At 42.5% G+C, this 72089-nt stretch overlaps 1 protein-coding gene and 1 pseudogene across 1 annotated transcript; both read left to right on the top strand.

Annotated features, from left to right (window-relative positions):
• Positions 1-26015: 26015 nt before the first annotated feature.
• LOC122431285 (pregnancy-associated glycoprotein 2-like) lies at positions 26016-35740 on the top strand. The gene is made up of 9 exons (XM_043452525.1): positions 26016-26110; positions 27251-27401; positions 28350-28467; positions 28545-28663; positions 29925-30118; positions 31016-31132; positions 33200-33341; positions 33428-33526; positions 35456-35740. Exons 1-9 carry the CDS (start codon positions 26058-26060, stop codon positions 35591-35593), a joined length of 1131 nt encoding a protein of 376 aa, XP_043308460.1. The 5' UTR covers positions 26016-26057; the 3' UTR covers positions 35594-35740.
• Positions 35741-50157: 14417 nt separating this feature from the next.
• On the top strand, positions 50158-55187 carry LOC122430850 (annotated as a pseudogene).
• Positions 55188-72089: the final 16902 nt, after the last annotated feature.

The following is a 72089-nucleotide window of genomic DNA, read 5'->3' as shown; positions in this document are numbered from 1 at the left end:
TCCAGAAGTTGGGCAGCATAGGTTCCCAGTGGTCTGCCTTTCCTTCTTTCCTTTCTTGTTTTCCCCATATATTTACAGTCTAGCATATGTCCTCTCTTTTGATCTTATCCGAATCTGTATCTACAGGCCAAAAGAGATGGAGGAACAGCATGGGAAGAAGCAAAGAACAAATCACAGGGACACGAATGAAGGGTGGTTGCCCTTGTTACTCATCATGAATATTCTGTAGTAGGATCACTTCCCCTACCCTTTTGTGTACCCACTACCCCCAGGTTTGCCATGACTATGGAAGTTACTTTGGCCAGTGGAATTTGGTAGAGGTGATATGTCACTTCCAAGTGAAGTGTTTGGAATCAGATCTTAATTTGCCTCACACTCCCTTTCTTTGTATCCAGAAGGAGCCTCCATCCACTTTGCTTCCTGAAAGGGTGTGATGAGGAATGCCCTCTGTCCACCAAAGTCAGATGTGAGTGAGAAATAAAGCTTAGTTATGCTGAGACTTTCAGATTTGGGGGTTTTATGTCTTCATAGTGTAAGTCACCTTCTCTTCACTGAATCAGGAGGGTATAACAGGCATTCCTATTTGTCTCATTCATTTGGTAACTAAAACCCCAGTTTAGGGCCACTCAGCTAAAAAGTTCATTTCCTAGCCTTTCTTTCACCTAAAAATGCCTCTGTGACTTCATTGCAACCAGTGAGAAATGAGTGAAAATAATTTTATAAATTTTGATTATGCTCTTTAAGGAAAGGGACATATCCTGCTTCCCCTTCTCTGGAACGCAGATATAATGACAGGAGCTGGAGCAGTCATGTTAGACCAGAGGTGAATATCACATGTTGAAGATGACTATCCACAAGAAAAACCGGGGTTCCTATCACTGGGGGCTGACTGGAACTATTATTGCATGAAAATGTATTGCATTTAAGACAAGATTATTTAGACTTTGATTACAGCCAGTTGAGATTGTAACCTAACTCTCACAACCCAATAACAAGTCTGTGTGTCAGCCTTGTTTTGACATTAGAGTCTGGTGGATAGAGACAAGACCTACTCATGCGGACTTGCAAGAGAGTCAAGTTAGAGCTCTGCCCTCTGGAAGCTGTGGTCTAGTGTGGGTTTTAGAAACTCAAGCAAGAACAAAGCCATATGGCAGGGACAGATGCTGTAGGAATATTTTTGAGGGGAACCTATATCAGTCCTGGTGTCAAGGAATTGCCTGATTAGGGAACCATCATAGGTCAGCCTCCCCAGAAGTAGCCTGTGACTCAAGGTATCATATACAAGTGATTTATTTCAAAGTTCCTCCCAGAAGGACTTCCCTGATGGTCCAGTGGTTACCGATCTGCCTTCTGCTTCAGGAGACATGTTGGACCTCTGGTTTGGGAAGATTTCATATTTTGAGAGCTACTAAGCCTATGGGCCACAAGAACTGAGACCTCAGGCCATAGATCCCATGATCTGCAACGAGAGAAGCCATTGCAATGAGAAGCCCACTTACCATATCTAGAGAGTAGTCCCCACCCTCTGAAACTAGAGAATTCCTGTGCAGCAAGGAAGAGTCAGAACAGTTAGTTTTGTTTTTTTTTTAAAAGGCCTTCCAGAGAAACCAGTGAGGGCACAGCAGAATCAGGACAGGAAAAGGGATGAAACTAGCTTGAGTGTGATTTCATGCAAGTCTTGGGGAGGGAAGCTGAACCCTGTTCCCACAGGAAACTCTGGAACATAAGTTTGCCTCAAAAGTATCCCAGCCCAAGGCTAGAGAGTTGGGCTTTCACACTCCCATCAGCACCTACATCTCAGCCTTTAACTAATGACCACCTGGTGTCTATGAGCCCCTGCATTAGGTCCTCCAAAAATAAGTCAAACGGGCCCATTAGAAGCCAAAGCACACCAAAGCCAGGGAAACACAATCTCAGATAATGTAGAGGCGTCCTGCACCTGCTCTGCCCTCTCCAGCATCACATCAGGAATCCCAGGAGGGGAAAGAGCCCTTTTTGGTAGCTGGATGTAATCTTTCCTTTTTTTAAGTTTTTAATTTGTATTGGAGTATAGTTGATTTCTGCTTGCCAGTGCAGGAGACATAAAAGATGTGGGTTTGATCCCTCGGTTCAGAAGATCCCCTGCAGGAGGAACAGGCAACCCACTCCTGGAAAATTTCATGGATGTAGAAGTCTGGCAGCCTACAGTCAATGGGATCACAAAGAGTTAGAAAGGACTTAGTGACTGAGCATGCATACATAGTTTATTTACAATATTGTATTAGTTTCAGCTGTATAAGGATGTGATTCCATTATACATATATAGGTATCCATTCTTTCTTAGATTCTTTTCCCATACAGGTTATTAAAGAACATTGAGTAGAGTTCCCTGTGCTGTATAGTAGGTCCTCTTGATTATTTATTTTGTATTTAGTAGTGTGTATATGCAGAGAAGGCAATGGCAACCCACTCCAGTACTCTTGCCTGGAAAGTCCCATGGATGGAGGAGCCTGGTAGGCTGCAGTCCACGGGGTCGCTAGGAGTTGGACACAACTGAGCGACTTCACTTTCACTTTTCACTTTCATGCATTGGAGAGGGAAATGGCAGCTCACTCCAGTGTTCTTGCCTGGAGAATCCCAGGGACGGGGGAGCCTGGTGGGCTGCCGTCTATGGGGTCGCACAGAGTCAGACACGACTGAAGTGACTAAGCAGCAGCAGGGTGTATATGTTAATCCCAAACTCTCGGTTTATCACTCTCCTCCTACCTTTCCATTGGTAACCATATGGAATACTGGGAATATCCTTTTTTTTTTTAACTTCTTTTTTTATTGAAGGATAATTGCTTTACAGAATTTTGTTGTTTTCTGTCAGACCTCAACATGAATTAGCCATAGGTATACATATATCCCTTCCCTTTTGAAACTCCCTCCCATCTCCCACCCCATCTCACCCCTCTAGATTGATACAGAGCCCCTGTTTGAGTTTCCTGAGAAGGTAAATTCCTGTTGTCTGTCTATTTTATATATGGTAATGTAAGCTTCCATGTTACTCTTTTCATACATCTCACCCTCTCCTCCCCTTTTCCCAGGTCCATAAGTCTATTCTCTATGTCTGTTTCTCCATTACTGCCCTGTAAATAAATTCTTCATTATCACTTTTCTAGGTTACATATATATGTGTTAGAATACAATATTTGTCTTTCTCTTTCTGACTCACTTCACTCTATAACAGATTCTAGGTTCATCCACCTCATCAGAACTGACTCAGATGCGTTCCTTTTTATGGCTGAGAAATATTCCATTGTGTATATGTGTCACAGCTTCTTTATCTATTCATCTGTTGATGGACATCTAGGTTGCTTCCATGTTTTAGCTATTGTAAATAGTGCTGTAATGAACATGTATACTCATGTAAAGGATACATGAGTCCTTTTCAATTTTGGTTTCCTCAGGGTATATGCCTAGGAGTGGGATTTCTGGGTCATATGGTGATTTTATTCTTAGTTTTTTAAGGCATCTCCATACCATCTTCCATAGTAGCTGTATTAATTTACATTCCCACCAATAGTGCAAGAGCATTCCCTTTTCTCCACACCCTCTCCAGCATTTACTGTTTGTAGACTTTTTGATGATGGCCATTCTGACTGGTGTGAGGTGATATCTCTCTGTAGTTTTGATTTGCATTTCTCTAATAATGACTGATGTTGAGCATCTTTTCATATGTTTGTTAGCTATCTGTATGTCTTCTTTGGAGAAACGTCTGTTTAGGTCTTTTTCTCACTTTTGATTGGGTTGTTTGTTTTTCTGGCATTGAGTTGTATGAGCTGCTTGTGTATTTTGTAAATTAATCCTTTGTCAGTTGTTTCCTTTGCTATTATTTTATCCTATTCTGAGGGTTGTCTTTTCACCTTGCTTAGAGTTTCTTTTGCTGTGCAAAGGCTTTAAGTTTAATCAGGTCCCACTTGTTTATTTATTTATTTATTTTTTCCATTACTCTAGGAGGTGGGTCATAGAGGCTCTTGCTTTAATTTATGTCATAGAGTGTTCTGACTATGCTTTCCTCTAAGAGTTTTATGTTTCTGGTCTTACATTTAGGTCTTTAATCCACTTTGAGTTTATCTTTGTGTATGGTGTTAGGAAGTGTTCTAATTGCATTCTTTACATGTAGCTGTCCAGTTTTCCCAGAACCATTTATTGAAGAGGCAGTTTTTGCCCCATTGTATATTCTTTCCTCCTTTGTCAACATTAAGGTACCCACAGGTGCACGGGTTTATTTCTGGGCTTTCTGTCTTGTTCCACTGGTCTATATTTCTGTTTTGTGCCAGTACCATACTGTCTTGATGACTGTAGCTTTGTAGTATAACCTAGTCAGGAAGGTTGATTCCTCCAGTTCCATTCTTCATTCTCAAGACAGCTTTGGCTATTCAGGGTCTTTTGAATTTCCATATGGATGTGCATTTTTTTTTGTTCTAGTTCTGTGAAAAATGCCATTGGTAATTTGATAGGGATTGCATTGAATCTGTAGATTGCATTTGGTAGTATAGTTATTTTCACAATATTGATTCTTCCTACTCAGGAACATGGAATATCTCTCCATCTGTTTATGTCATTTGATTTCTTTCATCAGTGTCTTATAATTTTCTGTGTGCTGTTCTTTTGCCTCAGTTCAGTTCAGTTCAGTTTAGTCGCTCAGTCGTGTCCGACTCTTTGTGACCCCATGAATCGCAGCACACCAGGCCTCCCTGTCCACCACAAATTCCTGGAGCTTACTCAAACTCATATCCATCAAGTCGGTGATGTCATCCAGCCATCTCATCCTCTGTCGTCCCCTTCTCCTCCTGCCCCCAATCCCTCCCAGCATCAGGATCTTTTCCAATGAGTCAACTCTTTGCATGAGGTAGCCAAAGTATTGGAGTTTCAGCTTCAGCATCAGCCCTTCCAATGAACCCCCTGGACTGATCTCTTTTAGGATGGACTGGTTGGATCTCCTTGCAGTCCAAGGGACTCTCAAGAGTCTTCTCCAACACCACAGTTCAAAAGCATCAATTCTTTGGTGCTCAGCTTTCTTCACAGTCCAACTGTCATATCCATACATGACCACTGGAAAAGCCATAGCCTTGACTAGACGGACCTTTGTTGACAAAGTAATGTCTCTGCTTTTTAATATGCTACCTAGGTTGGTCATAACTTTCCTTCCAAGGAGTAAGCGTCTTTTAATTTCATGACTGCAATCACCATCTGCAGTGATTTTGGAGCCCCCCAAAATAAAGTTTGACAGTGTTTCCACTGTTTCCCTATCTATTTCCCATGAAGTGACAGGACCAGATGCCATGATCTTAGTTTTCTGAATGTTGAGCTTTAAGCCAACTTTTTCACTCTCCTCTTTCACTTTCATCAGAGGCTTTTTAGTTCATCTTCACTTTCTGCCTTAAGGGTGGTGTCATTTGCATATCTGAGGTTATTGGTGTTTCTCCCACCAATCTTGATTCCAGCTTGTGCTTCTTCCATACCAGAGTTTCTCATGATGTACTCTGTATATAAGTTAAATAAGCAGGGTGAAAATATACAGCCTTGATGTCCTCCTTTTCCTATTTGGAACCAGTCTGTTGTTCCATGTCCACCTGTTGCTTCCTGACCTGTATACAGGTTTCTCAAGAGTCAGGTCAGGTGGTCTGGTATTCCCATCTCTTTCAGAATTTTCCACAGTTTATTGTGATCCACACAGTCAAAGGCTTTGGCATAGTCAGTAAAGCAGAAATAGATGTTTTTTTGGAACTATCTTGCTTTTTTGATGATCCAGCGGATGTTGGCAATTTGATCTCTGGTTCTTCTGCCTTTTCTAAAACCAGCTTGAATCTCTTTGTCTCCTTAGGTAAGTTTGCTCCTGGATACTTAATTCATTTTGTTGCAATGGTGAATGGGATTGACTCCTTAATTTCTCTTTTTGATTTTTCATTGTTAGTATATAGAAATGCAAGTGATTTCTGTGTATTGATTTTGTATCCTGTAACTTTGCTAAATTCACTGGTTAGCTCTAGTAATTTTCTGATACTATCTTTAGGGTTTTCTACGTACAGTATCATGCCATCTGCAAACAGTGAGAGCTTTACTTCTTTTCTGATCTGGATTCCTTTAAGTTCTTTTCCTTCTCTGATCGCTTTATCTAGAACTTGCAAAACAGTGTTTAATAGTAGTGGTGAAAGTAGACAGGTTTGTCTTGTTCCTGATCTTAGGGGGAATGCTTTCAGTTTTTCACCATTGAGAATAATGTTTGCTGTAGGCTTATCATATATGGCCTTTACTATGTTGAGGTAGATTCCTTCTATGCCCATGTTTTGAAGAATTTTAATCATAAATGGGTGCTGAATTTTGTCAAGGCTTTTTCTGCATCTATTGAGATTATCATATGATTTTTATCTTTCAATTTGTTAATATGGTGTATCACATTGATTGATTTGAGTATAATGAAGAATCCTTGCATCCCTGGAATAAACCCAAATTGATTATGGTGTGTGAGCTTTTGAAGTGTTGCTGAACCCTGTTTGCTAAAATTTTGTTGAGGATTTTTGCATCTATGTTCATCAGTGATATTGACCTGTAGTTTTCTTTTTTTTTGTGTTGTCTTTGGTTTTGGTATCAGGGTGATGGTGGCCTTGTAGAATGAGTTTGGAAGTGTTCCTTCCTCTGCAGTTTTTTGAAGAGCTTTAGAAGGATAAGCATTAGCTCTTCTCTAAATGTTTGATAGAATTTTCCTGTGAAGCCATCTGATCCTGGGCTTTTGTTTCTTGGGAAATTTTTGATCACAGCTTCAATTTCAGTGCTTGTAATTGGGTTTTTCATGATTCCTATTTCTTTCTGGTTCAGTCTTGGAAGATTGAACTTTTCTAAGAATCTATCCATTTCTCCAGGCTATCCACTTTATTGCCATGTAGTTGTTCATAATAGTCTCTTATAGTCCTTTGTATTTCTGCATTGTCTGTTTTAACCTCTCCTTCTTCATTTCTAATTTTGTTAACTTGATTCTTCTCTCTTTTTTTCTTGATGAGTCTGGCTAAAGGCTTGTCAATTTTGTTTATCTTCTCAAAGAAACAGCTTTTAGTTTTATTAATCTTTACCATTGTTTCTTTCATTTCTTTTTCATTTATTTCTGCTCAGATCTTTATCATTTCTTTCCTTCTACTAATCTTGGGTTTCTATTTTTGTTGTTCTTTTTCCAGTTGCTTTAGGTGTAAAATTAGGTTGTCTATTCGATGGTTTTCTTGTTTCCTGAGGTAGGATTGTATTGCTATAAACTTCCCTCTTAGAACTGCGTTTGCTGCATCCCATAGGTTTTGAGTTGTTGTGTTTTCATTGTCATTTGTTTCTAGAAATTTTTTGATTTCCTTTTTGATTTGTTCAGTAACCTATTGGTTATTTAGAAATGTGTTGTGTACTCTCCATGTGTTTTTGTTTCTTACAGCTTTTTTTCTTGTAATTGATATCTAGTCTCATAAAATTGTGGTCAGAGAAGATGCTACTGTGATTTCAATTTTCTTAAATTTACTGAGGTTTGATTTGTGACCTAAGATGTGGTCTATCCTGAAGAATTTTCCATGTGCACTCAATAAAAAGGTAATGTCTTGAAGATATCAATGAGCTCCATCTCATCTAATGTATCATTTATAACTTGTGTTTCCTTATTAATTTTCTGTTTTGATGATCTGTCCTTTGGTGTGATTGGGGTGTTAAAGTTTCCCACTATTATTGTGTTACTGTCAATTTCTCCTTTTATGCCTGTTAGTGTTTGTCTTATGTATTGAGGTGCTCCTATGTTGGGTGCATAGATATTTACAATTGTTATGTCTTCCTCTTGGATTGATCCCTTGATCATTATGTAGTGTCCTTCCTTATCTCTTATAATCTTGTTTATTTTAAGGTCTATTCTGTCTGATATAAGGATTGTTACTCCAGCTTTCTTTTGCTTCCCGTTTGCATGGAATATATTTTTTCATCCTCTCACTTTCAGTCTAAAAGTGTCTTGAGGTCTGAAGTGGGTTTCTTGTAGACAGCATATATATAGGTATTGTTTTTGTATCTATTCAGCCAGTCTGTGTCTTTTTGTTGGTGCATTTAATCCATTTACATTTAAAATAATTATTGATATATATGCTCCTATTGTCATTTTTTTAATTGTTTGGGGTTGATTTTGTAGATCTTTTTTCCTCTCTTGTATTTCTTGACTATATAAGTCCCTTTAATACTTTTTGTAAAGCTGGTTTGGTGGTACTGAATTCTCTTAACTTTTGCTTGTCTGAAAAGCTTTTTATTTCTCCATCAATTTTGAATGAGATCCTTGCCAGGTACAGTAATCTTGGTTGTAGATTTTTCTCTTTCAGTGCTTTAAATATATCCTGCCATTCCCTTCTGGACTGCAGAGTTTCTGGTGAAAGATCAGCTGTTAAGCCTATGGGGTTTCCCTTGAATGTTACATGTTGCTTCTCCCTTGCTGCTTTTAATATTCTTTCTTTGTGTTTAGTCTTTGTTAGTTTGATTAGTATGTGTCTTCATGTGTTTCTCCTTGGGTTTATCTTGTATGGGACTCTCTGTGCCTCTTGGTCTTGACTGACTATTTCCTTTTCCATGTTGGGGAAATTTTCAACTATAATCTCTTGAAAAAATTTCTCATACCCTTTCTTTTTCTCTTCTTCTTCTGGGACCCCTATAATTCAAGTGTTGGTGTGTTAGATATTGTCCCAGAGGTTTCTGAGGCTATCCTTAGTTCTTTTCATTCTTTTTACTTTATTCTGCTCTTCAGAAGTTATTTCCACCATTTTATCTTCCAGCTCACTGATTCATTCTTCTGCTTCAGATATTCTGCTATTGATCCCTTCTAGAGTATTTTTAATTTCAGTAATTGTGTTGTTTGTATATTTGTTCTTTAATTCTTCTAGGTCTTTGTTAATTGATTTTTGCATTTTCTCCATTTTGTTTTCAAGGATTTTGATCATCTTTACTATCATTATTCTGAATTCTTTTTCAGGTAGTTTGCCTATTTCCTCTTCATTTATTTGGACTTCTGTATTTTTAGTTTGCTCCTTCATTTGTGTAGTCTTTCTCTGTTTTTTCATTATTTATTTTTAACTCATTGTGTTTAAGGTCTCCTTTTCCCAGGCTTCAAGGTTGAATTCTTTCTTCCTTTTTGTTTCTGCCTTCCTAAGGTTGGCCCAGTGGTTTGTGTAAGCTTCATATAGGGTGAGACTTGTGCTGAGTCTTTTGTTTGTTCGTTTTTCCTCTGATGGGCAAGGCTGAGTGAGGCGGTAATCCTGTCCGCTGACGGTTGGGTTTGTATTTTTGTTTTGTTTGTTGCTTAGATGAGGCATCCTGCACAGGGTGCTACTGGTGGTTGGGGGATGCCGGGTCTTGTATTCAAGTGGTTTCTTTCATGTGAGTTCTCACTACTTGATACTCCCTAGGGTTATTTCTGTGGCAGTCTCTGGTCTTGGAGTCAGGGCTCCCACTCCAAAGGCTCAGGGCTTGATCTCTGAAGGAGCATTTGCTCTGTTTCTTTTCTTGCTTGACTCCCCTCCGTTCTCAGTGAGGCCTTCTGTGACCAGAGGGCCACTGGCACTACCAAATTGCAGGGGCTTGTTGTTGCTGACAGGGTCAAAGGGCAGCTGGTTCAATCCACCACACTTCTTTGTGTTCTCCAAGGACTGATCTCAAATCAGGTCCCATTCCAGCTCCCAGCTACCAAAGTACAACTCCTCACAGGGCTGTGGAAAATCTGGAGCTTCCGTGCAGGCAGTGCCCTTGCAGCACCCTATGCCAGGAGATGGTCTTCTGAACTCCCTGCCTAGCACTGTCAGCTTAGGCCTGGCACCCAGGCCCAGGTTGGACTCTCACCCACCCTGTTTGTTTTTCAGAAATCATTTTTGATGAAGTGGAATGAGCCATGAGCCAGAGGAAGGAGTACTCTCACCCCAGTGGAGAACATTTTAAGATTGCATTTAAGTCCTCATTCCCCTAAAACACACACACACACACACACACACACACACACACACACACACTTTTTAAGAGCAAGAGCAGGGAGTGGTGTAATTGATAAGTGAAAGTCGCTCCGTTGTGTCTGACTCTTTGTGTCACATGCAGTCCTTGGAATTCTCCAGGCCAGAACACAGGAGTGGATAGCCTTTCCTTTCTCCGGGGGATTTTCCCAACCCAGGGGTTGAACCTAGGTCTTGTGCATTGCAGGCAGATTCTTTACCAGTTGAGTCACAAGGGAAGCCAGTAATTGATAAAGGGTTCAGTCCCTAGATTGGACCACTTTGGTGTTACACTGCAGCCCCCACACCTTAATCTCCATTGACCTTGGCATCTGCTGTGATAAGGCTCCAGGTGGTCAAACACACCTCCCCAAGCCCTAAGGTGAGCTAGATTTCAGAGGGAGAAGTCCAGACAGCAGTCTTGAGGCAGCCCCCAGAGAAGTTGGAGGTCAGACAGTCTCCACTCATCCCGCTTAGGCCTGGTGTCCCACAAAGCAGCACCTTCATTCCAAAGCTGGACAGCCCCATACAGCAATCCCACAGCTTTCAAGAGGCTGACTCGGGGATCAGACTTGCCTGAATTCCAGTTTCTGTTTTGTCACTAACATCCCTTTGTCTACAGCAACCTCAGCCTCGTCCCTAGTCCCTTCTGGCCTTGATTACAGAGATGGAACCAGATGGTCCCTCAAATCATGACATAAACCTGAGGCAGCTCCCAAGTGCTGAACTAGCTCCTCACATACACCAGGTGGAACAGGAATGAACTTGAACCCAAAATATCTGTCATCTTTGCCAACTACCCACTGTCCCTCACCACCTGACACTACCAGGATGGAGTCACTGCCCACTGATGTCACTGACTTTCAACATCTGATGCAAGGAGGTCAATGAAGAGGTCAGGAATTAGTCATGCTGTGCTCTGGAAAAACTGACAGAACATTCCTTCAAAGAAATATTTTCAAAAGAAAACTTTATGAGCCTGATATCTTGTACCCTTGCATATCTAGACAAGCACTGACATCATGAACAGAGATATTCACTCCTCATGACTAGCAGCAAGCCTCTGCTAAATGTATGCTTGACTCACATACCCCCTTCCCCCAAATCACATGCTTACTGACCTCTCCCCACACACCTCTGAGGCAATGTTCCTCAGATCTATGTGAGAGGCTGTCTCCTATATACCACATTTTGTCCCAAACAAAACTTAACTCAGAACACTCACTTTGTGTTTTTCTTTTTATTTGACAACTTTATATATAAAACTCATATAGCATTTACAATGAATCAAAACACCCTACACATATTAACTCATTGGGTTCTGTTATTATCCCCTATTTAAAGGTGGGGAATGTGAGGCACAGACAGAGAGAGTAACTTGTCTAAGGTCACACAGCTAGTGGATGGCCAAGCTGGGGTTTGAACCTAGGCTATCTGGCTCTAGCACTGTGTTCTTACATGCTGTGCTCTCTGCCCACTCACATTTTGTAAGTCGTGCCATATACATTTATCTTTAACTCAAGTTCAGTCTCTCCCCTCCAGGCCAGACAGTACATATACCTCGCTCTTTTTCCTCCTCTGTAGAATCCCTTGAGATTTCCAGACTATTGTGGTGTCAAAGGAAAATGAAGGGAGGCAATGTTTGTGCAGACACTGTGGTGTCACCATCATATTCCAGCTTCCCCAGTCACATGGTGACCTGCCATTGCTCTCTGTCTCTGGGCAAGTCACAGAGGTTCCCTTCCCAAGGTTCAGGTGGAATGAGGGACAGTTCTAGGGGGCCACCCCAGCTCCTACAAAGGCCACATGCTCAGCAGTCAGATTAGAGCACCCACCAGTCTTTGGTCAGAAGTTCTGCCCCTTCCTGCAGACATGAGAGGAGGAGAACCAGCCTCACTGTGGACCACCCATCTTAACTCAGAGCTTTCTCCTCCTTTCCATCCAGGCTTTTACTCCTTTGCCCACCTCCACTTTTAACTTCATTTAACTTTGCCTTCAAAACATAATCAGGGAGATGGGAGCTTTCTTCAGTGTAGTTCTAGAATGCCACAAAGCTTTTGACTATGACCCCCTCCTACCCTTGAGTATTACCTTTTCGTTCTTTCTTCCCTAGGCTCTGAGAACTGGAAAGAAATTAACATTCCCAAATGTCACAACCTACCTCAGTCTGTGCAAGGTGCTGGCAAACAGCAAAGAACAAGGGTAAGTTAATAACAGAAGCTGTTATCAAATTAAGTGCACTCTGCCTGCATCCCATTTAACCTTTTCATTATTCTACTCTGAAGTTTCACATAGAGTATAAATGAAGCTTATTTTGTATGTGTGAAAAACTCTTAGAGACTTAAAGTTGGTCATTATGCTCCCACCAAAGTCTTGTTTCTGCAATGTAAACAAAATATCCACACTCCCCCTTCCCAATGAAATGGAAGCTAGTGGCCATGACCTCCTCTAAGTGTCCAAAGTCTTCCCCACCCTGTTTCTAACAGCTTCTGGGTTGTCTTAATGTACTTCCTTCTTTTTATCATTTTTAATCTCCTTCTTATGTCTTACCCTGTTTCCATTTTTCTCCTCCATTCTCCATAATCTTAACATCTTACACACCTACTCAAAGATTTCCACTGCCCACAGGGTAAATCCCATGATCTTGAAAGTTGGCTTGAACAGCAAGTCTTCCACCCACAACCCTGGGACCTGGTCTTGGTTCCCCTTTTCTACACTGTCCTGTGTATCGTTGGTGCTGCTGTCCAAGTTTTCAAGTCTTCATCCTAAACTCACTCTGGATTATACTTCCATACTCCCTCATATTTCACTGTGGTCCTACAGCTTGTTTACACCAACATAATGCAGGGAGCATTGACATGGCTCACTCCCTGCAAATGCTTTGATAGTGTTGACTGAAAAAAAAAAAAGCACAACCTAAGATGACAATTCTGTTTTGTCTGGCAAACTTTCTGAGAACTTCAAGCCCAGGGGAAGCCTCTCATAGCTCTAAGGGACTGCCTTGAAGAGGTAAAGGAGGAGGCAGGATACATAGGAGTTTTTGCAACAAAAACCAGATATCAGAGCATCAAAAGATAACTTCATTAAAGACAGATTAAATATCTAACGTAAATTTTAGATATTTTTTCAATGTTTGGGAAGATGCAAGTGTCTGGGCTTATTGAAATCATTATTTTGATATGAACCATAGCTATCTAGGGCAAGTATCCACTTTCTTCTCATCCTGAGTCCCTTCTAGGTACACAATTTTGAGGAATAAGTGACTTCAGTAGCTGAGGGCTTGATGGAAGGCATCCTTTGCCATTCTGAATTCCTCCTTGGTGGACCATTGGGGGTAGATATAATGTGATAGCTGGATGGCTGTAACATCCTTTGTTTACTGATATGTCAGGCAACATTTTTCATTCACAATAGTCAGTACATGAATTAGTACATGCCCTTCCCCCTTCCACAACAACTAGTGGCATGGCAGACGGTGAAGCCTCCATCAGTCTGCCTCCCCAAGAGATGATTTCTTTAATCAGAGCCTCTGAGAACTTGTGATGGACAGAGATACTTTTTTTTGTTCCCACCATATGGCATGCGGGATCTTAGTGCCCCCTCTGGGGTTTGAAGCTCTGCCCCCTGCAGTGGAAGTACAAAATCTTAACCACTGGACCACCAGGGAAATCTGAAGGCTTATGTTTTGATATTCATTATGGCTTGTATTGCCCATACTGCCCAGACTGACTGATATATCCTTACAGCTAAGCTTGTCAAGTGACTGACAGTCCCTGGAGTCCAGTCAATGTTGGTACTGCCCTCTTGGAGGGCATTTAATGAGGTCCATTTGCTGAAGATAAATGGATATATTTCTGATACAATTTCCCAGTAGTGTCATTGTCTTGAAACATTTTGTCTGCCAAACAAAACTACAAAGGAATTATTTTGAAGTATCTTGTCAATCAAAGAAGACAAAGAAACCACTCAAAGCTCCAGCCCAGCCTGAGATGAACAGGGCTACCTGTTAAACTCTTACTTCAGTCAAAGTAAAGATGATAGTATTTTATGGCTCCTTCCACGACTCCCAGGGCCCATTCCTGCTTTAGATTGATCTAGGCCTGTCCCTTGGGTACAACAAGAGGAGCCTGGCCTGGTCACCAGGTGTGTATAAGATGGTGCACCATGCCTTAAGCCTCATTTTTGCACATTGTTTAGATTCAGTTTTGGTGGTTCAATCCCAACAGTGGGAATATGACAGCATCTAATAAATGACACATACATATGCCCTTTAACTCAGCAATTCTGCTTCCAGGGATCTACCCAACTGATACTCTGGTGAGAATATAAGACGCCATCTGTACAAGCTATTTACTGCACATTGTTTTTAAAGTAAAACATCAGAAACTTCCCTGAAGTGACCATCCATGGGAGAGTGCAGAATAAAGCACAGGGCATCCTGACACCTGGGCATTATTTGGATGAGGGAGAAGTAGAATGGGTAACATCTTCAGGGTGCACTGTGTATTTAGTTTTTTTAGAAAGGAGGGTCCAAAACAGTTATTATATTTTGTTGTTTCTATGTATGGATATATGCCTATTTTCATTAAGAAAGAGTAGAAGAATAAGCCAAAAACTATTAAAATGTAATTTATGGGTGAGGGGCAGGGAAGTGAGATTTTTCTTGTTTTATACTTCGATTTGCAACCATGCAAATATGTTATAGAACCAAAAAATAGATAAATCACGTCTGTCAAAATTGAAAACAAAATTCTAATTGCATCAGGTTGGTGACTAGCTACACATAACAAAACATTACTTAATTGGCTTTAAAATTCAGAATTATGACTCAACATTCAGAGTAGAATATCTTCTAAGGACAAAGACAAACAAAAATACTGCCCATCCAAAACAAAAGCAAAAGAAACCCGAAAGCAGAAAAGGAAAGAAATCTGAAACTATATTCAACAACTTATTGTCGCTGATATTGCTGTTATTGTGACAGTGTTGTATGTATTTTACAGGTTAAAGCAAGTCAGTAATTAAAGCTAATGTTCTGAAGTAAGACTTTCAGTGGTTAGAGAAAAGAGGTTCACACATAACATAAAGGAGCTTAAGTAAAACCCTGTTATCTTAAAACTTCTGTTGAAAGCATAAGTTTGTACCAACCAATCATATTCCTTTTTATTTATTTAAGGAAAATCTGGTTCTCACCACTGAAAAGCCTAGAAGCAATGACAACTTGATAACTGTAGCTATCCTGAGGTTTAACTTGTGAATACTAAATGTATTTCGCACCAGAGGATCTATGAATTCTTAAAGGGATGACTGATTTCAGACTTGGGTATAGAAATGCACCAAATAATCTTGGGAATCTGGAAGGACCAGAATGTTGAGGGACATCAAAGATCAGAGGGGACTGGACAAAAATTTAGAAATTCATATTAAGAATCCAAAAGTGAGAAAAATTTGCCATAATATCCAATATTTTGGAACAAATTAAATGGATTAAAAAGTCAGATATTTTAAAAGCTAAGAGACAACATCCAACCTGTTACTGTGACAGATTGCTAGGGCATCAACTCACCATTCTGAGCACTGATAAAGGAAAATAATCATCAATATTTATGCTGCTTTTGTTTCTATGAGGCATATTTCATGTAACTGCAATGAAAGGAATCTTTTTTAAAAAAATAATTTATTTTTTATTGAAGGATAATTGCTTTACACAATTTTGCTGTTTTCTGTCAAACCTCAACATGAATCAGCCATAGGTATACATATATCCCCTCCCTTTTGAAGCTCCCTCCCATATCCCTTCCCATCCCACTCGTCTAGGTTAATACAGAGCCCCTTTTTGGGTTTCTTGAGTCATACATCAAATTCCCATTGGCTATCTATTTTACATATGATAATGTAAGTTCCCATGTTACTCTTTCCATACATCTTACCCTCTCCTCCCCTCTCCCCATGTCCAGGCAAGAATACTGGAGTGTATTGGCCAATATCTCCAAGGAATCTTCTTTTTAATTGAAGAATTTCAGTAATTAAATTCAGAAAGAGTGGTAGAAACAGGAAACCACTGTTTTGCAACATCTTCATGAAAAAATTGATCTAGGCAAAGGGTTTCAATGGATGCTAAAACAATGAATGAAAGGTAGAGAGGGAGTACATAATGTATGCATGAGGTTGGCAACATCTGGACCCAGTGCATATGAGCATCTATCAGAGTGAAGAAACTAAAAATTATGAGCCTCTTGAAGTGGTGCCATTAGAAATACGTATCTGCATATGAAATTCCAATAAAAAATTTTGAACTCAAGTGTAGATCTAACTACCAGTTTTCAGGGAAATAACACATAGAAAGGAACAGAGAAGCAATCCTCTAAACCAGTGGTCTCTAGCCTTTTTAGCACCAGGGGCTGCTTTCCTTGAAGACAATTTTCCATAGACCAGGGTCAGGGGATGGTTTTGGGAGGATTCAAGGGCATTACATTTATTGTGCACTTTATTTCTATTATTATTACATTGTGATATACAATGAAATAATTATACAACTATCCATAATGCAGAATCAGTGGAAGCCCTGAGCTTGTTTTCCTGGAACTAGACTGTTCCATCTAGGGGTGATGACAGAGCAGTAGGGAGCAGCCGTAAATACAGATGGAGCCTCACCCACTGGCCGGCTGCTCACCTCCTGCTGTGCTGCCTGGTTCCTGATAGACCAAGGACTGGTACTGGTCCTGGTACCAGTGTTGTGGACCTCTGTTCTAAGTCCAATACTTGGGATATTCTATAAGACAAACCAGCCCACCTATTCCCACTTTTTGAGCAAATAAATGGCCTAAAAATTGGGAGAGAGACAGTTAATTTAGTTTTAAAAGAGAACAACCAAGTGCAACATATGAACACATTCTCTAAACAAACTGTGAAAAGACATCTGTTTTTTGAGAATCAGGGAAATTTGAATATGGTCTGGATATTAGATGTTAATATTTTGGAAACAAAATACATTGTGGTTATGTATATTTTGTGAAATGGTAATCTCTTCCTTAAAATATTTCAGGAAAGATTAATAAATAGTAAAAAAAAGAAATAAATGAGGTTGTCTTAATTTGAAAACAGGTCTGCATGGCCGCTATGGATTGAATTGTGTCCACCCCCCAGTTTAGATGTTGAATCCTTAAATTCTGATATGATGGTTAGGGGGTAGGGCCATTGGGAGGTAATTAAGTTGATATGGTCTTGATGGTGGTCCCTCATGATGGGATTAGCCTCTCCCTCTTTCTATCTCTTATTCTCCCTCTTCCTCCCACCCCCTCCCTATGACATATGAGAACATAGCAAGAAGAGAATTGATGTAAGTCAAGAAGTGTCCTCACCAGGAATCCAGTTGTCCACCACATTGATCTTGCACTTCTAGTTTCTGGTCTATGACAACTTGTGGGACTAAGAGAGTAGGTTTGTACTTACTGATGAGAGGGAATTTCAGAAAAACATCCACTTGCTTTCTTTATGATCTACTGGATGTTGGCAGCACTTTAACAGCATCATCTTTTAGGATTTTTAATAACTCACCTCCACCAGCTTTGTTCCTAGTAATGCTTCCTAAGGGCCATTTGACTTTATACTCTAGGATGTCTGGCTGTATGTGAGTGTCCCCAGTATCAAGCTTATCCAGGTCATTAAGACCTTTTTTGTCTAGTTCTATGTATTCTTGCCATCTCCTCTTAATCTCTTCTGCTTCTGTTAGGTCCTTGACTTTTCTGTCCTTTATTGTGCCCAACTTTGAATGAAATATTACTTTGGTGCCTTCAGTTTTCTTGAAGATATCTCTAGTCTTTCTCATGCTATTTTTCCCTCTATTTCTTGCATTGTTCACTAAAGGAGGCTTTCTTATTTCTCCTTGCTATTCTCTGGAACTCTGCATTCAGTTGAGTATATCTTGCTCTTTCTCATTTGCCTTTCACTTCTCTTTTTTTCCAGCTATTGGTAAACCTCCTCAGGCAACCATTTTGCCTTCTTGCATTTTTTTCCCTCTGGGATGGTTTTGGACACTGTCCCTGTACAATGTTACCAACCTCCATCCACAGTTCCTCAGGCACTCTGTATTGGATCTTCAGCTTCAGCATCAAATGAATATTGTTCTACTACTTCCCAAAACAAAACACATGTTTTAAATCACATGACAAATAGTCAGCTTCGGGAAATATTAATACCACTGGGATCCTGTCCTCAATACTGTCTCCACTCCAGGTGGAGAGAACTTATATCCAGCATCCCCAACAGCAAAGTAGCATGCCAGTCTGAGAGTAGAGTCAAAATTCTGAATTTTAAAGCCACTTAAGTAATGTTTTGTTATGTGTAGAGCCCCTGGAGGAGGAAGTGGCATCCAACTCCAGTATTCTTGCCTGGGAAATTCCATGAACAGAGGAGCCTGGAGGGCTATAGTCCATGGGGGTCACAAAAGATTCAGACACGACTGAGCGACTAAACAACAACAACAAATGGCAGGCAACAGTTTTCATTCACACCAGTCAGTCCATGAATTAGCACATGCTCTTCCCCCTGCCATGGCATTTGGTGACACTGCAGATGGTGAAGCATTCATCAGTTTGCGTCCCAGGAAGACAATGTCCCAGGTCAGAGCCCCAGACAACAGTGAGATCCTTTCTCAGTGTCTCCCTCCATGCCCCACCCTCTTGTCTTCTCTGCATTACTTCCAGGTCCCCTAAGCCCAGGACTATGGAGCACCTGGATTAACCATCAGACAGATCTGAATTCAAATCTTGGCTCTATGACTTGGCTCTATATCCTCCAGGAAGATGCTTAACGCCTCTCAACCTCAGTTTCCTCATCTGTAAATTAATGACAATTTCAAGCTTTCAAGGTACCCATGAAAAGCACACAGGTAAATGCAGTCAGTGTCTATGGGTTTTTCAAAGGGATCAGGCTCTGTGCCTGTGAGACTGGAGTGTGCAGAGAAGGCCTGCCTGAGGAAGACACATTTGAGATGATGCTGAATGTGGAGAAGGAACCAGCCATGCAAAAACCTGGGAGAAGAACATTCTACATGTGGGAAATAACCATTGCAAAGGCCCAAGGTAACCAAGCTTAATAAATCTCTACTTTTCCACCTCCAATCTTCCTTCCACTCTTGGAACTTGGCTACAGGTCACCCACCAAGACTTCCTCAAATACTTCACTCGTGAGATACCAGCAGGGATCCATCTCAACCTTCCAGGAGGGAAACCCTGGGGCTGTCACAGGGCTGAGTCAGCTCTGAGCCTGGGGTCCAGTACACAAGGTGGTTATCACCAGGGACACCACAAATGATTCTTAGCTTCTCTATGTGCTTGTCCTTCCCCCCTAAATCCCCAGGGAACTGATTGAGCTAAGAGATAAGTAATAGCTCTTGACTCATTGTCGTCTGTGTGATCCCATGGCCCTCTGATCATACTGTTCTCTGGACAAAATCTGCTTCCTCCATTCCTTCTCCAAAGGTGGCTTGTGAATAACACCAGCACCTGACCCTGAAGACTGGTGTCTGGAACTTGACTCACAGTCAGCTGGGACTCAGGGATGCCTAGCCTTGTCCTGTGCATCTGTCCTTTTTCTCCAACCAGATGCATAAACCAAGTCCTCAAAGAACATGACTGGTTCACCCCCTCTCAAGGCCTTCACAGTTCCAAGATCTATTTTTAGCGTCAAAAAGGGAACATATCCCTTGAATTTAGGCTAATCTCAGCCTCCAACCTCACTCATCCAGGGGTTCCCTGAGGAAACAGTAAGATACTGCATTGAATTTGCCAGAGGGTTGAGCAGAAAACATCCCTCGCTGTGAACACAGGCCCATGTGACCCAGTTTCCCAAGGGTCTGTGTTGTGTGAATGAGGAGTGGGAGCTCTGGGCCTGCTGAGCTGGGAGTGAGTCAGGCACCACCTGCATGACTGCTTCCTGGGGCCACTCCAGCTGGGGCTGCCCCCACTGTGTCTGGAACCCAGCAGAATCAGCTCCCAGTATTACCTTTCTGCTGCTACTGGAAGGCAAGTCAGCTGATAGAATTGCAGCCAGACTTGAGGGACAAGGGGAAAGGACTTTCACCCTGGTGCTTGCAGACCTCTGAGAGCTGTCCAGCAGTGGATGCAATTGAGTTTCCTCAGATCTTTCCTTTACCAGAGGTTTCCCAGCCCAAGAACCAGAGGTCCTGGGTCCCAAGTCTTCACTAACTTACCTGCAGCATTAGAGTGAGTCATACACCCCAAGGTTCAGTTTCCTATCTCTTGAATGAGAGAGACTGGACTTGCTCCAGAACACTTGTTCCAGACTGAAGCTCAGTGCCAATCAGTGGACAAGTGGCTCAGAGGTGCATGTTGCCAAGGATGCCGAGGCTGCATTCTGGTTGGCAGGGGGCCGTGACTGCCTGGTGATGTCCATGGATCCTGGGCTCAGGACTGGGAGTGGCAGACTACTTGGCACACAGCTGTGTGAGGCCTTGCCCACTGACACTTTCCACCACTTGGGTTCTGTGCAATGAAATCAGGTAGTTATAAATCAGAAGTTACCAACGGGAAGGCTGTAGATTCCTCTGCAGAAACCTGAGTTGGGCTGATGGATTAGCTCTCCTAAAGGAACTCTGGGAACAGGACATGCCAGGACTCTTAGATAAATTAAGAAATGTTTTAAATGCGTTAGATGACCTGCCATTTTGCTGTCCAGCTTGGGATGATGCACACAGTTAGAGTGGAATCATAGGGCCCCTGGGGGAGGCTGTCCCTCTCCCCATGGGTCATTAGCAGTGATTACGGCGCTATCCCTTCATGTCCAGAGCAGGAATTTCAGCAGGAAGGAAGTGACCTCTAGTAAGGTTAACCAGAAGACAGTAGGCCTGGTCCTCTGGTGGGACCCATTCTTTTCCCAGTGCTTCTTCCTTCCTGGATCCTGAGCAATCTGCCCACCTCTTGGTAACTGGGTTATGAACTCCTCCTCCCTTTCCTTCCAAATGTCCCCACAGCTCCACTAGTGGTTCCCTCCCTACCCAGGCCCTCTCCCTCACTTGCAGATGGCACTAAAGAAGAGAAAATCAAGAAGGAGGCTGCCCAGTTCATTCTTTAAAAAAATGTCCCCAATCCTTCCACCTCAAGGCCCTGACCTGGCTCATTAGAGTCTCCAGCTGGATGAACAAGCAGTTAGCAGGGGGGTGCAGATGGGGGTGAGGGGGGGTTGTCGGGTGTGGGGGATGGGGATCAGATGACCGAAGAGCTAGATAAAGAGCAGGTGGGTCTCCAACCACTCATTCATCGGGGGGCCTGCCTGAATCTGCTTTTCTTGGGCCTTTCAGGGTATAATTAAGAAAGACACTTCAAAATGGGCATTTTGTAAACTTCTTACTACAAAATGATTTCAAACATAACAAAAATAATGAAGAATAGTGTCATGAACCCTGTATTTTGTCATTCAGAACAATAACTGCAAAACCACCCTCTTAGTCCCACAGGTTATTGTAGCCCGGAGACTAGAAGTGCAAGATCAAGGCAGTGGACAATTGGGTTCCTGGTGAAGACACTCTTCTTGACTTGCATCATTTCTCTTCTGGCTGTGTTCTCATATGTGGTAGGAGAGGGGACAGAGGAAAAGCGAGAATAAGAGAGAAAAAGAGGGAGAGGCTAATGCCATCATGAAGACCCTACCATCAAAACTCCATGTCAACTTAATTACCTCCCAAAGCCCTGCCCCTTAATACCATCACGTCAGGATTTAAGGATTCAACATCAGAATTGGGGGATGGACACTAATTCAATCCATAGCAGCTATGCAGATCAGTTTTTAAATCAAGACAGATCCTCACTTAGTTATTTTTTACTATTTATTAAATTTCCTGAAATATATTAAGGAAGAGATTACCATTTCACAAAATGTACATAACCACAATGTATTTTGTTTCAAAACAATTAACATCTAATATCCAGTCCATATTCAAATTTCCCTGATTCTCAAAAAACAGATGTCTTTTCACAGTTTGTTTAGAGAATGTGTTCATATGTTGCACTTGATCGTTCTCTTTTAAGACTAAATAACTGTCTCTCCTCCAATTTTTATGCCATTTATTTGTTCAAAAAGTGAGAGGAAGTAGAGTGGTTTGTCTTATGGAATGTCCCAAATACTGGGGTTAGAGCAGGGGTCCACAACACTGGTACCAGGACCAGTACCAGTTCTTGGTCTATTAGAAACCAGGCAGCACAGCAGGAGGTGAGCAGCCGGCCAGTGAGTGAGGCTTCATCTGTATTTACAGTTGCCAACCTCATGCAGCCATTTTATACTCACCTTTTACCTTTCACTTATGGTTTCAGCACCCATTGATGACCTTTGCCTAGATCCATAGTTTCAAAAAATATTGTAAAACAGTGATTTCCTGTTTCCACCACTCTTTCTGGATTTAAATCCTGAAAACCTTCAATTAAAAAGAAAATTCCTTTAACTGTTTGTAATTACATGAAATATGCCTCATAGAAAGAAAAAACATATATATTGATGATATTTTCCTTTCTCAGGGCTCATAATGGTGAGTTGGTGCCCTAGCAATTGTCACAGTGACAAATTAGATGTTGTCTATTACCATTTAGAATATCTGATTTCTATGCTTTAAATTTGTTCCAATTGAATGAATGTTATGCTAAAATAGCCCCTCTTTTGGCCTCTTTATGTGGATTTCTAAACTTTCTATCCAGTCCCCTCTGGTCTTTGACATCCCTCAACTTTCTGGTTCTTCAAGATTCCCAAGATTATTTTGTGCATTTCTTTACCCAGTTTTGAAATCAGTCATCTCTTTAAGAATCCATGGATCCTCTGGTAGAAAATGCATTTAGAAATCACAAATTAGACCTCAGGATAGCTACTGTTATCAAGTTATCTTTGCTTCTAGGCTTTTCAGTGGTCACAGCCAGGAATTCAGATACTCTGTGAAAAATAAAAAAATGAAAAATTTGATTGGTACAAACTTACTCTTTCAATAGAAGTTTTAAGACAGCAGGGTTTTACTTAAGCTTTTTTATTTTATGTATGAACCTCTTTTCTCTAACCACTATAAGCGTTACTTTAGAACAATGTTAGCATTTATTACTGACTTGCTTTAACCTGTAACATACATATGATACTGTCACAATAACAGAAGTTGTATCAGCAACAATAAGCTGTTGAATATAGTTTCAGATTTTTTGCTTTTGTTTTGAATGAGGGGGGTATATTTGTTTGTCTTTGTCTTTAGAAGACACCCTAGTGGAGTCATAAAGCTGAAATTTAAAGCCACTTAAGTAATGCTTTGTTATGTGCAGCTAGTCATCAACTTGATACAAATAGACATATTACTCTTCTCAATTTGACAGATGTGATTACCTATTTTTTGATTCTGTAACACATTTGCATTACATGAGTGAAGTCACTCAGTCGTGTCCGACTCTTTGTGACCCCATGGATAGTAGCCTACCAGGCTCTTCAGTCCATGGAATTTTCCAGGCAAGAGTACTGGAGTGGGTTGCCATTTCCTATATCAAAGTATAAAACAAGAAAAATCTCACTTTCCTGCCCCTCACCCATACATTATATTTTAGTTGTTTTTGGCTAATTCTACTGTTTCCAAATGAAAATAGACATATATGTGTATATAGAAGCGACAAACTATAAGAACTTTTTTGGACCTTTTTTTAAAAAATAAATACACATTACACCCTGAACATCTCACCCACTCCACTCCTTACTCCATCCACATTTTACCCAGTTGTTGGGATGCTCTGTGCCTTATTCCACACATCCCTATGGATGGTCACTTCTGGTATTTTGCTGATATTTTGCTTTTAAAAACAATGTTCAGTAGACAGCTTGTGCAGATGGTTTTTTATATTTTCGGCAGTGTGTATAGTTGGGATTGATCCCTAGAAGTAGAATTGCTGAGTTAAATGGTGTATGTGTGTGTCATTTGTTAGATATTCCCTCTGTTGGTATTGAACCACCTAAATTGAATTTAAACAATGTGTAAAAATGAGGGTTAAGACACAATGTCCCATCTAGCCACACCTGGTGAGCACGCCAGGCTCCCACTGTTGTATCCAAGGGACAGACCTGGATAGATCTCATGCGGAAATAGGCCCTAGGAGTCCTGTTGCTGCTGCTGCTAAGTCGCTTCAGTCGTGTCTGACTCTGTGCGACCCCATAGATGGCAGCCCACCAGGCTCCCCTCTCCCTGGGATTCTCCAGGCAAGAACACTGGAGTGGGTTGCCATTTCCTTCTCTAATGCATGAAAGTGGAAAGTGAAAGTGAAGTCCCTCAGTCGTGTCAAACTCTTGACGACCCCATGGACTGCAACCTACCAGGCTCTTCTGTCCATGGGATTTTCCAGGCAAGAGTATTGGAGTGGGTTGCCATTGCCTTCTCCATAGGAGTCCTGCAAGCAACCATAAAACACTATTGTCTTTACTTTCGTTGAAGTAAGAATTTAACAGTTAACCCTGTTCACCTCAGGCTTCCCTGATAGCTCAGTTGGTAAAGAATCTGCCTGCAATGCAGGAGACCCCTGTTCAATTCCTGGGTTGGGAAGATTCTCTGGAGAAGGGGAAGACTACCCACTCCAGTATTCTGACCTGGAGAATTCCATGGACTGTATAGTCCATGGGGTGGCAAAGAATCGGACACGACTGAACGACTTTCACTGTTCATCTCAGGCTGGGCAGGAGCTCTGAGTGGTTTTCTTTGTCTTCTTTGACTGATAAGACATTCCAAAATTATTTCTTTATATGTTTGGTTTGGCAGACAAAATTTTTCATAGCATGGACCCTACTGGGAAATTATATCAGAGATATATCCATTTATCTTCAGCAAATGGATAGTATTAAATTCATTGGTTTATATGTCCCTGGTGACTTTCTTTATAAATAGAAAGAAAACTAATATGTTTAATATGTATTCAGTCACTTTACATCAACCAACTTGAATTAAATCCCTCTCCGCCCTCACTGCACTCTCACCTCTAGGCCAGAAATAAAAACCTATATAGACTGAAGTCTGAATCCAGCACTCCATCGTGGAGATTCTGCTCTCACTATTTTTTTTTCTGAAAAAAGAAAAAAAAAGTTGCTAACATTAAAATCAGGAGATTGTACACAAGTATCCAGACTTCTGACTTCTCTTGAAAACTTGGCCTGCTGGCCCACTTTCCAGCATGGTTGGAGCAGAGGAGAGGCTGCCCCAGTGGTAAGGCTTGTGCTGCCCAGTGTTTAGTATGGGCACCTAGTCCTTGTATTCATTTTTCTTGCCTCCTGGGCCATGAATTTGTGAGAACTGCCCTAGACTGCTAGCTTGCTGAAGATAAGGACCACTTGTGTCTTCATTCTCTTTGATTCTTTCCAGCATCTAACCCAGACACCAGCACACAGGGTTTTCTGTATAAGCTTGTTCGATTATATAAAGTATCTTATGGATGCATGACGTTTATTCAAAAATTGAAACCATGCAATTGAAGTACTGCTGTAGCTAGCTCTTTGATACAGACTGGCATCGCAGGTGCCCCTGGTCTGTGCCATCTCTCCCACTACCTAGTGACTTGTATGCCCCTGGGCTGCCCCTAAAGTCTTTTTGACGGCGTTTCCTTCTCGCAATCTCCTCTCCAACTAAGGACATCAGTGCACATCTCATGAAGTGGCTAAGAAGACCACATGAGATCCCGAATGTCTAGCATGGCCCCTAGTGCTCACTTTTATCACGTTAATAGCAGTGTTTTGTCTCTGGGTTGGAAAATTTCTCCACACTCTCAGATAATCCATGCAGTTCAGTTTGGTTTTCTAGCCAAACCTCAAGGAAGAGATTATAGTAGACTCTTTGTATTCTGAGAATTTTCAAAGTCCACTCCCCAAGGACACTGATTGAGGTAAAGATTTTATGGAGAGGTTTCTATTTTTACCCAATCTATTTTGGCCTAAAGGCAACAATTAAGGTAGTTCAGAACATATATAACTAGAAGGGCCTGCTTATGACTGCAGACTAGAACCAGATCTTCTGCAAGCACTTGGGGCCAGGAAAGAAGCATGAAGTGGCTTGTGCTCCTCGGGCTGGTGGCCCTCTCAGAGTGCATAGTCATGTAAGTACGGGGACTTAAGCAGCATCAACTTCCTTTCTGTTTTTTTTTCTTATCTTCCTCATATTCTTCCACCTGTCAGGGTTAGAAGGGATTATAATCATTCCATGACGGTCTTAAAGTTCAACTCTCACTTATTGGCAAGTACTTTGCCATGGGAAATGTGAGTTCCAAGGGTCTTGAGGTAGACCTGCAGGGTTGTACAACTCTGGGGGTGCGGTCATGACCTATGTGAAAATAGAACACCTTGCAATTGTTCAGTGCACATCCTATGCAAACAGCATGTGTGGTGCTGTTGAGTAGCATTTTCTACATTTTATTCTAGGTGTCCTCTCTATTCTCTCTTTACTTCTGTGTGTATGTGTCTATGCTTGCATCTCTATATCTCTCTCATTTAACTCTTCATCTATTTATTTCTCCATCTCTTTGATGTCTCTGTTCATGTAGATCTCTCTGTGTTTTTTTTCCTTTTCTTTTCTCTTTTCAATTTTGACTCTTTCTTGTTTCTCTAGCCTCTTAATTTCTCTAATTTGTTCCCCTTCTCCTGGATTCTTCTCTCATCCCTCTCTTTTGCTTCAACTCTGGAGAACGATTAGGAGGGCTACATCTAGACTGTTTTTACCTAGAACAAGCAGTGTGATCACAGTCATGTCACAAACTCCCTGCATTTCAAATTTCTCCCCTGTAAAGAGAGGATGAGGATTCCCCTTCTTCCTCCCCCACCCCAAGCTTCTATGAGAAAAACACAGTGGGGTGGCAACAGCAACGGTAATGGCTGTCTTTGTTGAGACTCCCTATATATCAGGTACATTATATCCATAATGTTGCTTAATAGCCAAAGCATTCTATATGGGGGGGTGGGTGGGGTTTATCCCTTCCACCTTTTTACCGATAGGGAAACTGAGACTCCAAATGTTCATATGGCTGACCCAAGATAACACAACAGAATCTGTATTCAAATCTATGTCTTTGCCCTGTGTTTGCACAGCATTCTGATAACAGATGGCACTCAAAAAAAAAAATGCTTGGAAAATACACAGTGCTATTACAATGCCAGGTATATTACAATGCCAGGTTTTGCTATAACACAGACAGTTGACTGCTCCTCCTTCTTTGTTTCCTTTTCCTCATGCTTGGTGAAAGAATGCCTCTAACTAAAACAAAGACCATGCGAGAAATCCTGAGGGAAAAAAACTTGCTGAACAATTTCCTGGAGGAACAAGCCAATAGACTGTCCGATGATTCTGCTAGTGACCCCAAATTATCTATTCACCCTCTGAGGAACGCCCTGGACGTGAGTGCATTGGGAGGCTGGTGCTCCACAGCGCCCCCTGGTGCTCTGGCCTAGCACTGGGGCTCATCTGTGGGATGATGGAGCCGGGGCTTCTGCAGGAGGCAGAAACAGTGGGGAACAGGGGCCCCATTCTCAGAGGAGAGGACATTCTCATCCTCAACTCTTGGTCTGTGGTGACTGGGCCCAGAAATGACCAGGTGGCAGGTAAACATCTATTTCTGGGCCAAAGATTTGGCATTAGTTTGAGGGAGATTGTTCTTTCTGAACTAAGTGAGTCACTCAGTTACAGGTGAAGAGGTAAGCCATCTCTAATAAAAAATAAAGCCAACTGGAAATCAAGTGTGAATCGCCAGGTAGAGGAATTCAGCCTCCAGAGATCCAAGAATCACAACAAAAATTTACTGAAACCCTATGGCACTTGATGCCATAAGAATCTAACACTATAGTTATTATTATTTATTTGGAAAAGTTCTCATCTCTTATTCAAGAATGGCCAAGCTAGTCTGAGAGATATGCAAAGAGTAAATACATGTTTAGTGAAAGGCCCATTTGTGTGGTGTTGATCAAACATGGTCTGAGTTTAGAGGGAGTGGCTGGGGTTGATTAGGGAAGACTTCCTGGAAAAGGAGGTGCTCAGGCTGGGTTTGAAGAGGAGACTAGAGAGCTTCTCAGGTGAGGTCACCAGACATCCCTGCGGGTTCAGTGATTATGACTCTGGGCTTCGAATGTAGGAGGTACTGCTCCAATGCCGGTCATAGAGTTAAAATCCTGCCTACCACATAGCACAGGAAAAAATATCAAATGCAGGCACTCTGTGAGCAACGGTTGTGAGCTGAATGGTGGTTGGAAAGCGATTTCAAGAGACATGTGACACCCAGAGAGAGGCAGCAGTCTGGGAATTGAGGGGAGCCAGATCTGTACTCATCCACTTCTTCCTGGTCCCTCTAGATGGCCTACGTGGGTAACATCACCATTGGAACACCCCCTAAGGAGTTCCGGGTAGTCTTTGACACAGGCTCATCTGACTTGTGGGTGCCCTCCATCAAGTGCATCAGTCCTGCCTGTCGTGAGTACCGCCTCCCCCATCTTGATCCATCCCCTCCACCCTATGACCTGACTGACACTCATCTCTCGTGTCTGCAGATACACATATTACCTTCGACCATCATAAATCTTCCACCTTCCGGCCTACGCGCAGGCCCTTCCGCATCCTCTACGGATCTGGGTTGATGACTGGAGTTCTCGTCTATGACACTGTTCGGGTAACATGGAAACAGAAGTTTAATCAGATCTGCACTAACCAACCCCCTCTAGGTCCCCATAGATGGCCTACGTTGGGTCAGGACTGGCTATGGAGTGACCACTGCTTACACAACAGATGCAGGACCAGCTGGCAGGGCCCAGCCTTCCCTAACTCCCCTTGTGACTAGTTGCCTTACCTGCAGAATCCTGTCCCTGGGGAGATAAGGCCCCTGCTGACACACGAACTCCCAGAGTGCCTAACCCAGAGAGCGGCTTGGGGTGTGGACCTGCAGCTCCTCTGCCCATGAGCAGCTCAAGGTTCATTTTGCTGGGAGCAGGGACAGAGGACAAAGCACCCACTTTTATATTCTCAGACTGTGCTGGGTACTTTCATGGTAATAACTTGTTTAATCCTGCAACAACCCCACACAGAAGTTACTATAATTAGTTGCATGAGACACATGAGGGAACTATGGTATAGAGAGCAAGGGCATTGCCAAAGTCACACATCTGGGACGTGGTAGCTGGGCTGGCTTGTCAGGACTCAAGCTGATGTGGGGTTGTTTGAGAGAGAATAAAACTGATCAGGGGACCCTGGGGGCAGCCCAGGGCTTCAGATATCCAGGCAGTGAAAGCAGGGGCCCACACATATGGGAGGGACTTGATAAATGGGTTCTCACTCTAGGGGGCCACTGAAAGTCTAATAAAATCTATGGCCTCCCTCCCCAAAGTGCCTGAGGATTTTCCCTCTCTCTCTCTCTCTCTCTCTCTCTCTCTCTTTCACACACACACGCACACACACACCCTTAAATGCGTGTTTCCCAGGTAGCATATTCATAAGAACCCTGCCAGTGACATTGTAAAATGGGCTCCTGCCTTCCTTGGCAGGGGCAGGGTCCATAATACATTGCAATAAATTCAGTCCATTTCTGTCATCAGATCACAGAGATGCCGAAGAGAGGACTACCCTGCTCTCTACTCATTTTGTCCTCAAGGGGGCACCATTGGGTCCAGTCCTGACTCTTGGTTTCCCCACCTGTACAGAAGGCATGAGGCCAATTTGACTCAGACGGTGTTTGTAGAAATAGCTGGTGTTGGTTAAAATTCACGTCCCCACACCAATGGAGCCAGAATTCCTGTCCCAGCTTGTTTTAGCCGTCTGAAGTCCACCTAGGGCGCAACCAGGACTCAGTTCTTCTCTGAGGTCCTAATGACATTTGCACCTCCGTAGCACAGTCCCACTTCCAATCCTTTACGTGGGTACACTCTTCTCTCCCACAGATTGGGAACCTTGTTAGCACTGACCAGCCGTTTGGCCTAAGCCTGCAGGAATCCGGGTTTGATAATGTACCCTTTGATGGCATCCTGGGCTTGTCTTACCCCAGCCTCGCCGTCCCAGGAACCATTCCCATCTTTGACAAGCTGCAGCAACAAGGTTCCATTTCTGAGCCTGTCTTTGCCTTCTACTTGAGCACGTAAGTCTGAGCTGGACAAACCCTCTCTCCAAATTAGCTGTGAGATGCTTTCAGTTGGATGAATATTATAGAACACTTGTTACAGAAGTATCCTGAAAGACTGTGTAGCCCAGGATAACTATGGCCCCAGGGCTTCACCTGGCTTCACCACTGGTCTTTGTACATGAAGTTTTATTGGAACACAACCTAGCTTGTGGGCTCAAGAGCAGTGGCTTGGTCTCAGGGGTGAGGGGAGTGGCAGAGCAATGGAAGGTGTCAGGATAAAGGTTGGAGGAAAAAGTAACACAGTTTGCTGACAAATTTGAAATGGAAGGAAAGAGAGGGATGGTGGAAATCTTTCCTTCCTCACTAACATTTCACTGGGGCCAACTACACAATTTGCAGGAGACAGTGCAAAATGGAAGTGTGGGACACCTTATCCAACAAGTCTTAGGAATTTACAGACAGAGATAACAGAGGTGGGGGGCCCTGCTGAATGTGGGGCCCCATGGATAGCACAGGTCACAGGCAGGTGAAACCAACCCTGGGTGACCTGAAGCCGTACCCCTAGCACACTCAGGCCTTGATTTTTCTGAAAAAATTACAGCCTGGACAAAGGGGAAGCCCAAACCCTTCAGCACACTGTCCTCTGAGGGTGTCTCTGAGCACTCAGGTTGCAGGAGGTCCAGGGCCTCTTCAGAAGCCTGGGTGGGTAGAGCCTGGCCAAATGACTCAGCTTCTAACCTCCTCTGTACCACTCTAGCCAGTGACCAATTTTGGTTGGGTTCTCAATCCCTCAATTTCTGCATCTGTAAAATGGGGACCCTATTAGGGCCTTGTTGGTTGGACAAGCACAACCCTCAGACTGCCCAGCATAACAGTCCTCCAAAGAGTCCCCCTCTTTTATTCTCTTGACAGCCACAAAGAGAATGGCAGTGTGGTGATGTTTGGTGGGGTGGACCACTCCTACTACAAGGGAAAGCTCAACTGGATACCAGTGTCCCGAACCAAAAGCTGGCTAATAACCGTGGACCGGTAAGCCTCTTCCTCTGAATGCCACCCCAAGTGACACCCCCACATCTATACATAGACACATGCAGGCACGCAAACGCATGCACAGACACATGGTCACACACAGAGATCTGCTCCACCCACAAAACCACACATATAAACACACACAGACACATATAAACACACATGTAGGCACACATATAAACACACTTAGGCAGACAGATACACGCAAGCACACAGACAGACACACACACAAAGCCACATACAAACACACACAAACACATAGATACAAAAACCACCCATGGGTTCCTAATCACCCCCAGGCTTTCTGACCAGGACTCTGACCAGGGTCCTTCACAGAGTCCAGAGAGGTCTGTGCAGCTGGGGGAGGGCTGCACCCACTGCCCTGTGAGGCAGGGAGCATGGTTAGAGGAACCTACAGTGTGGTGAACAGAGGATCAGGGAGAATTTCCTCAGCCTGAACAGAGTTGTGATAAGATGACCGATTGTCCAGGTTAAGGAGAGTTATGATCAACCTAGACAGCATATTAAAAAGCAAAGACATTACTTTGCCAACAAAGGTCCATCTAGTCAAGGTTATGGTTTTTCCAGTAGTCATGTATGGATGTGAGAATTGGACTATAAAGAAAGCTGAAGGCCAAAGCATTGATGCTTTTGAACTGTGGTGTTGGAGAAGACTCTTGAGAGTCCCCTGGACTGCAAGGAGATCCAACCAGTCCATCCTAAAGGAGATCAGTCCTGGGTGTTCATTGGAAGGACTGATGTTGAAGCTGAAACTCCAATGCTTTGGCCACCTGATGTGAAGAGCTGACTCATTTGCAAAGACCCTGATGCTGGGAAAGATTGAGGGCAGGAGGAGAGGGGGATGATAGAGGATGAGATGGTTGGATGGCATCACTGAGTCAATGGACATGAGTTTGGGTAGACTCTGGGAGTTGGTGATAGACAGGGAGGCCTGGCGTGCTGCAGTTCATGGGGTTGCAAAGAGTCAGACACGACTGAGCGATTGAACTGAACTGAACCCAGGACTGAGGAAGTTCTCAGTACATATAAATGCCAGTTTAAAAACAGAGAAAGTCCTGAACAAATGGGAAAATCTGGTCTCCTTAGGGAGAAGCTACCCAGTTATGTAGAGAGATTGGCTGCGGTCTTGAGATCTGAAAGCAACTCATAAAAAGAGACACTCCACGTAACCAACAGCTACACCCCCCCACCCCCATCCTGAGCACACAGTGGAGTAGGCACTGTGATTGACAGGATCAGGAAGGTGGGATCCAGGAGTGGCCTGATAACTAGCACGGTAATTGATGGGAATATCTGTGATACCCTCAGACAAAAGTTGCCCTGTCCTTTGGAGATTCCGTGGTCTATCAGGTATCATCTGGCCAGGGCCTCAATGACTGAGCTGGGTGAATGAGCAGTGATGGGAAACACCCTCTCCCAGGGCAGCTTGTCTCCACCTATGAGAATCTGCTGCCCCAGGGAAGCTCCATCTTCACTGTGTGTTTGACCCGTTATCACTGAGACACTGGATATAGCTCTCTGGATGTTCCTCATTTATTATTTTCACATTCACTCATTCACTCATTGTGCATCCACTGTGTGCCAGGCACTTTAGTGAGGCAATGACAATAAAACTTGCCCTCACATCTAAGAAGGCAGATGTACATGAAATGACTCACACACATAGTGTATTGTCACTTTGGTACATTCTAGACATGAGGAAGGGTCTGCAGAGAGTGACCAAGACAGGAGTTTGATACACTGGGGGAAAGACTTCACTGAAACCATGACAGTTAAGCTGGAATTTGAAAGACAAGGAGAAATTAGCTAGTCAAAAGGGAGTGGGGTCTTCTAGGAAGGAAGACCAGCTTGTGTCATGGTCCTGAGGCAGGAAAGAGCCTATTCAAGTATTGCATTTAAAGATGTCAAAGGAGACATGATGAGAGCAAAGAAAAACAGAGTCAGGGCAAGAGCTGAAGGACTATTTGGGAGTCAGTTGGGGAAGGGGCAGCTGTGAGGGAGACTTCCGAGTAATCTTGATGCTCACTTTGTCCCACTGTTTCTCAGCATCTCCATGAATGGGAGAGTGATAGGTTGTGAAAACGGCTGCGAGGCTCTTGTGGACACTGGGACGTCACTGATCAATGGTCCAGCAGAACTGGTCACCAACATCCAGAGGCTCATCCACGCCACGCCCTATGGTTCTGAGGTGAAGGGTCATGACACAGGTCTCTCCCGGTCTCCCCCCACAACAAGGGTCTCTTGGGCCAACCTCTCTCCCTCTTTCCCCAACAGTACGTGGTTTCATGTCCTGTTATCAGTACCCTGCCTCCTGTCATCTTCACCATCAACGGCATCGATTACTCAGTGCCTGCTGAAGCCTACATCCATAAGGTGAGGGGACAATCCTGAGAGCTGCTTCTCAATTCTGGGACTCCCAGATAGCACTACTGGTAAAGAACCTGCCTGCCAATGCAGGAGATGTAAGAGACACGGGTTTGATCCCTGGATCAGGAGATCCCCTGGAGAAGGGCATGGCAATCGACTCCAGTAGTCATGCCTGGAGAATCCCATGGACAGAGGAGCCTGGCAGGCTGCAGTCTATACGGCTGCACAGAGTCAGACATGAATGAAGCTACTTAGCTCGCACACAGGCAAGAACCCTTCGGTTGCTGCTGGGAGGAGGGGGTCCCTCTGCAGGCCAGGTCACCTCATTGCAGACGATGCTGAGCCCCTGTGGCTGGGCCACTGCCTCCCACAAAACCAACCCCTTGAGAGTAAAGGGCAGTCTGGGACTTCCATCATCCAGAAATAAATGTGGGGATACCACCCCGTGCTGGCCTGGTGGGAGTCACAAGGAGAGGGGAACACTAAGGGCCTCAGTCCTTAGAGAGCTTCAGTTCAACCAGAGCCCTCAGGTGCATGAACACGAAAGTCAGCTCTAGCAATCCCTGAAATAGACCACGTGACAAGTGGGTTTGGCAGTGTGCTGTCCCACCGTAATGATTAGCAGTCTCCCATCCCATCTCAGAAATGTCCAGATTGAGATGATAAATTACATGATTACCTTAATACTTGGCTGCAACTTCCGCTTGCTAAGCTAAGCCTCAGTGCTCTCTCTGTGAGTTGGGGTACCAGTCCCCTCTCTGGGGAGGTTGGATGCTAAGGTGAATAAAGTGTGCACAGTGACTGCACAGCCCTGGTACAGGGTGGAGGCTTCCTATCAGCTCCCTGTGGGAGGTCAGAGCAGGCTAGTGAGCTCAAAGAAGGCTTTGAAGAAGAGAGGGAATTTCAGTAATTCTAGCCTCATAGAGGAATGAGGAGACCTGCTTGGGTTGAGGCAAATCTATACTGGATTCCATGCAAATGGTACCACAGGAGCTGTGCAAAGGGGTGCTGGGAACAGGTTAGGAGTGATGAGGGCCACAGACTATGGCAGAACCAGGGTAAGTCATTGACCCAGTCTGAAGTCTTCAGGGAGGGTGACTGTGGGTCCAGGAAGGCTGCCAAGAGGGCCTGAGAGCAGTCTTAAAGAATGTATTGTGGGCACTGCTATTGATCTATTTAAAATGGATAACTAACAAGGACCTACTGTATAGCACAGGGAACTCTGCTCAATGCTATGTGGCAGTCTGGATGGGAAGAGAGTTTCGGGGAGAATGGATATGTGCATATGTATGACTGAGTCCCTTAACTGTCCACCTAAAACTCACAATATTGTTAATCGGCTCTACTCCGATACAAAATAAACAGTTTTTTTAAAAAAACAAAAAACAGGTCATGGAAAAGTAGGAGAAAGAAAAGGCATTCTCTGCAGAGAAAGCAGTGAACAGTGTACTGAAAGAAACAGAGACTGAGGGGAACTGTGACCACTCTTGTTCATTCTTTTAAACATTTGTTTTAGTGTAGCTATCTTCAGTGTTGCATTAAGTTATCCTGTGCAGCACAGTGACTCAGTTACACAAAAACAAGTATATATATTCTTTTTCTTACTCTTTTCCCTCACAGTATATTGCTGGATATTGAATATAGTTCCCTGTGCTATATAGTAGGACTATGCTATTTATTCATCCTGTATATATTAGTTTCACTTGATAATCCCAAATTCCCAATCCTTGCCTCCCCCACACCCTTCCTCATGGCAGCCACATGTCTTGGCGCTTTAACTTTTTGCATGAACTCTCACATCCCCAGCTGCTGAGGAAACCACTTAATACTTATCAAAAGAAGGAAATGAAACCAAGAAGTATGCCAGGTCTGGATATTGAGGAGGGTTGCAGGCAAGGGCTTAGGCTAACTGGTGTGTATTTCTGTCTCCCCCAGGTTTCCAATAGCTTATGCCTTAGCAGCTTTTATGGGGTTGACACATCCAGCTGGATCCTGGGTGACGTCTTCCTGAGGCTGTATTTCTCAGTTTACGACCGAGGAAATAACAGAATTGGCCTGGCTCCTGCTGTGTAAATGCTTGGACTTATTCAGGAATCAGTCGGGCCAGTCCTAATACACACTTACTCACACTTAGGGCACTCCTGCCCAAGATGCTGGTAAACTGTGTTTGGTGCTCTGCAAATCATATTCTCACTAAGGAATAAAAGGTTTCACTCTTAATGGTTCTAAAACAAATGGATGCCTCTGTTTGTGTCTGGAAGGTGCATAATGATCAGGGAGAATCTAAGACCAAGTCTGAATCACAAGTGAGAGAAGCCCAACTCCAAATGGCTTCCAGGAAAGTGGGGACTTACTGGAAGAATTCTGGGGATCTGGGACACAGGAACCAGAGCAGATTCAAAGATCTCAGTGACTAGACCCAAGAAATCAGAAGTCATCAGTTCTCTCTTTCTCATCCTCACTCTTTCCCCTCTCTCTTCTTTGTCTTAGCCTGACAGCTTTCTTCCTTAAGGCTTCTACACCTAGTGAGGGACTCCAAAGCTACCCACCCTAGGGTTTTATATCCTGAAGGCATCTAACCAGGAAGAAGCTTAGAGATATCAAGGTTCAAGGGAGTGCTCTGAATGGCCCATCTCAGATCACAAGTCCAGCCCTGGACCAAGTATCCTGGCAGACCCATGGGGTCTTATGACTGGCTTTACAAGGTCACATGGCCCTCCCTGTCCCTGAAGCAAACATGATTGTCAGTTTCTTCAAAAAAACCACATGACTGGAGCTGGAGAGAAGGAGCCCCAAAGATAGTGCCTGGTGGATGGTTTAGTCCATGAAAGAGTTTATGATGCCACCATCAACTCCACCACCTCCTCATTCAGAGGGATTATAAGGGGTAATGAAAATAGACTCTATTTGTCCCATCTCAGATGAACTTTGTCAGTGGATTTCTGCTCCAGGGGATTCTGGGTGAGGTCCTTTATACTGGGCTGGTTCCCTTATGTCCACCCCCCACCCCTATCCAGTCATCAGCTCTCTGCCACACATGCCTGGTGGGTCCTTTCCAGTCCCACTCGGCAAGCGACCACCTCTGCGGATGCCTGACCCATCCCCATCCTCCAGGGCTCAGCACACCCCTTTATAAGGCCTCCAGTGCTGCTGGGGAGGTTGACATTCATACAATGGGGGACCCAGGATACATAGAGCCTTCAGCTTTTCTGAGCTTCCTCCAGGGGAAGAACTGCAAAACATTTGGTTGGAGCTGCCATGGTTAGGCACTATTGGAGTGAAAGCATCAGTTCTTTCCACCTGGATACCCTTGGTAGAGACCAAAGCTGGGACAGCAGGGGTCAGAGGTTGATTTCCGTTCAGATTGACTGGTTTCATCTCTTTGCTGTATAAGGGACTCTCAAGAATCTTCTCAAGCACTGCAATTTGAAAGCATCAATTCTTTGGCACTCACCCTTCTTTATGGTCCAAATCTCACGTCTGCACATGACTACTTGAAAAACCATAGTTTTGATACTACAGACCTCTGTCAGCAGAGTGATTCTCTGCTTTTTCATACACTGTCCAGGTATGTCATAGCTTTTCTTCTATCCAGGGAGCAAGTGTGTTTTAATTTCGTGGCTGTAGTCAAGGCCCATATTGACTTTGGGGCCCAAGAAAATAAAATCTGCCTCTGTTTCCACTTGCCCCCCATCTATTTGCCATGAAGTGATGGGACTGGATGTCATGATCTTAGTTTCTTAAATGTTGAGTTTTAAGCTAACTTTTTCACTCTTCTCTTTCACCCTCATCAAGAGGCTCTTTAGTTCCTTTTCCTTTCCTGCCATAAGGGTGGTATCACCTTCATATCTGTGGTTGTTGATATTTCTCCCAGCAGTCTTGATTCCAGCTTGAGATTTATCCAGCCCAGCATTTAGAATGATGTATCCAACACATAAGTTAAATAACCAGAGTGCTTGTCATGCTCCTTTCTCAATCTGAATCATTCAGTTGTCCCATTTCTGGTTCTAACCATTACTTTTTGACCTGCATACAGATTTTTCAGGAGACAGGTACAGTGATCTGGTACTCACATTTATTTAAGAATATTCCATAGTTTGTTGTGGTCAACACAGTGAAAGGCTTTAGCATAGTCAGTGAAGAAGATGTAGATGTTTTTCTGGAAATCCCTTGCTCTCTGTATGATCCAATGAATGTTGGCAATTTGATCTCTGGTTCCTCTGCCTTTTCTAAATCCAACTTGTACATCTGGAATTTCTCAGTTCATGTACTGTTGAAGCTTAGCTTGAAGGATTTTGAGCATTACCTTGCTAGCATGGGAGATAAGCGCAATTGTATGGTAGTTTGAACATTCTTTGGAATTGCCTTTCTTTTGGATTGTAATGAAAACTGATCTTTTCCAGTCCTGTGACCACTGCTGAGTTTTCCAAATTTGCTGACACATCAAAAGCAGCACTTTCACAGCATCATCTCTTAGGCTTTTTAGCAGCTCAGTTGGAATTCTATCACCTCCACTAGCTTTGTTTGGAGTGCTACTTCCTAAGGCCCACTTGACTTCATATTCCACAATCTGGCTTTACATGAGTGACCCCACCATCATGCCTATCTATCTGGGTCATTCAGACTTTTTGTATAGTTCTGTGTATTCTTATCACCTCCTCTTAATCTCTTCTACTTCTGTTAGGCCTGGCCTTTTCTGTCCTTTATTGTGCCTATCTTTGTATGAAATTTTCCTATTGTATCTCCAATTTTCTTGAAGAGATATCCAGTCTTTGCAATCCTATTGTTTTCCTCTATTTCTTGCACTGTTCACTTAAGAAGACTTTCTTATCTCTCCTTGCTGTTCTCTGGAAGTCTGCTTTCCATTGGGTATATCTTTCCCTTTCTCATTTGCCTTTAGCTTCTCTTCTTTTCTCAGCTCTTTGTAAGGCTTCCTCACACAACCACTTTGCCTTTTCACATTTCTGTTTCTTAGGGATGTTTTAGGTGTCCGCTTCCCATACAGTGTTACAAATGAGCCATCTCATCCCCCTCAGAAGGGAGACTGGGGCTGTCACAGGGCTGAGTCAGCTCTGGGCTCAGGATTGTGTACACAAACGGGTATCACCAAGGGCATCAGGTGCCAGGGGCACCACCAGTGACTCTGACAATCTCTGTGTGCTTGTCTTCAGGGGTGGAACTTCCAGGGAACTGGTAGGGCAAAGAAACAAGCAATCGCTCTTGTCTCATCTTGCCCTGTGTGATCCTGTGGTCCCCTGACCACACTGCTCTCTGGGCAAAAATTCTTTCCTCTCTATTCCTTCTCCAAAGGTGGTTTGTAGCTAGCATCAGCACATGATTCTGAAGCCTGGTGGCTGGAACTCACGTCACAACCGTCTGGGACCCAGAGATGTCCATCCATGTCCTGTTGTCTGTCCTTTTTCTCCAATTAGGTCCATAAAGCAAAGTCCTGAAAGAACATGACTATTTAACCCCCACATCTGTTTCTGCTTTATTGACTATGCCAAAGCCTTTGACTGTGTGGATCACAACAAACTGTGGAAAATTCTGAAAGAGATGGGAATACCAGACCACCTGACCTGCCTCTTGAGAAACTGTCAGGAAGCATTTAACAGGAGGCTTCCTGTGTGCTGTTTTGGATCTGTCAGGAATCCTTTGGTCCTTATTAATTTCTGAATATTCAGGAATTAAGAGGAGAGACATGCCTTTCCCAGGGCTGAGGAATCCAGGCATTTCCTTTGTTAGTTTCTCATTATGGTGATAAGTACCCTCATCTCTCTTTAGAAGGGATTGCCTTGTGTTTTGTAAGTCTGGAATTTTAATCTTTATCTTTGCTGAGAATAACTACCTTGTAAGACAGTATATATATGCCCACACCATGTTGATTAAAACACCTTTGCACCATCAGAGCTTTGTTCCCTGTGTCTTTCTTTATTTCTTTCTCTCTCTCTCTATTTCTGGCTGATTCCCTGGAGTGCAAAAGCCGGCTGTGTAACCCAGGGAATATTAGCCTCTTTCCTTCTTTCACTCTCTCATCATTGACTCTGGACCACCAGGTTCCGGTCCAATAAAGGACCAACAAGAAGCCTGTATGCAGGTCAGGAAGCAACAGTTAGAACTAGACATGGAACAACAGATTGGTTCCCAATAGGAAAAGGAGTACTTCAAGGCTGTATATTGTCACCCTGCTTATTTAACTCATATGCAGAGTACATCATGAGAAATGCTGGGCTGGAGGAAGCATAAGCTAGAATCAAGATTGCCAGGAGAAATATCAATAATCTCAGATATTCAGATGACACCACCCTTATGGCAGAAAGTGAAGAAGAACTAAAGAACCTCTTGATGAAAATGAAAAGAGGAGCATGAAAAAGCTGGCTTAAAGCTCAACATTCAGAAAAACTAAGATCATAGCATCTGGTCCCATCACTTCATGGGATATAGATGGGGAAACAGTGGAGACAATGGCTGACCTTATTCTTCTGGGCTCCAAAATCCCTGCAGATGGTCATTGTAGCCATGAAATTAAAAGACGCTTACTCTTTGGAAGGAAAGTTATGACCAACCTAGACAGCGTATTAAAAAGCAGAGACATTACTTTGCCAACAAAGGTCCGTCTAGTCAAGCCTATGGTTTTTCCAGTGTTCGTGTATGGATGTGAGAATTGGACTATAAAGAAAGCTTAGCGCTGAAGAATTGATGCTTTTGAACTGTGGTGTTGGAGAAGACTCTTGAGAGTCCCCTGGACTGCAAGGAGATCCAACCAGTCCATCCTAAAGGAGATCAGTCCTGGGTGTTCATTGGAAAGACTGATGTTGAAGCTGAAACTCCAATGCTTTGGCCACCTGATGCGAAGAGCTGACTCATTTGCAAAGACCCTGATGCTGGGAAAGATTGAGGGCAGGAGGAGAAGGGGACGACAGAGGATGAGATGGCTGGATGGCTCGATGGACATAGCTTTGGGTAGACTCTGGGAGTTGGTGATGGACAGGGAGGCCTGGCATGCTGAGTTCACAGAGTCTCAAAGAGTTAGACATGACTGAGTGACTGAACTGAACTGAACAAGGCCTTCAAAGTTCCAAGGTGTTTTTTGAGCATCAAAGAGGGAATACAGCCCTTGAATTCAGGCTAGTCTCAGCACCCCCTACCTCTCTCAGCCAGGGGTTCCCTGATGAAACAGTAAGACACAGCATCAAAGTTGTCAGAAGACTGAGCAGAAAACACTCCTTGCTGTGAATGCAGGTCCATGTGACCCAGCCTCCCAATGGTCTGTGTTGTGTGGATGAGGAGAGGGAGCTCTGGGCCTGCTGAGCTGGGAGTGAGTCAGGTGCCATTTGCACCAATGTCTCCTGGTGCCACTCCAGGTGGGGGCTGCCCTCACTGTGCCTGGAACCCAGAAGACCCAGCTCCCAGTATTGTTTTCCTGCTGCTACAAGAAGGCAGGTCTGCTGATAGAAGCAGAGCCAGTCTAAGTAGCAAGGGAAAAGTACTTCAACTCTGTCATCAGCAGACCTCTGAATGCTGCTCAGCAGAGGATGTAATTGAGCTTTCTATGATATTTCCCTTCCTGGAGCTCTCCCAGCCCAAGAAAAAGGAGCCCTGGGACTCAGCACTTCCCCTTCCCACCTGCAGCCTTAGAGTGAGTCATACACCTCAGGGTTCAGTTTCCCATCTCTTGGATGAGGGAGACTGGACTTGTTCAGAGCACTTGCTTCAGACTGAAGCTCAATGTCAATCAATGGACAAGTGGCTCAGAGTTACGTGTTGCTGAGACTGCATCTGATAGACAGAGAGCCGTGACTGCCTGGTGAAGTCCATGGATCCTGGGCTCAGAAAAGGGTGGAGAGGATAGACCAGTTGGCAAACAGCTGCTGTAAGATGGAAGACCTTAGATACCTTGCCCACTGGAATTTTTCACCACTTGGTTTCTGAAGGATGAGATCAGGTAATAATAAGTCAGAAATTACTAACTGGGAGGTTGTAGGTTTCTCAGCAGAAACCCAAGTTGGGCTGATGAATCAGCTCTACTAAAAGAACTCTGGACACAAGACATGCCAAGACTCTTTGTTAAATTTTGTAGTATTTTGAATAGGTCATCTCTTGGATGACCTGTCATATTGTTGTCTAGCTTGGGATGATGCCAACAGTTATAGTGGACTCAAAAGGCCCTTGGATGAGACTGTTTCCTCTCTCCATGGATCATTAGCAGTGAGTTCAGCTCTAGACATTCCATGTCCAGAGGAGGAAGTCCAGCTGGAAGAACATGATCTCCAGCAAGGTTAACTGGAAACCCCTGCTGTGTCTGGCCCTCTGGTAGGCATCATTCTTTCTCCAGTGCTTCTTTCCCTCCTGGGTCCTGACCAAGCTGCCCACCTCTTGGTTACTGGGATGTGAACTCCTTCACCCTTCCCTTGGAAATATCCCTGCAGCCCCACTTGTGGCTCCCTCCCTACCCAGGCCCTGCCTCTCACCTGCAGATGGCACTAAAGAAGAGAAAACCAGGGAAGGGGTGGTCCAAATCATTCTTTCTAGTAATGTCCATATCCCTTCTACCTCCAGGCCCTGACCTGGCTCATCAGACTCTCCAGCTGGATGGACAAGCAGATTAGCAAGGGAGTGGAGATGCAGATAGGTTTGGGGGTGGGGTTGTTGGGTGTCAAGGATGGTGATCAGATGACAGAAGAGGGGGATAGAGAGCAGGTGGGTTTCTAACCACTCACTCCCTGGGGGCCTTTCTGAATCTGCTTTCTCGGGCCCTGCAGGGTATCACTAAAGACAGAAACTTCAAAATGGACATTTTGTAAACCTCTTATAATGAAGTGATTTAAAACATAACAAAAATAAGAAAGAATAGTATCATGAATGCTGTATTTCACCATTCGGCATCAATAACTACAAAATTACTCACTTAGTCTCACAGGTTGTCATAGACAGGAGACTAGAAGCCAAGATCAAGGTGGTGAATAATTGGAGACGCTCTTTTTGACTTGCTTCAGTTCTCTTCTTGCTGTATTCTCACATGTGGTAGAGATGGGAAGGGAGGAAGAGGGAGAATAAAAGAGAAAAAGAGGGAGAGGCTAATCCCATCATGCGGGCCCTACTGTTGAAACCCCATATCAACTTAGTTACTGCCTGAAGGCCCTGCCACCTAATACCATTACATCGGGAGTCAAGTTTTCAACATCAGAATTAGGGGGTGGACACAAACAATTCAATCCATAGCAACTATGCAGATCTGTTTTTAAATCAAGACAGACCCTCATTTAATTTCTCTTTTTACTCTTTATTCATTTTTCTGAAGTATTTAAGGGAAGAGATGACCATTTCACAAGTTACACATAATGAATATTTGGGAGAAATGATATTATGTGCAAAAAATACTATTTTGTTCCAAGGAAAATAAACATCTTATATCCAGCCCATGTTCAAATTTCCCTGATTCTCTAAAGACAGATGTCTTTTCACAGTTTACTGAAAGAATGTACTCATATGTTGTACTTGGTTATTATCTTTTAAGATGGAATAATTTTTCTCTTGAAATTTTAATGCCATTTATTTGTTTAAAAACTGATAAGAACCAGGGTGGTTTGTCTTATAGAATGTCCCAATATTGGGTTTAGAGCAGGGGTCCACAACATCGGTACCAGGACCAGTACCCGTCCTTGGTCTACCAGGAACCAGGCAGCACAGCAGGAGGTGGGCAGCAGGCCAGTGAGTGAGGCTTCATCTGTATTTACAGCTGCTCCCCAGTGCTCTCCCATCACCCCTAGATGGAACAGTCTAATTGCAGGAAATCCAGCTCTGGGCTCCTATTGATTCTGCATTATGGACAGTTGTATAGTCATTTCTTTTTATATCACAATGTAATAGTAATAGAAATAAAGAGCACAATAAAAGAAATAACCATGAATCATCCAGAAAACATCCCCCCACTGAGGTTTGTGGAAAAATTTTTTTCTAGGAAACCAGCCCCGGGTGCCAAAAAGTTGTGGGACCACCTGTTTAGAGGATTGCTTCTCCATTCCTTTATCTGTGTTTTTTCCTGGAAACTGGTAGTTAGATCTATGCTGCTAAGTCACTTGCATCGTGTCCGACTCCGTGTGACCCCATAGACGGCAGCCCACCAGGCTCCGCCATCCCTGGGATTCTCTAGGCAAGAACACTGGAGTGGGTTGCCATTTCCTTATGCATGAAAGTGAAAAGTGAAAGTGAAGTCTCTCAGTCGTGTCCAACTCTTTGAGACCTCATGGACTGCAGCCTACCAGGCTCCTCCATCCATGGGATTTTCCAGGCAGGAGTACTGGAGTAGGTTGCCATTGCCTTCTCCGAGTTAGATCTATACTTGAGTTCAAAAGATTTTATTGGAATATTTCATATGCAGATATATATTTCTTATGGTTCCACCCAAGAGGCTCATAATTTCCTTCTGTCTCACTTTGAGAGATGCTGAAATGCCATGGATTCTAGTGTTGTCAACCTCATGTATCCATTATATACCTCCCCTTCTATCTTTCACTTTCGGTTCCAGCATTCATTGATGACATTTGCCTAAAATCATTTTATGAGGATATTTCAAAATAGAGGTTTCCTCTTTCTACCATTCCTTCTAAATTAATTCTTGAAATTCTTCAATAAAAATAAGGTTCCCTTTGCTGTTTATAGTACATGAACTATGCCTCATACAAACAAAAATAACATAAATAACACTGATTATTTTCCTTTCTCAGTGCTCAGAATAGTGAGAATTGATGCCTTAGAAATCTGTCACAGTGATAAATTAGATATTGTCTATTAACATTTGGACACCTTCAGTGGGCTTAAAACTAAATATTAAATGGGATCCACCCCCATTACTTCATGGCGAATAGAAGGGGAAAAGGTGGAAGTAGTGACAGATTTCCTCATCTTGGCCTCTAAAATCACTGTGGATGGTGACTGCAGCCATGAAATCAGAAGATGTTTGCTTCTTGACGGGAAAGCTATGACAAGCACAGAAAGAGTGTTGAAAAGCAGAGACATCACTCTGCCAACAAAGATTTGTATAGTCAAGGTTATGGTCTTCCCAGTGGTCATGTACAGTTGTGACGGCCAGACCGTAAAGAGGGTGGCGCACCAAAGAATTGATGCCTTTGAACTGTGGTGCTGGAGAAGGCTCCTTAGAGTCCATTGGTCAGCAAGGAGATCAAACTAGTCAATCTGAAAGGAAATTAACCTTGAATACTCATTGAAAGTACTGATGCTGAAGCTGAAGCTCCCGTATTTTGGTCACCTGAGGCAAACAATTGACTCATAGGAAAAGTCCCTGATGTTGGGAAAGATTGAGGGCAGAAGGAGAAGAGGGTGTCAGAGGATGAGATGACCGGATGGCATCACCAATGCAATGGACATGAACTTGAGCAAACTCTAGGAGATGGTGAGGGACAGGGAGGCCTTGCATGCTGCATTCCATGGGGATTGCAAAGAGTTAGACACGACTAGGTGACTGAACAACAACATAGTATTTGGAATTTCTGACATTTATACATTTAATTTGTATCAATGGATTGGATGCAATGCTAAAATTGTCCCAATTTTGGCCTCTTCAAATGGATTCCTAAACTTTCTGTCCAGTCCTCACTGGTTTGAAGTCCCTCAACTTTCTGGTATTTCAAGATTCCCAAGATTACTTGCTGCATTTCTTTACCAGTCCTGAAATCAGTCATGTCTTTGAGAATCCATGGATCGTCTGGTGGGAAATATATTTAGAGGCTATGTGTTAGACTTCAGGATAGTCACTGTTAAATCAAGTTGTCATTGCTTCTAGGCTTTTTGGTGCTCAGAGTCAGGAAACACACATTTTCCTTAAAAAAAAAGGGGGGGGGGGATATAGCTGGCTGTACAAACTTATGCTTTCAGTTCAAGATTTAAGACAGCAGGGTTTTACTTAAGCTTCTTTATTTTATGTGTGAACCTCTCTTCTCTAACCATTGAAAATTTTACTTCAGAACAATATTAGCTTTAATTACTGACTTGCTTTTACCTGTAAAATACATACGATACTGTCACAGTAACAGAAGCAATATCAGCAACAACAAGTTGTTGAATAAAGTTTCAGGTTTCTTTCCTTTTCTGCTTTTGGGTTTCTTTTGCTTTTGTTTTGGATGGGCAGTATTTTTGTTTGTCTTTGTCCTTAGAAGATATTCCACTCTGAATGTAGAGTCATAATTCTGAATTTTAAAGCCACTTAAGTAATGTTTTGTTATGTGCAACTGGTCACCAACTTGATACAATTTGACTTATAGTCTTTGTTCTCAATTTTGACACATGTAGTTACCCATTTTTTGATTCTGCAACACATTCGCATGGTTGTGAATCAAAGTATAAAACAAGAAAAATCTCACTTCCCTGCCCCTCATCTGTAAATTATATTTCAGTAGTTTATGGATTATTCTTATATTTTTAAAAAATGAAAATAAACATAGATGTGTATGTAGAAGCAACAAACTATAAGAACTGTTTTGGACCTTCTTCTTTTTAAAACTAAATACATAGTGCAACCTGAAGTCACCCATTCCACTCCTCCTTCCATCCACATTATACCCAGGTATTGGGATGCCCTGTGACTTATTCCACATGCCCCTGTGGATGATCACTTCTGGTATCTTGTTGATATTTTGCCTTTTTTTTTTTTTTTTGACTATTTTGCTTATTTTAATTTGAGGATAATTTCTTTATAATATTGTGATGGTTTATGCCATACATTGACATAATTCTGCCATAGGAACACATGTTCCCCCTCCCCCACCCTGAAACCCCCTCCCTCCTTCCTCTCTACCCTATCCCTCTGGGTTGTCCCAGAGCACTGCTTTGGGTGCCCCGCTTCATGCATTGGACTTGTACTGGTCATTTGTTTTACATATGGTAATACACATTTTTCAATGCTATTCTCTCAAATCATCCCACCCTCACCTTCTCTCACAGAAACCAGAAGTCTGTTCTTTACATCTGTGTCTCTTTTACTGCCCTGCATGTAGAATGGTTGTTACCGTCATTCTAAATTCCATATATATGTGTTAATAAATAGTATTTGTGTTTCTCTTTCTGACTTACTTCACTCTGTATAATAGGCTCCAGTTTCATCCACCTCATTAGAACTGACTCAAATGTGTTCCATTTTTTTTAGCTGAGTCATATTCCATTGTGTATATATACTACAACTTCCTTATCTGTTTATCTGCTAATGGAAATCTAGGTGGCTTCTGTATCCTAGCTATTGTAAATAATGCTGCAGTGAACATTGAGGTTCATGTGTCTCTTTCAATTCTGGATTCCTTGGGGTTTCTGCCCAGCAATGGGATTGCTGGGTTGTATGGCAGTTCTATTTCCACTTTTTAAAGGAATTTCCCTCTGTTCTCCATAGTGGCAGCACCACCAACAGCGTACAAGGGTTCCCTTTTCTCCACACCCTCTCCAGCATTTATTATTTGTAGACTTTTTGATGACAGCCATTCTGAATGGAGTGAGGTGATACCTCATTGTGGTTTTGATTTGCATTTCTCTGATAATGAGCTATGTTGAGCATCTTTTCATGTGTTTATTAGCCATCTGATGTGCTCTTTGGAGAAGTGTCTGTTTAGTTCTTTTGCCCACTTTTTGATTGGGTTGTTCTTTTTTCTGATATTGAGCTGCATGAGCTGCTTGTATATTTTGGAGGTTAATTCTTTGTTAGTTGTTTCAGTTGCTATTATTTTCTCCCATTCTGAAGGCTGTCTTTTCCTCTTGCTTGTAGTTTCCTTCATTGTGCAAAAGATTTTAAGTTTAATTAGGTCCCATTTGTTTATCTTTGTTTTTATTCCCATTACTCTGGGAGGTGGATTATAGAGGATCTTGCTGTGATTTATGTCAGAGAGTGTTTTGCCTATATTTTCCTCTAGGAGTTTTATAATTTCTGGTATTACATTTAGATCTTTAATCCATTTTGAGTTTATTTTTGTGGATGGTGTTAGAAAGTGTTCTAGTTTCATTCTTTTCCAAGTGTCTGACCAGTTTTCCCAGCATCACTTGTTGAAGAGATTGTCTTTTCTCCATTGTATATTCTTGCCTCCTTTGTCAAAGATAAGGTGTCTATAGGTGATTGGATTTATCTCTGGGCTTTCTATTTTGTTCCATTGATCTATATTTCTGTCTTTGTGCCAGTACCATACAGTCTTGATGACTGTAGCTTTGTAGTAGAGCCTACTTTGTAGAGTAGGTCAGGCAGGTTGATTCCTCCAGTTCCATTCTTCTTTTTCAAGATTGCTTTGGCTACTTGGGGTTTTTTTGTGTTTCCATACAAATTGTGAAATTATTTGTTCTAGTTCTGTGGGAAATACTGCTGGTAGTTTGATAGGGATTGTGTTGAATCTATAGATTGCTTTGGGTAGCATACTCATTTTCACTATACTGATTCTTCAACTCCACGAACATGATACGTTTCTCCATTTATTTGTGTCATCTTTGATTTCCTTCATCAGTGTTTCATGGTTTTGTATATATGTCTTTTGTTTCTTTAGGTAAATTTATTGCTAAATATTTGGGCGCCCACATCACCACTACTATTCAGCGTAGTTTTGGAAGTCCTAGCCACAGCAATCAGAAGAAAAAGAAAGAAAAGGACTCCATATTGGAAAAGAAGTAAAACTCTGACTGTTTGCAGATGACATGATCCTCTCCATAGAAAACCCTAAAGACACCACCAGAAAATTACTAGAGCTAATCAATGAATATAGTAAAGTTGCAGGATGGAAAATGAATACACAGAAATCCCTCGCATTCCTATACACCAACAATGAAAAATCAGAAACAAATTAAAGAAAAAACCCACTCACCATTGCAATGAAAAGAGTAAAATACTTAGGAATAAATTGGTCTACAGATATTCTGCTTTTAAAAACAACGTGCAGTAGATAGATTGTGTAGATGGCTTTTCATATTTTCACCATTGTATCATTTTGATAGATCCATAAAAGTAAAACTGCTGAGTTAAAGGGCATAAGTGTGTGTCATTTATTAGATGCTGTCATACTCCTCCTGTTGTAATTTAACATCAAAACTGAAATTAAACAATATGTGAAAATGAGGATTAAGACACAGTGCCCCATCTATACACACCTGGTGATCAGGCCAGGCTTCTGTTGTTGGACCCAAGGACAAGCCTGGATAGATCTCATGCAGGAATGGACCCTGGGAGTCCTGGAAGGAGTCATAAAACACTATCATCTTTACTTTGGCTGCAGTAACAGTTTGCAGCTAGCCCTATTCATCTCAGGCTGAGCAGGAGATTTGAGTGGTTTCGTCTTCTTTGATTGAAAAGATTCTTAAAAATTATTTTTTTGTATGTTTGGTTTGGCAGACAAAATTTTTTAAGGCATGGACCCTACTGGGGAATCACATAAGAAATATATCCATTTATCTTCAGCAAATGGACATTATTAAATTAGTTGGTTTATATGTTCCTGGTGATCTTCCTTTATAAATAGAAAGGAAACAAACATGTTTAGTATGCATTCAGTCACTTAACATCAACCAACTTGAATTAAATCCCTCTCCATCCCCACTGCACTCCCAACTCTAGGCCAGAAATAAAAACAGGCATAGACTGAAGGCTGAATCCAGCACACTGTGGTGGAGATTTGGCTCTCACTATATTTTTTTCTGGAAGAAAAGAATAGTGGCTAACATTAAAATCTGTAGATTGTACATAAATACCTAGACTTCTGACTTCTCTTGAAAACATGGCCAACTGGCCTGCTTTCCAGCATGGTTGAAGTGGAGGAAAGGCTGTTCCCAGTGGTCAGGCCTGTGCTGCCCAGGGTCCAGCATGGCCACCTAGTCCTACTATAATTTCTCTTGCCTCCTGGGGCCATGAGTCTGTGGGAACTAGACTGCTAGCTTGCCTAAGATAAAGACCACTTATGTCTTGATCAACTTTGACTTTGAAGCATCTAATCCAGATCCCAGCACACAGGTCTTCCTTGTATGTTTGTTGCCTGATATGAAATATCTTGTGGATGCATTTGACATTTCTTCCAATTCTGAAACCATGCAATTGAAATACTGCTCTACCCTAAATCTTTGATGCAGGCTGGCATCATAGGTGTGCCTAATATCTGCCATCTGACCCACTACCTAAAGCCAGTCATATGTCCCTGGGCTGCCCTTGAACCCTTCACTGCCATTTGACTGCTTTTCCTCCTAGCAATCAGCTCTCCAATGAGGACAGCAATGAACGTCTCATGAAGTGCCTGGAAGACCACACGATATCACGGAAGTCTAACATGGTCCCTAATATTCATTTTCATGATGTTCTTAGCAGTTTTTTCTCCAATTTGGCAAGTTTCCCATACACTTAGATGCCCATGCCATTCACTTTGGTTTTCCAGCTGAGCCTCAAGGAAGAGATTGCAGTAGAATTCTCTGTATTCTGAAAGTTTTCAACATCTACTCCCCAAGGACACTGATGGATGTAAACATTTTTGAGAGGTTTGTATTTTTATCAAATCAATTAGTGGCCTAGGGAAAGATTAGGTCATTCAGAGCATATATAACTAGACCCTTCTGGTCTTCATCACATGCTAAGAACCAATTTTTCCCTGAGTACTTGGATCTAGGAAAGAAGCATGAAGTGGCTTGGGCTGCTCGTGCTGGTGTCCCTCTCAGAGTGCATAGTCACGTAAGTATGAGGACTGTAAGCCACATCATCTTCCTTTCTGGGATGTTTCTTTTCATCTGATTATTCTTCCACCCATCAGTGTTAGACAGGAAAGGAATATTTCCCTGACAGTCTTAAAGTTCAACTCTTACTTATTGATAAGCCCCTTGCTATAGGGACTGTGGGTCCCAAGGGTCATGGCATAGAGTTGCACGGTTGCACAACTCTTGGGGCCCACACGTGTGACCTATTGAAAATGGAACTCCTTGCAATTGTTCAGTGCACAGCCTACGCAGATGTAGGTATGGTCCTGTGGAATAGCACTTTTCTGAAGTTTTTTCTATATCTCTTCTCTGTTCTCTATTTCGGTGTGTATTTGTCTATGTCTGCATCTCTGTATCTCTCTCATTTATCTCTCCATCTCTTTGGAAGTCTCTGTGCCTGCAGATAACTCTGTTGTTTTTCCTTACTTTTAATTTTTCAATTTTAACTCTTCTTTGCCCTAGAGCCTCTTAATGTCCCTAATATTTTCCCTATCTCTTGGATTCTGCTTTCAACCCTCTCTTCTCTTTCAACATGGAGAAAGATTGGGAGAGCTACTTATACACGGTTTTACATCTGACAAGCAGTGTGACCACAGCCAACTCACAAACTTCCTGTATTTCAAATTCCTCCCCTGGAAAAACTGTATAATAATCCCCCTTCTACCTCCATCCCTGAGCATCTTTGAGAAGGATACAGTGGGAATGCAACAGCAATGCTAATGGCTGTCATTGTTGAGACTTCCTATTTATAAGGTACCTTATATCCCTCACTTCACTTATTCCCAAAATATTCTATTTGGAGGGTGGGAATTATTACATTCCACCATTTTACCGAGGGAGAGACAGACCCCACATGGTCATATGGCTTACCCATCATTACAAAACAGAACCTTTATTCAAACCTATGTCTTTGCCATGGTACATGCATAAAATTCTGATAACAAGGTGACTCATAAAAATGACTGGAAAATACACAGTTCCATTACAATGCCAGTTATACCTTAACACTGACAGCTAATTGTAGCTTCTTCTTTGTTTTCTTTGCCAAATGATTGGTGAAAGACTACCTCTAATGAAAGTGAAGATCACGCGAAAAACCCTCAGTAAACAAACAAACAAACAAACAAACAAAAAAAACTTGCTGAACAATTTCCTGAAGGAACGTACTTATAGACTGTCCCAGATTTCTTCTCGTGGCTCGAATATAACTACTCACCCCCTGAGAAACATCGAGGATGTGAGTAGTTTGGTAGGATGGTGCTCCACAGCGCCCCCTGGTGCTCTAGCCTAGCACCGGGGCTCATCTGGAGGTGACAGGTGGGATGTTGGGGTTGGGGTTCCTGCAGTAGGCAGAAACAGTGGAAAACAGGGATCCCACCCAGAGGAGAAGGCACTCTCATCTTCAACTCTTGGTCTTGGTGACTGGGCCCAGAAATTACCAGGTGGCAGGTAAACATCCATTTCTGTGCCAAAGATGTGTCATTAGTTTGAGGGAGATTGTTCCTTCTGAAATAAGTGAGTCAGTCAGTTACAGATGAAGAGTGAACCATCTCTGATCAAAAGGTAGAACCAATGGCAAAGCAGCTGTGAACTCCCAGGCAGAGGAATTCAGTTTCCACAGAAGCAAGAACCACAGCTGTAAAAAGTTACTGAACCCGTATTCTGTGTAAGGCCATAAGATTCTAACACAGTGGTTACTATTTTTAGATTAGAAAAAGGGCTTATTTTGTCTTCAAGAATGCTCATGCTGGCCTGAGAGATAGGCAAAGAGTAAATACATGTCAAATGAAAGGGTCACCTGTGTAGTGTTGATTGGATGTGGTCTGAGTTTAGAGGGAGTGGCTGAGGTTGATCAAGAAGGACCTCCTGGAGAAGGGGGCGCTAAGGCTGGGTTTGAAGAGACTACAGAGCTTCTCAAATGAAGGCACCAGGACTTCCCTGGGTGTCCAGTGGTCCTGAGGTCCAGTGGTTATGCCTCAGCGCTTCCAATGCAGGAGGTACCACTTCAACACCTGGTCATAGAGTCAGTATCCTGCATACCATGTAGCACAGGAAAAATATATCAAATGCAGGCACCTCAAAGGCTGTGAGCTGCACAGTGGTTAGAAAGTGATCTCAAGAGATATGTGACACCCAGAGGGAGGCATCAGTGTGGGAATAGAGGGTAACCAGTTCTGCACTAACCTACTCCCTCCTTTTCCCTGTAGATAGTATATGTGGGTAACATCACCACTGAAACACCCCCTCAGGAATTCCATGTTGTCTTTGACACAGGCTCATCTAACTTGTGGGTGCCATCCATCTTTTGCACCAGCCCAACCTGTTGTGAGTACAGATAACCCATACACGGAGCATCCTTCACTTGCCCTGCCAGCCTGTTTTCCACCCTTGGCAACTGATGACACTTATCTCTTGTGTATGCAGCTACACGTGTTAGGTTCAGACATCTCGAGTCTTCCACCTTCTGGCCTACCAGAAAGACCTTCAGGATCGAATATGGTTCTGGAAGGATGAAGGAAGTTGTTGCTCATGACACCGTTTGAGTAACAGTGTAACATATGCTGAGTCAGGACTGGCTGTGGAGTGACCACTGCTTGCAAAACAAATGTAGGACCTTCTGGCAGGACACTTCCTAGCCTAACTCCCATAGATATTGGCCATCTTACCCACAGTATCCTGTCCCTGGGGAGGCAGTGCCTGTGGTGACACATGAGCACACAATTTAGCTAACCCAGAGAGTGGCTTGAGATGGGGACTTGCAGCTTCTCTGCCCATGAGCAGTTCAAGGTTCATTTTGCTGGGTGTGAGAAGAGGGGGAAAAAGCACCCAATTTTATATTCTCGGACTGTTCCAGGCACTTTCAGGTGATAACTGGTTTAGTTCTGCAACAACCCCACATAGCAGTTACTCTGATTAGCTCATGAGACATATGAGAAAACTGAGGTGCAGACAGCAAGGGCCTTGCTGAGGTCACACATGTGGTAAGCAGTGGAGCTGGGCCGATTTTTCAGGACTGAAGTTGCTGTGGGGTGTTTGGGAACAGGATAAAACTGATCTAGGGACCCTGGGGGCAGTCAAGGGCTTCAGAGGTATCCAGACTGGGAAACTGGAGGCCAGAGATGTCAGGGGACCTGATAAATGATATCTCACTCTAGAGGACCCTTGAGAGTCTAATAAGCCTATGGCCTGCCTCCCCAAAGTAGTTGAGTAGTTCACCCCTCTCTCTCTTTCTCTCTCATACACACTCACACAATTACACACATATCCCCAAAAGTGAATTTCCCAGGCAGTAATTTCATAGATCCCTGCAAGCAAAATTGTATTTTTGGCTTCTTTCTTCCTGGACAGATGCAGAATCCACAGTCCCTTACAGAGAATGCAGTCCATTCCTGTCATTAGGTCACAGTGATGCCAAACAGAAGGCTGCCTTGCTCTCGGCTCATTTTGTCCACAAGAGGGCACCGATGCATCCTGGCCTGGCTCTTGGTTGCCCCTCCTGTACAGAAGCCACGAAGCCAATTTGACTCACTCAGGTGGTGTTTTTCAGAGGGGCAGATGTTTTAAAATTCATAGCCTCTCTCAAATGGAACCCAAATTCCCCTCCCAGCTTGGTCTAACCATCTGAGGCCCAGCAAAGACACAGCCCAGCTTCAATTCTTCCCTGAGGATCTAATGGCAATGCACCCCAGTCCAGTCCTATCCCCAGTTCATGTATCTGTAAGTGGGAACATTCTTCTCTCCCACAGATTGGGAACCTTGTAAGTACTGACCAGCCATTCGGTCTAAGCGTGGCAGAATACGGGTTTGAGGGTATACCTTTTGATGGAGTCTTGGGCTTGAACTAACCCAACATATCCTTCATTGGAGGCATCCCCATCTTTGACAACCTGAAGAATCAAGGTGCCATTTCTGAGCCTGTCTTTGCCTTCTACCTGAGCAAGTAAGTCTGAGATGGACAATCCCTTTCTCCAAATTATCTGTAAGATGCTTTCAGTTGCACGAAAATTATAGAACACTTGATAAAGAAGTATCCTGAGAGATAATCTAACCCAGGATAACTGGCCCAGGGCCCTACCTGGCATCACCACTGGTTTTTATAAATAATGTTTTATTGGAACACAACCATGCTCCTGGGCTCAAGACCAGTAACTTGGTCTGGGGGCGGGGTGAGTGAGGAGGAAGACTAATGGAAGGCAACAGGAAACAAGTTAGAGGAAAATGCAATACGATTTGCTTATGAATTTGTTAAGGAAGGAAGGAGAAGGATGGTGAATATCTTTCCTTCCTCGTTAGCATTTCACTGGGAGCCCAGGACCAGCTATCAAGTTTGCAGGTGCCAGTGAAAAATGAAAGTGTGGGCCACAAAACAAAAGTGTGGGATCCCTTGATCAAGAAATATTAGGCATTTCAAGACAGGAAGAGCAGAGGTGGAGGGCCCTTCTGAGTGTGGGGCCCTTTGGACAGTAGAGGTCACAGGCCAGCAGAGCCAACTCTGGGAGACTTGAACCCACACGGTTAGCACTCCCAGGCCTTGATTTCCCTGAAAATTGACAAGCTGGACAAGGGGAAAGCAAAAACACTTCAGCACCCTATCCTGTGAGGGAATCTGAGTACTCAGATAGCAGGAGGTCCAGGGCCTCTTCAGAAGACATAGTGGCTGGAACCCAGCCAAATGATTCACCTTCTAACCTCCTCTATTCCACTCACTAGCCAGTAACCGACCTCAGTGTGGTTCTCAATTGCTCCTAGACTCGATTTCTGCATTTGTAGATGGGGACCTTATTAGGGCCTTGATGGGTAGACAAGCACAGCTCTCAGACAGTCCTGTTGTCACTGTCCTCCAAAGATATCCCCCTCTCTTCTCTTGACAGATGCAGGGTGAAGGGCAGTGTGGTGATGTTTGGTGGGGTGGACTTAGCCTACTACCAGGGAGCGCTCAACTGGGTACCATTGATCCAATCAGGTGACTGGCGTGTACACATGGACCAGTAAACCTCTCCCTCTGAGGGTCAGTCCAAGTGATGCTCCCAGTACTGTACATGGACACAGGCAGACACTCACAAATGGATTCTCAGACACATAGTCACACTAACATATACACCACCCACAATGACACAGACAGACACACAGACACATGTAAACACACAAGCAGACAAATATACACAGAGACACATATAAACAAACATAGCTAGTCAGAGACACAGAAGCACACACAGACACATACAGACACACATACACACAAACACACAAACACATAGATACACAAACAGCCCATGGGTTCATAACCCCCAGGCCTCCTGACCAGGGCTCTGACCAGGATCCTCACTGGGTCCAGAGAGGTCTGTGCAGCTGGGAAAGCAATGCACCCACTGACCTGTGAGGCGGGGAGCACCGTCAGAGGACTCTGCAGTGTGGTGAACAGGATCAGGGAGGATTTCACCAGCCTGGATAGTGTTATAAGATGACAAAATGTCCAGGTATACCTAGGACCAAGGAAGTTCTCAGTACAGATAAATGTCAGTTTAAAAACAGGGAAAGTCCTGAGCAAATGGGGAAAACTGGTCGCCTTATGGAGAAGCTACCCAGCAGTGGAGAGAGGTTGGCTGCAATCTTAAGACGTGAAAACAACTAATAAAAAAGTCACCCCACATCCCTGGGCACAGAGTGGGGCAGGGGCTATAACTGAGAGAATCAGAAAGGTGGGATCCAGGAGTGACCTGAGGACAAGAGGCAATAACTGATAGGATTCTGTGTGATACCCTCAGACAAAAGCTGACCTGTCCTTTGGAGTTTCCGTGGGCTAGTCATGTATTTCCTAGCCAGGGTTTCAGGGTCTGAGCTGGTTGTAGGAGCAGTGATGGGAGACACCCTCTCCCAGAGGAGCCCCTCTCTCCCACCACTATGAGAATCTGCTGCCCTTGTGAATCTCCATCTTCACCCTGTGGTTGACCGGTTATTTGCTCTCCACAAGATAGGGCTCTCTGGATGTTTCTTATTCATTATTTTCACAATCTTCATTCACTCGTTCAACAGACAAGCATTGTGCATCCACTGTGTGCCAGGCACTTTAGGGAGACAATGAGAATAAAACTCGCCCTCACATCTAAGAAGGCAGATGCACAGAAATGACAGACACACATAGTGAACTGTCACTTTGGTACATGCTAGACGTGAGGAAGGGTCTATAGAAAGTGACCAATACAGGAGACTGATAAACACCGGGGGAAAGACTTCCCTGAGTCCATGACAATTAAGCTGGAATCTGGAAGATGAGAAGAAATTTGCTAGTCAAAGGGGAGGGGACTCTTCCAGATGTGCCAAGAAGCAAGAAAATATTCATAATGATGGAAAAATCAATTAGTATAAACACAATTAAAAATATACATTACATAATTAGCAGGGAAGGACATTAAAATGCTTAATACAATAATCCTTACATTCATGAAGCTGAAGAATAATGAGTATGTTAAGTTGAGACATGGAAAATAGGAATGGAAAGACTTTGGGAAAAATTTAATTGTCCATCACAGAAATTTGAAACAACTTTAAGAATACTAAAATATATGTAAATGGAATCCCACAGGAAGTGAAAGACAGGAGAATAAAGCAAAGAACTTCATAATTATTGGCTAAAAATGTCCAGATATGATGAAAGCTTTAAACCCATAAACACAGAAGCTCAATTAACTCAAGGACAAGAAATATGACAACTATACAAAGGCATATCATAATTCATTGTTTAAGAACCAGTCCAGGTTGGATGCATGAGAAAAGTGCTCAGGGCTGGTGCTCTGGGATGACTCAGAGGGATGGGATGGGGAGGAAGGTGGGAGCGGGGTTCAGGATGGAGGACACTTGTAAATCCATGGCTGATTCATGTCAATGTATGGCAAAACCACTACAATACTGTAAAGTAATTAGCCTCCAACTAATAAAAATAAATGAAAGAAAAATCAACCATAAAATGTAACCAGCAGGAAAAACAGAAATAGTAGAAGAAAAAATGAGAATGACAGCAGATTAGGCATATGAAACAATGTTAGCCAGAGGACACTGGCACCATGTCTTAGAGTGACGAGAGAAATATAATTGATTCAGAATTTTATACCCAAAAAGCACATATCAAAAACAAGATAAAATACTTTCTCAGACATACAACAACTATAAGACTGCATCACCGCCAACAGACCAATGCAATAAATGTTTTATAAAAGGTCTCAAGTCAGAAGGAATTTAAAAGGAAGTGGAAATCTATATCTACAGGGGTAATGAAGAGTACCCAAAATGATAAACATGTAATATATATTAAAAGGTAAATATAGGGCCTTCCCCAGTGGGCCAGTGGTTAAAGATCAGCTTTGCAATGCATGGGATGCTGGTTTGTTCTTTTGCCAGAGAACTAATATCCCACATGCCACTGAGCAACAAAGCCTGCATATCTGAAGTAGAGCTTACATACTGCAAGTACTGAGCTTGCCTTCCTCAAATAGAGAGTCCCTACCACAAGGAAGATCCTGCATGCCACACTAAGACCCAAGACAGCCAAAGAAAAGATAAATAAATAAATAATTTAATAATTATTAATAATTATCATAAGTAATAATGATAGACTGGCAAGTTAAAGATGCATACCATGGATCTTAAAACTACTTAGAAAACATCTATAGCTATTAAAGTGACAAAGGATATAAAAGGGAATCATAAAAACTACTCAGTCACAAAGAAGTCAGGGATGAAAAGAGAATTGGGAAGAAAGAACATGGGACAAACTGAAGATAAAGAGCAAGATGATAGAATTAAACCCAACTAGAGTTAACCCATCAGATGTGAACCCAGACTGAAGATATAGCCCAGGCCCCAGACGACAGCAGATCCCCATACACTGCACTCTGCAGCCGAAACAGCCTGCCAGGCCCCAGGACCCCATGTGCCTGAGAACAGAACAGCCCCAAAGGTTTACATGGGACAGTAAATTATAAGTCTTCCATCATACAAAGTACATCTTCTGTTTATAAAGAAACTGCATTAGAAATCAATGTTCACTGGACAGAAGAAGAATTAGGCCATAGCATAGTGCAAACCTTCCCTCTTTTTTTTTTCCTTTTATTTATTTATTTACTTATTTATTTATTCTTCCTTTATTTACTTATTTATTTTTTTTTCAGTGGGTTTTGTCATGCATTGATATGAATCAGCCATAGATTTACATATATTCCCCATCCCGATCCCCCCTCCCACCTCCTTCTCTACCTGATTCCAGTGGGTCTTCCCAGTGCACCAGGCCCGAGCACTTGTCTCATGCATCCCACCTGGGCTGGTGATCTGTTCCACCATAGATTATATACATGCTGTTCTTTCGAAACATCCCACCCTCACCTTCTCCCACAGAGTTCAAAAGTCTGTTCTGTACTTCTGTGTCTCTTTTTCTGTTTTGCATATAGGGATGTCATTACCATCTTTCTAATTTCCATATATATGTGTTAGTATGCTGTAATGTTCTTTATCTTTCTGGCTTACTTCACTCTGTATAATGGGCTCCAGTTTCATCCATCTCATTAGAACTGGTTCAAATGAATTCTTTTTAACGGCTGAGTAATATTCCATGGTGTATATGTACCACAGCTTCCTTATCCATTCATCTGCTGATGGGCATCTAGGTTGCTTCCATGTCCTGGTTATTATAAACAGTGCTGCGATGAACATTGGGGTGCACGTGTCTCTTTCAGATCTGGTTTCCTCAGTGTGTATGCCCAGAAGTGGGATTGCTGGGTCATATGGCAGTTCTAGTCCCAGTTTTTTCAGAAATCTCCATACTGTTTTCCATAGTGGCTGTACTAGTTTGCATTCCCACCAATAGTGTAAGAGGGTTCCCTTTTCTCCACACCCTCTCCAGCATTTATTGCTTGTAAACTTTTGGATAGCAGCCATCCTGACTGGCGTGTAATGGTACCTCATTGTGGTTTTGATTTGCATTTCTCTGGTAATGAGTGATGTTGAGCATCTTTTCATGTGTTTGTTAGCCATCTGTATGTCTTCTTTGGAGAAATGTGTGTTTAGTTCTTTGACCCATTTTTTGATTGGGTCATTTATTTTTCTGGAATTGAGCTTCAAGAGTTGCTTGTATATTTTTGAGATTACTCCTTTGTCTATTTCTTCATTTGCTATTATTTTCTCCCAATCTTAGGGCTGTCTTTTCACCTTACTTATAGTTTCCTTTGTTGTGCAAAAGCTTTTAAGTTTCATTAGGTCCCATTTGTTTAGTTTTGCTTTTATTTCCAATATGCTGGGAGGTGGGTCATAGAGGATCTTGCTGTGGTTTATGTCGGAGAGTGTTTTGCCTATGTTCTCCTCTAGGAGTTTTATAGTTTCTGGTCTTACATTTAGATCTTTAATCCATTTTGAGTTTATTTTTGTGTATGGTGTTAGAAAGTGTTCCAGTTTCATTCTTTTACAAGTGGTTGACCAGTTTTCCCAGCACCACTTGTTAAAGAGGTTGTCTTTTTTCCATCGTATATCCTTGCCTCCTTTGTCAAAGATAAGGTGTCCATAGGTTCGTGGATTTATCTCTGGGCTTTCTATTCTGTTCCATTGATCTATATTTCTGTCTTTGTTCCAGTACCATACTGTCTTGATGACTGTGGCTTTGTAGTATAGTCTGAAGTCAGGCAGGTTGATAAACCTTCCCTCTTTTACTACTATAATTCTTCTCAGGAGGGAGCAGATAAATTGAGAGGACTTAACGTCTCTTCAATACCAGACATACTTGACCTGGGGCACATGTTCGATTTTCACAGTTCATTCTCCTCTCTTTGCGCATACTGAGCAAGAGAGACTGCTCCCCTAAACCACAGCTCAATCACTACAAACGAATCTGGATGATATTTGCCAAGTCATTCACATAAACCAGGGAAAACTTGTTTCCTCCTATTTTGCACTCCTGTCTCTTTTCAACCAACCATGGCTCTTGTGCCACGTCCTGGAATCTTGGTCCTCCGTCATTTGCAGCGATGTTCCCATACACTGGGCCTCAATTATCCTCAATGGAATTCCTATTCAGAGTGGCCATAATACATGCAAAAAGGGAAAGAACAGGCAGCTCCTTACTCTCCTCTCTTGTTCCTTAACTACACACATTCACTGAAAGCCTGTGTAGCAAGTCTGTTACATACAAACCTTGAAGTTGAAAACTTTCAAACATGTAAAAGTGCATTTGCATGTACAATCACATCAGTTAGTTCACAGATCTGATATACATTGTCGTGGGCACATCCCAGAGAAGTGGGTGTGCTTTGTGTACTTTATTGTACAGAAGTGTATGGAGGACAATAGTGCAGTGTTTTTATTTCAAGCCTACGCTGTCTGACAGAAGCATAAATGTAGTGGTGAAGTAGATGGCACTACTACTCTATTTTTAAAGGTGTGCTTAGTTGCTCAGCTGTGTCCAACTTTGGCAACATATGGACTGTAATCTGCCAGGATCCTCTTGCCATGGGGATTCTCCAGACAAGAATACTGGAGTGGGTTTCCATGCCCTATCCAGGTACTGTTTCTTTTATTGTTTGTGTTTGTTTTTTATGTATTGTTTGTGTGAAAAGTGTCATAAAGCTATTAAACTACTATATTAAACTAATGTATAGATTCTAATATAAGAGATTTCTTAAAAAATTGGAAATAGAACTGTCATATGACCCAGCAATCCCACTCCTGGGCATACACACTGAGGAAACCAGATCTGAAAGAGACACGTGCACCCCAATGTTCATCGCAGCACTGTCTATAATAGCCAGGACATGGAAGCAACCTAGATACCCATCTGCAGATGAATGGATAAGGAAGCTGTGGTACATATACACAATGAAATATTATTCAGCCATTAAAGAGAACACATTTGAATCAGTTCTAGTGAGATGGTTGAAACTGGAGCCCATTATACAGAGTGAAGTAAGCCAGAAAGATAAACACCAATACAGTATACTAACACATATATATGGAATTTAGAAAGATGGTAATGATAACCCAATATGTAAGACAGAAAAAGAGACACAGAGGTACAGAACAGACTTTTGGACTCTATGGGACAAGGCGAGGGTGGGATGATCTGAGAGCACAGCATCGAAACATGTATATTATCAAGTTTGAAACAGATCACCAGTCCAGGTTAGATGCATGAGACAAGTGCTCGGGGCTGGTGCACTGGGACGACCCAGAAGGATGGAATAGGGATGGAGGTGGAAGGGGGTTCAGGATGGGGAACACATGTAAATCCATAGCTGATTCATGTCAGTGTATGGCAAAAACCACTATAATATTGTAAAGTAATTTGCTTCCAACTAATAAAAATAAATGAAAAAAAAGAAAAAAAAAAAAGGAAAAAGAATACTGTAGTGGGTTGCCATGCCCTATCCAGGTACTGCAAGATTAAACCTGTTTTATTTTTTGTGTTTCTTTTTAATGTATTATTTGTGTGAAAAGTATCATAAAGCTATTAAACTACTATTTTAAACTAATATATAGCCAATTGTCTTAGTTGGGTACCTAAGTAACTTTGCTGGACTTATGAAGAAATTGGGATTTTTGAACACCCTTTTGGAAATGTAACCTGTTCATATACTGGGGACTTACTGTTCTACTAAGACCTGTGGATACAAAAGTGAATGCATCCCCTCCAGGTCCAAGGAAGTCACATTCTTGTTTGGGATTTAGGAGCAAATGTGAAATCTCCATAATTCTAGTTATCTCTGTCCTTTCAAAAGACCTTGATCAGCAGAAACTAATATTAAAGTAGAAAATGCCATTGTGTCTACCCACTTCTAGAAAGTGTTGCTCACTCCTCAGTACTGGATCTTGTAATGCTGATGACTGGATGGAGAAGTGACATGAACAGAAATAAGGAAGGTGAGACAGGTAGGTCAGAATGAGAGGTAAAAAAGACGAGGTATTTAGAAGCTGAAGAATTGAGAGAGATTTGGGGCCTGAGTAGGAAAAGCAGTTTTCAAAACAAATTGGGTCACGTGGTATGTCTAATCCTCCCTTAAGTCCTTAGATGATCTCTACTGACCAGTCTGCCTCTTTATTCTGGAGCACAATTCAGATCCATCTAGCTGTTTCTCACTGCTGCTCTTTCCTCCTGGCTCCCACACTGTGCCCAGCAGTTCAGCCTCATCTATTCAGAAAAAGTTTGTTCCTTAAGGCAGGTGCTTGTGGCTACCTACAAAGTGATCTATTCTCTGCTTCTCCTTCAAAATTGAAAATAGTTTGTTATATAGTTATGAGCCCAGAAGCGAAGGGACTGCATTTCCTGCCCATCAGTGCTGTTAGTCATGACAGGTGACTTTGAGATGCAAACAGACTAGAGGGATATCTTGGAAGACTGCTTTCAAGGAACTGATTTAGCTGAGAGATGAGTCTCTTCCCTTCCCTACCTGCTTCCTAACTGCTGCCTGGATTTTAGTTGTGATTGCTGGAACTCTTGCAGTTGAATTGGACAATCATGTAACGTTGGAGATGGATTATACTGAAGCTCTGGCTGGTCCACCTCCAGCTTTGTTTCAGTGGGAAAGAAAAATCAAGTTTATCTTGCTAAAGTTATGGTTGTTTTAGTTTTTTACAATGTGCATCCTGATACTTAATCCTGATACTACTATGTGTTTAATATGATATAGCCTCATTATTTTGTTGGGTTTAGTGAATATATTTATATTTGACATTTCTCTTAGTTTTCATTTTATAAATTGATTCATAAACCACAGGTATACCTAAATTGTATAAATGCAAAATTATGATTACAAGCATGCTTTCCTATAGATTTTGCATTTTTATACTTTCTTATCTTATTTCCTTTCTTGTTTTCTCCACATTTGCCCACCCTTGACCATGTCCTCTCTTTTAACCTCATCTATATCGATATCTGCAGGCCAAAACAGGCTGAGAGCTGTGTGGGAAGAACAGAAGAAGAATGAATTACAGGGACACGAATGAAGGGTGGTGGCCCTTGTGACTCATCATGAATGTTCTGTAGTAGGATCACATTCCCCTGCCCTTTTGTGGACCCACCACCCTCAGGTTTGCCATGACCATGGAAGATACTTTGGCCAGTGGAATTTGAGTAGAGGTGATATGTCACCTCCAAATGGAAGTATTATTTTCTGTCCCATTAGCTGGAATGCAGGTGTAATGACAGGAGCTGGAGCAGACATATTAGACCAGGGGTCACATCACAGGTGGAAGATGTGACAAGAAAAAAGTGGGTCCCCATTGCTCTGGAGAGACCCGTACTAACATTATATGAAAGAGAATTGAAATTGTATTCTATTTAAGACAGTGTTATTTAAGGTTTGATTATAATAGTTTAACCTGTAACCTAACACTCATAATACTATAAGTGATCTTTGTGTTAGCCTTGTTTTGACATTAGAGTCTGGTATAATGAGACAAGATCTACTGACGTATATTTACAAGTGAGTCAAGTGACAGCCCTGCCCTCTGGAAGCTATGGTCTAGTGTGGGTTTCAGAAACTCAAGCAAGAACAAAGTGACATGGTAGGACAGTCAAGATGCTGTAGGGACACTTGGGAGGGGAACGTGAATCAGTCCACGTCTCAGAAGGTTGCTTGAAGTAGTGGAGAATCCTCTATAGGCCTACTTAAAAATAAGCCATGGTGGCAAGTTTCCTGTAAAAGTGATGTATTTCAAATTCCTTCCAAAGTGTTTTCCTTTTTGATCCAGTGCTTAAGATATGTGTTTGAGACCTGGTTTGGGAAGATTGCAAATGCCCCAGGGCAACTAAACCAGTGGACCACAACTACTGAGCCTGAGTGCCCTAGAGCTTGTGATCTGCATCAAGAGGAGCACAGGATTGAAAATCCAATGCACTGCAATTACAGAGTAGCCCTTGTTTCCTGCAAATAGAGAAGTCCTGAGCAGCAACGAAGACCTAGTGCAGCCAAAATTGTTTTTAAACATATGGGGGAAATTAACAATAAGACAATAATTGGGGGAGCTCTTAACATCCCACTCACACCTATGGATATATCAACTAAACAAAGAATTCACAAGGAAACACAAACTTTAAATGATGCAAAGACCAGTTAGACCTAATTGATATCCATAGGACAATTCACCACAAAACAATGAATTTCACCTTTTTCACAAGTGCACATGGAGCCTTCTCCAGGATTTATCACATCCTGGGCCATACATCTAGCCTTGGTAAATTCAAAATAATTGAAATCATCCCAAGCTACTTTTCCAACCACAATGCAGTAAGATTAGATATCAATTACAGGAGAAAAATTTTAAAAATTCTGATATATGGTGGCTGAACAACACGCTGCTGAATAACCAGCAAATCACAGAATAAATAAAAAAGGATATGAAAATATACATAGAAATGAATAAAAATGAAAACACAACCACCACAAACCTATCGGGCACTGTAAAAGTGGTGCTAAGGGGAAGGTTCATAGCAATACAGGCTTAAATCAAGAAACAAGAAAAAAAAACCAAATAAGTAACCTAACTCTACATCTAAAGCAACTAGAAAAAGAAGAAATGAAGAATCCCAGGGCTAGTAGAAGGAAAGAAAACTTAAGAATTAGGGCATAAATAAATGCAAAAGAAACAAAGGAGACCATAGCAAGAATCAAGAAAGTCAAAAGCTGGTTCTTTGAGAAGATAAATAAAATTGACAAACCATTAGCCAGACTCATCAAGAAAGAAAGGGAGACGAATCATATCAACAAATTAGAAATGAAAATGGAGAAATCACAACAGACAACACAGAAATACAAAGAATCATGAGACTACTATCAGCAAATATATGCCAATAAAATGGACAACTTGGAAGAAATGGACGAATTCTTAGAAAAATAAACTTTCCAAAACTGAACCGGGAAGAAATAGAAAATCTTAACAGACCCGTCACAGGCGTGGAAATGGAAACTGTAATCATAAATCTTCCAGGAAACAAAAGCCCACAATGGCTTCACAGCTGAATTCTACCAAAAATTTAGAAAAGAGCTAACACCTATCCTCCTCAAACTCTTCCAGAAAATTGCAGAGGAAAGCAAACTGCCAAACTCTTTTTATGAGGCCACCATCACCCTAATACCAAAACCAGACAAAGATGCCACAAAAAAAAAAAAGAAAAGAAAACTACAGGCCAATATCACTGATGAACACAGTTGCCAAAATCCTTAACAAAATTCTAGCAAAAAGAATCCAAAAACATATTAAAAAGATCATACACCATGACTAAGTGGGCTTTATCCCAGGGATGCAAGGATTCTTCCATATCCACAAATCAATCAATGTAATACACCAGATTAACAAATTGAAAGATAAAAACCATATGATTAGTTCAATAGGTGCAGAGGAAGCCTTTGACAAAATTTAACATCCATTTATGATAACCCCTCCAGAAAGCAGGAATAGAAGGAACATACCTGAATATAATAAAAGCGTTATTTGACAAACCCACAGAAAACATTATCCTCAATGGTAAAAAATTGAAAGCATTTCCCCTAAAGCCAGGAACAAGGTCAGGGTGTCCACTCTAATCACTACTATTGAAAATAGTTTTGGAAATTTCGGCCACAGCAATCAGAGCAGAAAAAGAAACGAAAAGAATCCAGATTGGAAAAGAACAAGTAAAACTCAGTGTTTGCAGATGACATGATCCTCTACATAGAAAACCCGAAAGACTTCACCAGAAAATTACTAGAGCTAATCAATGAATACAGTAAAGTTGCAGGACGTAAAATTAACACACAGAAATCCCTTGCATTCCTATACACTAACAATGAGAAAACAGAAAGAGAAATTAAGGAAATAATCCCATTCACCATTGCAATGAAAAGAATAAAATACTTAGGAGTAAATCTACCTAAAGAAATAAAAGACCTATATATAGAAAACTATAGAACACTGATGAAAGAAATCAAAGAGGACATAAATAGATGGAGAAATATACCATGTTCATGGCTTGGAAGAATCAATATAGAAAAATGAGTATAGTACCCAAAGCAATGTATTGATTTTCAATGCAATCCCTATCAAGCTACCAAAGGTATTTTTCACAGAACTAGAATAAATAATTTTGCAATTTGTATGGAAATAAAAAAAACCTTGAAGAGCCAAAGCAATCTTGAGAGAAGAAAATGGAACTGGAGGAATCAACCGTCTTGACTTGAGGCTCTGCTACAAAGCTACAGTCATTAAGACAGTATTGTAGTGGCACAAAGACATAAATATATGTCAGTGAAACAAAATAGAAAGCCCAGAGATAAATCCACACAGCTCTGGACACCTTATCTTCAACAAAAGAGGGAAGAATATACAATGGAGAAAAGAAAACCTCTTTAACAAATGTTTCTGGGAAAACTGGTCAACCACTTGTAAAAGAATGAAACTAGAACACTTTCTAACACCATACACAAAAATAAACTCAAAATGGGTTAAAGATCTAAATATAAGACCAGAAGCTATAAAACTCCTAGAGGAGAACATAGGCAAAACCCTCTCTGACATAAATCACAGCAAGATCCTCTATGACCCACCTCCCAGAATATTGGAAATAAAAGCAAAACTAAACAAATGGGACCTAATTAAACTTAAAATCTTTTGCATAACAAAGGAAACTATAGCAAGGTGAAAATACATCCTTCAGATTGGGATAACATAATAGCAAATGAAGCAATGGACAAAGAATTCATCTCAAAAATATACAAGCAACTCCTGCAGCTTAACTCCAGAAAAATAAACGACCCAATCAAAAAATGGGTCAAAGAACTAAACAGACATTTCTCCAACGAAGACATACAGATGGCTAACAAACACATGAAAAGATGCTCAACATTGCTCATTATCAGAGAAAGGCAAATCAAAACCACAATGAGGTACCATTTCATGCCAGTCAGAATGGCTGCTATCCAAAAGCCTACAAGCAATAAATGCTGGAGAGGGTGTGGAGGAAAGGGAACCCTCTTACACTGTTGGTGGGAATGCAAACTAGTACAGCCACTCTGGAGAACACTGTGGCGATTTCTTTAAAAACTGGGACTAGAACTGCCATATGACCCAGCAATCCCACTGCTGGGCATACACTCCAAGGAAGCCAGAATTGAAAGAGACACATGTATCCCAAAGTTCATCACAGCACTGTTTATAAAAACCAGGACATGGAAGGAACATAGATGTCCATCAGCAGATGAATGAATAAGAAAGCCGTGGTACATATACACAATGGAATATTACTCAGCCATTAAAAGGAATACATTTGAATCAGTTCTAATGAGGTGGGTGAAACTGCAGCCTATTATACAGAGTGAAGTAAGCCAGAAAGAAATACACCAGTACAGCATACTAACACATATATATGGAATTTAGAAAGATGGTAATGATAACCCTATATGTGAGACAGCAAAAGAGACACAGATGTATAGAACAGTCTTTTGGACTCTGTAGGAAAGGGTGAGGGTGGGATGATTTCGGAGAATGGCATTGAAACATGTATATTATCATATGTGAAACGGATCACCAGTCCAGGTTTGACGAATGAGATAGGGTGCTTGGGGATGGTGTACTGGGATGACCCAGAAGGATGGGATGGGGAGGGAGGTGGGAGGGGGGGTTAAGGATGGGGAACAAATGTACACCTGTGGTGGATTCATGTCCATGCATGGCAAAACCACTACAATATTGTAAAGTAATTAGCCTCCATTAAAATAAATGAATTTATATTAAAAAAGTTTTCTCCTCAAGAAATCAGTGAGGTCTCAGGGGAAGCAGGACATGAAAAAGGAAGAAACCAATCTGGGTCTGATTTCATGCAAGTCATGACGAGGGAAGCTACAGCCTGTTTTCCCAGGGAACTTGGGACATAAGTTGTGCCCCAACCCAAGGCTCAGTCAGTCAGTCAGTCAGTCATTCAATTCAGTCACTCAGTCGTGTCTGACACTTTGCGACCCCATGAATCGCAGCACACCAGGCCTCCCTGTCCATCACCAACTCCCGGGGTTTACTCAAACCCATGTCCATCAAGTCAGTGATGCCATCCAACCATCTCATTGTTTGTCATCCCCTTCTCCTCCTGCCCCCAATCTGTCCCAGCATCAGGGTCTTTTCCAATGAGTCAACTCTTCGCACGAGGTGGCCAAAGCACTGGAGTTTCAGCTTCAGCATCAGTCCTTCCAAAGAACATCCAGGACTGATCTTCTTTAGGATGGACTGGTTGGATCTCCTTGCAGTCCAAGGGACTCTCAAGAGTCTTCTCCAACACCACAGTTCAAAAGCATCAATTTGTCGGCACTCAGCTTTCTTCATAGTCCAACTCTCACATCCAAACATGACCACTGGAATAATTATAGCCTTGACTAGATGGACCTTTGTTGGCAAAGTAATGTCTCTGCTTTTTAATATGCTATCTAGGTTGGTCATAACTTTCCTTCCAAGGAGTAAGTGTCTTTTAATTTCATGACTGCAATCACCATCTGCAGTGATTTTGGAGCCCCCAAAATTAAAGTCTGATACTGTTTCCACTGTCTCCCCATCTATTTCCCATGAAGTGATGGGACCAGATGCCATGACCTTAGCTTTCTGAATGTTAAGCTTTAAGCCAATTTTTTCACTCTCCTCTTTCACTTTCATCAAGAGGCTTTTTAGTTCCTCTTCACTTTGTGCCATCAGGGTGGTGTCATCTGCATATCTGAGGTTATTGATATTTCTCCCAGCAATCTTGATGCCAGCTTGTGATTCTTCCAGCCCAGTGTTTCTCATGACGTACTCTGCATATGAGTTAAATAAGCAGGGTGACAATATACAGCCTTGACGTACTCTTTTTCCTATTGGGAACCAGTCTGTTGTTCCATGTCCTGTTCTAACTGTTGCTTCCTGACCTGCATATATGTTTCAAGGCTCAGAGCTGGGATTTCACTCTCGTACTAGCACATCCCTCTCATGCTTCAACTAACACCCAGCTGCTGTCTCCGAGCCTTTGTATTAGATCCTCCAAAGACAAGTGAAAGGTGACCCTAGAAGTAAAAGGACACCAAAGCTCAGGAAAATACAACCTCAGATAATGTCTAGATTTCTACACCCACTTTGCCATCTCCAGCATCATATCTGGAATCCTGCAAGTCTAAACAACTTCATGGGTCTCTAGACATAAGCAGTTTTAAAAATTCGGCTTTTAATTTGAATAAGAGTATAGTTAATTTACAGTATTGTATTAGTATTAGTTGTATGGGAAATTAATTCCCTTATACATACACATGTACCCATTTCTTAGGTTCTTTTCCCATTTGGTACATAACAGACTATTGAGCAGAATTCCTGTGCTGTACAGTAGATCTTTGTTGATTCTCTATTAGATAAAGTAGTATAAAGATGTTAACCTTAAACTCTCAATTTATCATCTTCCATTTTTCCACTTTGGTAACTAGAATTATTGTTTTGACAAAGGGAAGTGTCTATAGGCACTTTTTGGATCAGGGTCTGTGCTTGTGAGAGTGCAGTGGCCAGGGAAAGCAAGCCTGAAAGAGACTCATTTGAGATGATGCTAAACGTAGAGATGGACCCAGTCATGCAAAAAGCTGGGAGAAAAATATTCTAGATGTGGGAAGTAGCCGCTACTAAGAACCAAGGCAACCAAGCTTAATAAATGGCTACCCTTCCACTGCCAACCATCTTTTCATGCTTGGAAATTGGCCTACAGGTCAACCACCATGACCTCATTCCATACTTCAGTTGTGAGTTACCAGCAATTTGGTATTACAGCCTTCCCAAGAAGGGAGAATCTGGGTCTATCACAAGGCTGACTTGGTTCTGGACTCAGGGACATGTACACAAACTGGTTATCATCAGGAGCATCAGGTGCCAGGGGCACCACCAATGCCTCTGATTATCTCCATGTACTTGTTCTCAGGAGTAGAAACTCCAAGAAACTGATAGAGCAGAGAAACAAGTAATTACTCTTGTTTCATCTTGCCCTGTGTGATTCCCACGGCCCTTTGACCACACTGCTTTCTGCCCCAAAACTCTTTCCTCTATTCCTTCTTCAAAGGTGGCCTGTGAATGACATAATTACCTGACTCTGAAGTCTGGTGGCTGGAACTCAACTCACAATCAACTGGGACCCAGAGATGTCCAGCCTTGTTCTGTGTTTCTGTCCTTTATCTCCAACAAGATTCATAAAGCAAAGTCCCTGAAAAACATAAATGTGATTGTAACCCTCTCAAGGCCTTTGAAACTCTAAGGTCTCTTTGGAGCATCAAAGAGGGAACAGGTCCACTTCATTCAGGCTAGTCTCATACCCCACCTCGCTCAGCGAGGGGTTCCCTGACGAAACATAAGACATTTATCTAAGTTGCCAGAAGGCTGAGAAGAGAATGCTTCTCACTGTGAATGCAGGTCCATGTTATCCAGACACCCAGGGTCTGTGTTGTGCGAATGAGGAGCGGGAGCTCTTTGGATTTTGAGTTGGGAGTGTGTCAGCCACCACCTGCATGACTGCTTCCTGGGGTCACTAGAGCTGGGGCTCCCCCACTGTGCCTGGAACCCAGAAGAACAGCCTGACTATTTCTTTCCTGCTGCTACATGGAGGCAGGTCTGCTGATAAAATCAGAGCCAGACTTGAGGGGCAACGGGAAAGGAACTTCCACTCTGGTGCTTGCAGACATCTGAGAGCTCCCCAGCAGTGGATGCAATTGAGCTTTCGCTCATCTTTCCCTTCCTGGAAGTCTCCTAGCCTGGGAACCAGAGTTCCTGGGTCCCAAGTCTTCACTAACTTACCTGCATCCTTAAGGTGAGACATACACCCCAGGGTTCAGTTTCCCATCTCTTGGATGAGGGAGACTGGACTTCCTCCAGAACACTTTTTCCAGACTGAAGCTAAGTGCCAATCAGTGGACAAATGGTGCAGAGGTGCATGTTGCTGAGGATGCTAATGCTGCCTCTGGTGGGCCGGGAGCTGTAACTGTCTGGTGATGTTCATGGGTCCTGGGCTCAGGACTGGGAGTGGCAGACCACTTGGCACACAGCTGCTGTGACACCGAGGACCTTAGAGGCCTTGCCCACTGGAACTTACCATCACTTGGGTTCTGTGGGATGAGATCAGGTAGTTATAAGTTAGAAGCTACCAATGGGGAAGCTTGTAGATTCCTCAGCAGAAACCCAAATTAAGCTGGTGAATCATCTCTCCTAAAAAACTCTGGGAGCAAGATATGCCAAGACTCTTAGACAAATTTTGTAGTATTTTAAATACTATTTAAAGTAGGTCATCTTTTGGATGACCTGCCATTTGCTCTCTGGCTTGGGATGATGCCCATAGTTATAGTGGAACCAAAGGGCCCCTGGGGGAGGCTGTCCCTCTTCCCATGACTCATTAGCAGCGAGTACAGCTCTATCCCCTCTACATCTGATGTAGGAATTCCAGCAGGAAGGACGTGACCTCAACATTTAACCGGAGGACTCATGTAGGTCTGGCCGTCTGGTAGGCACTGTTTTCCCCAGTGCTTCTTCTTTCCCTCCTCAGTCTTGTGCAAGCTGCCCACCTCTTGGTTACTGGGTTCTGAATTCCTCCTCCCTTCACCTGCAGATATCTACACAGTCCCACTTGTGGCTCACTCCCTACCCAGGCCCAATCCCTTACCTGAAGATGACACTAAAGAAGGGAAAACCAAGGAGGGGTCTGCCCAGTTCATTCTTTCTAAAAATGTCCACATTCCTTCTGCTTCCAGACCCTGTCCTGAGTCATCAAGACCTACATCTAGATGACTCAGTAGCTTAGCAGGGGAGTGGAGATGCAGATAGCGTTGGAGGTAAGGTTGTCAGGTGTGGGGGGATGGTTTTCAACTGACAA

Source organism: Cervus canadensis, chromosome 29, assembly GCF_019320065.1.
Source record: "Cervus canadensis isolate Bull #8, Minnesota chromosome 29, ASM1932006v1, whole genome shotgun sequence".
Classification (NCBI taxonomy): domain Eukaryota; kingdom Metazoa; phylum Chordata; class Mammalia; order Artiodactyla; family Cervidae; genus Cervus; species Cervus canadensis.
This window is presented reverse-complemented; position numbering and strand designations above follow the sequence as displayed.

Excerpts from the sequence above, each read along its gene's own strand:
- LOC122431285 (XM_043452525.1), top strand. The coding sequence starts at position 26,058 with ATGAAGTGGCTTGTGCTCCTCGGGCTGGTGGCCCTCTCAGAGTGCATA. Across the intron at positions 28,468-28,544 it reads GTGCATCAGTCCTGCCTGTC|ATACACATATTACCTTCGAC; the intron begins GTGAGTACCGCC and ends TCGTGTCTGCAG. Across the intron at positions 33,342-33,427 it reads CCACGCCCTATGGTTCTGAG|TACGTGGTTTCATGTCCTGT; the intron begins GTGAAGGGTCAT and ends TTTCCCCAACAG.